This window comes from Medicago sativa, chromosome 6 (assembly GCF_051527215.1).
Source record: "Medicago sativa cultivar Bolivia chromosome 6, Bolivia_mono, whole genome shotgun sequence".
NCBI classification, from domain to species: Eukaryota; Viridiplantae; Streptophyta; class Magnoliopsida; order Fabales; family Fabaceae; genus Medicago; species Medicago sativa.
Window position 1 is genome coordinate 14519056 of NC_140754.1, and position 72089 is coordinate 14591144.

A 72089-nucleotide genomic window follows, 5' to 3' on the forward strand; every position below is an offset into this window, starting at 1 on the left:
TGGTGTTGAGCTTCCAAATCCTGTTAATGCCGATATAGTCAAGAAATACTTTGTCTAAAAAGAAAAGAACAGCGTGGTAGGTCGAAAACCCGAAAGGGCGGCCTAGGCAAAAATGCGCTTCCCGGTGGATCGAAAACCCGAAAGGGCGATCCAGGCAAGAGTTAGGGACAAAAAAAAATGAATATGAAAAAGCTCGCTGAGATTGTACGCAACTCAGGCAAGAATGAGCGCCTCGATGAGCCGAAAACCCGAAAGGGCGGTTCATGCAAAAATGAGGTTGACAATAAAAGACAAGTAACTATATCTGGCAAATCACCATCACCCCTTGGGGCATCTACAACTGTCAATGATCATTCTTCATCAGAGGCTTCTGTACCTGTGAATTCAAAATTTCTATGAAATGTAGCGGTCATCGTGTTCAATGTATCACCAACCAATAAAATTACCATTTTCCAAGCTTTGTAAATCCGTGAAGTCATGCCCTTGGCTGACTCTCACTCTTCTACGTCAATTTGAGCCTTTCTATTGTTTGAAACTCTATTTTTCTTCCTACTTTCAATGCTATATACAAATATTTTCTTTCTATTTTGATAATGTCAATGGCTGAAACAAACATCTTTTGAAAATTGAAAATCTTTTTCTGTCTATTTTGAAAGCAAACCTGAGCAATAGGGTACATTTCAATGAAACATGCATGAATGAATGTCTATCAATGTCTATTTCAATACATGTTACAAACAGGTTACTCCCCAGGATGATCTGTGGTCAATGGCAAGAATGAAAAAACAGAATGAAAATGAAAGTGAAAAAATGAAAAATGAAAATGAAAAGCTCGCTAAGTTGAAAACCCGCAAGGGCGGCTTAGGCAAAAATGAGCACCCCGCTGATTGACAACCTATGAAGGCAATTCAGGCAAAAATGGGGCGATGAAAAGAATCTCTACTCCCCGGTGAATCGAAAACCCGAAAGGGCGGTTCAGGCAAAAATAGGGTTTGAAAATGAAAAATGAAAGAATGAAATATTGAAAAAGCATTGACCACAGATGCGAACATCCAATGATTACTCAGCACTGACACGCCTAGCAACGGCGACCTGTATCCAAGAACCTTCCAAGGGTCCCTCCTCTACAAGTTTATTGCCCTCAGCCATGGATTCGATACGTCTCTCAACGACGGTCTCTCCAAAGAGGTTTTTCCCTGTGAATATGTTGCAGCACGAGCCACTACGTGCCCAACCTTCCAATGTCTTGTCTGCTTTTGTGAAACTTCTCTGTCAAACTGCCAACCAATCATGCATTCCAAGCATTCATACATGCATAATCATGCATTTTATGTGCTCATGCATCCAATAATCTTGCTATACCATACATACATGTTGCATATCCAACTCTCAACTGTCAAATCCAATCCAAGTTTCGACTGTCAAAGTCAAAGTCCATTCCAATTTCAATTCCAACTGTCAAATCCAATTCAATGTCAAAACTGTCAAATTCGAAGCAATATCCAATTTCGATGTCAAACTGTCAAATTCGAAGCAATTTCCAATCTCAATTTCAAATCATGTCAAATGTCAAATTCGAAGCAATCTCAATTCCAATCATGTCAGCTGTCAAATTCGAAGCAATGTCAAATTCCAATTTCAATTCCAATTTCAATGTCAAATATCCAATGTCAAATGTCAAATGTCAATATCAATGTCAATGTCAAATGTCAATGTTAAATGTCAATGTCAAATGTCAATATCCAATGCCAATGTTAAATGTCAATGTCAAATGTCAATGTCAAATGTCAATGTCAATTTCAATTGCCAAGCCAATGTCAATGTTAATGTCAATGTCAATGTCAATGTTAATGTCAAATGCCAATGTCAATGTCAATGTTAATGTCAAATGCCAATGCCAATGTCAATGTCAATGTCAATGTTAATGTCAAATGCTAATGTCAATGTCAATGTCAATGTTAATGTCAAATGCTAATGTCAATGTCAATGTCAATGTTAATGTCAAATGCCAATGCCAATGTCAATGTCAATGTCAATGTTAATGTCAATGTCAATGTCAATGCCAATGTCAAATGTCAATGTCAATGCCAATGTCAAATGTCAAATGTCAATGTCAATGTCAAATGCCAATGTCAATGTCAATGTCAATGTCAATGCCAATGTCAAATGTCAAATGTCAATGTTAATGTCAAATGCCAATGCCAATGTCAATGTCAATGTCAATTTCAATTGCCAAGCCAATGTCAATGTCAATTTCAACTTTCAATTCAGTTCAAATCAATGTCAATTTACTCTCAATTTACTCTTGGGCCAACAAAAATGGTCATGTCTATTTGCAAATCAGGTCAATGACAATTTACCCTCAATTGGTATCTTGTTAAACCAGACTCTCAATTTGTATCTTGTTACTGGTCAAGTACCAGGTTCGATCCAAAAAGAACCACTTGTACCTGCTTATACCTATGCTTCCGGACAAACGACAAGTTCAATCTGAAGAACAGTCTGTACCCAGCTTATGCTTTGTTATCGGTCAGACGGCAAGTTCAATCTGAAGAACAGTTTGTACCCAGCTTATGTTTTGTTATCGGTCAAACGGCAAGTTCGATAGAACAGTTTGTACCCAGCTTATGCTTTGTTACCGGTCAAACGGCAAGTTCGATCTAAAAGAACAGTTTGCACCTTCCCACGTGACGTGGTGATAATCCAACAAGCAAGTTCGATCCAAAGAACAGCTTGTATCAACCCTTTTGTCTATAGCTCCAGCCAAACGGCCAGTTCGATCCGAAGAACAGTTTGTGTCTGTCTATCCGTTTGTATTTTCAATCAAGTGTCAAGTTCGATCCAAAGAACAGCTTGTATCTGCCTATATGTCTATGTTTTCAATCAAGTGTCAAGTTCGATCCAAAGAACAGCTTGTATTTGCCTATATGTCTATGTTTCCGGTCAAGTGCCAAGTTCGATCCTAAGAACAGCTTGCACCTATCACTTGCTTTGTATTCCTTGGTCAAGTGGCTAGTTCGATCCAAAGAATAGCTTGTACCTGTCTATTTGTTGCCCGTTCTTTCTACCTTGAAGTCTATAAATCCCTTGGTGGTGTGACACAGCCCGTAGATTCCGGTTTGATTGTCTTGCATTCATAAATGAAATGTTGCATGGCATTCATGCTTTTGAAACTCTGAAAACGTATTTTTATGTCCAAAAGCAGTGCAAATGTTAATATTTAAGTATCTTCGTCCCGTCAACTCAAAGACTTCGTCTCTTGACCCTCCGGACAAAGAAACTTAAATAGGGGCAGCTGTTATACCCTAATTTTGGACCTAAAAATACTAGTCAATTTTTCTTTTCTTGCATTATAAGTCATTTGAATTGTCTTTGATCAATTGCATCTTTCTCTGCATTTTATTTCAATGTTATTTGCAAAATTCATGAAAAAGGGTATTTTAGTCATTTCCTGCATTCAACTCATTTTAATCTTTGAAAATTGTTTGAGTCCTTTAAATTGGTTTGTATAAATCCTTGTTTCAATTTCATGTCAAAATTCATTTCAAAAAATATCAGTTAAGTCATTTTTTAGCCAGTATAGCCCCTAGGGGCATTTTAGTCATTTCCTATGTTAAAGTTTCTTTCAATCTTTGAAAATTTGTTTGAGTCCTTTCAAATAGTTTGAATAAGTCTTCATTTCAATTCTATGTCAAAGTCCTTTTTAAAATTGCATTTGAAGTCATTTCGAGTCAGTTTTGCCCCTAGGGGCATTTTAGTCCTTTCATGTGTTAAAACTCTGTTCAAATCCCAAAAATTGTCTCTGAGTCTATTAATTTGCTTGTATAAGTTCTTGCTTTAATTTCCTGTTAAAAATCATTTCAAATTTGCATTTGCGTCATTTTAGGTCAATTTGGTCCCTAGGGGCGTTTTGGTCATTTCACATAATATTTCTGATTCGTTTTAATCTGCTTTGTTGTTTTTAATCGTCTCATTTTACGTTAATTTTCATTTTTACTTTTTCAATTCAATTTTAGTTTTAATTTTCATTTTTAGTCCGCGCACTTTTGTTATTTACGTTTTAATCCCTTTTAAGTTTGTTAGAGTCCAAGTGCCATGTGTCCAAATGTTATTGGTCTTTAGAAGTTTGTTACAAGTCTAGTGCCACGTGTCTCATTCCAATTGGTCCAAGTTTTCCCACATCACCTATATAAGTCAAACTATGGTCAATTTTTCATTCACCAATCATTTTTTACAAATTCCACAAAAAAGTCATAAAATTTTTTCTCTCTTTTCCCTCTTTCTTTTCCTTCACGTGTTCCTTTTCTTCTCCTCCATAACCAACTTTCTCATCCTCCATAACCACCACTTTTCCAACCTCTAACTAACCTTCCTCCACCATAACTAACCTAAACCACCACCTTCCTCCACCACAACAAACTTTAACCACCTCAAACCACCATAAACAACCACATTCATCATCCATAACAACCTTCAATCTTCATCACCAACCTTCAATCCACACCCAATTCTTCATCACCATATTCAAATCAAATTATATACACAATTCCAAACTGAAAAAAGGAATTCCAAATCTCCTCTCATTCCCAATCGGATCCCATTCTTTTCTTCCTTATTGCAAATTATGACATTATATGCTTCCAAGAAGGAGAGTTAGTGAAGGAGGAATTCATCATAGAAGAAGAGATCAGCAACAACAACGGTGCCAGAACAGATCTCGATTGTGAATCAAAATCACAAGGGTTTGGAGACGGAAAGTGCGTGACGGTGGAGGCATTAGTTCCGCGGCGAATCGAAAGCGTCGGAGAGGTAATAACGTTTTTGTTATAGCTGTTTATCTTTGAAATCGAAATTTAGGATTGAATTTGTCTACGTCGTTGCTCTCTCCCTCTTTGATTCTCGTTTTTCTTGAATTTGGAACGAAGGAGGAATAGGATTTTAAAAAATCGTAAAAATTGGAACCGGAATAAAGAGTTTCTCCGACGTCGGAAACCGTCACCGGTAGCCGCGTCGGAGTTGGTTAAACCCACTGGAGAAGATGAATCTTCATCCTCTACCTTTCCTTTTTCCAGATTCGTTCATGTAGAAAGAGAGAGGGAGCAAAACGTGAGTTTAGAGAGAGAGAGGGAGCAAAACGTGAGTTTAGAGAGAGAAGTAATTGTTGTGTATGTGTTTGTTCACGTGTTGGAAGCTATATAATTGTGTTATGCTATTTGCTTCTATGTATGCCAATCCATAGCCATACCATGGTCTCTCGGCTTCTTAGTGCTTTGATATTAATCATGCGGTTCCTGTACATTCTGTTTAGGGCCTGGGCCTTTGGGCCTGTTCCTTCTTCGTTTTTGTTAGTTTTGTTGCTATTTTCACCACCGTAAACACTTTTCACACCCCTGTTTCTTTAAAAAATTTCCAAAAAAAAATCTTTAAATGAACAAATTATTTTCTTGATATTTTTTGATGAATCTTGATGTATTTATACGTCAAGTGTTGGTCAAAAAAATGGGGAAATAATTTGTTCTTTTGATTAATTCAATTCCTTTCTATTTCTTGAAAAATCTTGTAAAAGAAACTTCCAAAAATTTGTGACTTCTCTTGCAATTATTTTTGACATTTGAAACTCTTTTTTATGACATTTTGGCATGTTAAAAATGAGTGAAAAATGTACGTGGAATTTTCTTGTGATTTTGTGTTACTTTTTGCTAAGTGTTGTGAAAATTTCGCATGTTCTTGATCCCAAAAGTCTTGCTATGGTATATTGATCCTTAGTGTGAGAGTTTACAATGTGTATGCCTCTGATTTGGTGCTATTCTTTACTGTTTTAGAGTTTGATTTGTTGATTTCTTGTTTTACAAGTCATGTAAATAATTGTTTGTGGAAATAAAGTGGAAAATAGGTCTAAAAATATGCTAGGAGGCTTGGCTTGATAGGTCCTCTTAATTCTTGTGTTGGGACTGAAATAAAACTCTTTGGGAACTTGTTAAAATATGAGGATTGTAGGTCTTGCTCAAGCCTTGCCTTATTGATGAATCTTTAGGCCTATTTTGCATTGTTTTTGCTTATTTTTTTTTACTTTTGTTATGATAGCTTTGACTTGTTTTATATCTTGTGCTACTAACTTTTTGTTTCATGTTTCATACATCATAAGCATTCCCACTTCATCTTCCTCTCCATTCAATTTCTTGCACTTTAAGTTTCAATTTCATGCAAAAATTAGAATGTAAAGCTTAGGAAATTCTTGTATTTTATTTCCATGCTTTTAATTTCTTGGCAAAGAGGCCATAGAATGTATCTAGGGTATAATGTAAAGGACAATGGACTCTAATGATGTACACCGACACAAGCACCGACACATGCACACACACCACTATAGCTAGAATATGCATGTTTAGATGTATGTTTAGGATTGTATGTTTAGATGCATGTTTAGGCTTTATACTTAGAAAAATCATTTTCAAAAAAAACTTAAACAAGCTTCACTCAAATATTTTTCACAATAAACCTTGGGGTCAAAACCCCATTGATTTTCCTTTTCATTTTCTTAATCAAAATTCAATGAAAATTAATCATACTTTGACCATATTTTGCAAATAACTAATTCAACCCCACAATTTTACAATCTCATGCCCTTGAGGCCTCTTTCTATTCTTCAAACTCCATTTTCAAACTTAAAATCAACCAACAAAAACAAAAACATTTTTTTGAGAGAGAACTACGGTGGATTTGATCCCTTAAACGGGTACGTAGGCAAGGAACAAAATTCCTTCAATTCAACTAAAATAAAAATTCAAAAACATTCTTCTCCCTCCAATTCTTCACTTAGAAAACCTTTAGGCTTAATATCACATTTTCAAATAGCATTTAAAAATAAAGCGCGCGCGTAGAAATTAAAGACGGTTCCTATAGGTTACTATAGTCGTTATGGGTGCCTAACACCTTCCCGTAGCGAAAACAACTCCCGGACCTCGATTCTCAAGGGTTTTGCTTACTTTTTCCCTTCCCAAGAAAAAATAAGATATCACCGGTTTAAAAGGTTCAAACGTAATCAATGTTTGACACCCGAAAACCAAGATAAAACACCACAAATGTCAATGTGCAATCCTAATTTTTGATAGGCATATAAATAAACTTACATAATAGACATAACATTCTGAATCTTTTTCAATGTTTTGCTATTAAATAAAAGTTAGTTCAATTGTTTCTGCTTTTATCTTTTATTGTTTAGTTTATCGGTCTAACTTGATTATGATTTTGTGATATATCTATGTCAGTAATAATGAATTTTTGTTGACACGTTCAAACTCTATATGCTATGTTTATCTGTTGGGAACATATTTCAGTTTTGGTTTTAAGGAAAATTGAACGAAATTCATTTGGCGTCTAAATTTTTAGGGAACAACGTTTACCGTCAAAATTTAAACAGAGGATTAATTGGTTGATATTCCGGCACAGTGTTTACTGGTCATTAGTTCTGAAAAGCATAAGCGGCCAATTATATGAATAAATATTAACTAATGGCGTTGTGTGGTTAACAAATGCATATAAGAATTGACGGACGTTTAATTGCTTAGATTAAAGAATCCTCTTGTCAATATTTTATTGGGAACAGTTTGATCAGTACATAGGGAATTGCGTGCAAGTTTTGTCCTTTATATATTGTATGTAACAAGAATTTCAACTGTATATATTTTTAAAAGTTTTGGACCAAGGATTCAGGTAGATAATAATTCATTCACGTTTTAGTGAAAAATTATTTCCAACAAAAAGATTTATTTTTATTTCTCCAATGTTAGAAATATTACATGAGAGAAATGCAACTCCATTGAAAATTAGATAAGAGCATTATTGACAACACATTATCAGAGTCAATAAAGAAGATTAGATATTATAATTATATTAGTTTTTGGTGTTGTGGGTGCATGAAAATTTGGGGGCTAGAAATTGAACACCTATAATTAATTGTGTCAAATGGGATGGTCTGACCCAACTGAGGAGACCCGACTACATAAATGAGGTAGTTTGACCCATTTATAATTAGGTTGCATATTTTAGACCCGGTCCAATCCATCTGGGCCATGAACCAGTCCAACACGACCCATTGTATTTTGCTTTTTCGATTTATTTTCTCTTCTTTTTTTTTTTTGTCTTTTTTTTATATACTAGTTCCTCACGGTTATCTATTTGCTAGAGTATGACTTTAAATTAGATTAAATTAAAATCAAATATTAATTAAACTCTCGATTTATTCATTCAATTGAATTAATTTAATAATATATAAACATTAACATTTTAAAATATTTTGTTAGATTTATCCATTTTTATTAAGTTTACATATTTTTAAATATATTTTTTAAATTAGTTGATATTTTTTTTCTTTTAAAAAATGTAATATTTTTTTAACAATAATCAATAAAAATCTTAATAGCGGGCCGACCCAAAGCCTGATGGCCTAGCCTGGCCGAATCCCATTTTTATATGGGCTAAATAGGCTAGGACCAACAAAGTCCAACTGCATCTGAGCTAACTTTTTTTGAGACCCAATCCAAAACTTGGGCTAATGGGCCAACCATTTTTTACAATAATGTCTATAAATACAATAATGTTTTCTCTCTCCCCGTAACACACACACACACACACACACACACTCACTCTCTCTCTCTCTCTCTCTCTCTCTCTCTCTCTCTCACACACACACACACACACACACACACACACTTAGACACACACATCTTTATAAAAAAATTCTTATGCACCATTTCTTAGATCCAAGCTAGCCAAATTGATAGATCAACACATCTAAACTCTCTCTCTCTCTCTCTCTCATCTTTATCAAATTTCTTATCCACAATTTCTTGGATCCAAGCTTGGAAAAGTGATAGATCAACTTATCTAAACTCAAGGTCACTCTCTCGTTTGAAGGTAAATCGAGAAAACCCCCTATGGTATCATTTGTGATGGTCAAACACGTCGAATGTGTTTTAGGTGTGGTTTTTCAAATTTTCTTGTTTATTCCTTTGTAAAAGTGATAGATCGGGACCTAGCGATTATAGATCTCGAATAAAGTTTAGATTTTGAGCAAAACAATCGGTCATAATATTTGAGTTTTTGAAAAAGTTTTAGAAAATTATTTTATTCAAACGAAAGAGCTCTTATTTACCTGATCTATTGATCTGACAATGAAAAAAAATGGAAAAAGTGATATGGTTAGGGTTTATGTGGTTTGAATCTTATATATTGTTTTGGGACTCAAAAGTTTGAAATTTTGCTTTATATATCATAGTTAGATGGATATGTAGGTACTAAATGATGAAAGTTGACATATGATGTGCGATCAAAGGTTAAAGATTCAAAATTTTAGAGTTAAAATAATATTTTAGAAAAGTTAAGAATTTTTTATGTATATTGCGTCATTGTTGATTCTTGAAAATGATTAGTTAAAGTACTGGATTTAAAATGATAAGTTGTTTGTGAATTTATGATTGTTGTTTAGACATGAAATTGTTCGTAGAACTTTCATTCTACTTCATTGTTTGTTTATCTTTAATAATCTTTTCTATCTTTTTTTCTTCCTTTGTCTTCTTAATAATAGTCTTTATCTAGTTTAAGTGGTTTGGAATTTGCCTAATTTATTCAAAAGCCTAAGGAGTTATATTCATTATTAAAATGTAAAATTTGCAGGAAAAATGAAAGAAACAAAATGCAAAGTTTCTGGAGTTAAGGAACAAAGTTTCTGGAGTTAAGGAACAGATAAGTAGTGCACGCCACAACAACAAACGTTGAAAAGGTAATCTTTATTAAATTTTAATTAAATAATATTTTCTTTATTTATGTCATTTGAATAAGTTTCTCCTGCAACATATTAAAAAAATCTTATGTCATGTATAAAAACTAGAACTTTTGTATTTGCTTTTCTCAATTTAATTATGAAAAGAATATGAGTTTACAAATCAATTTTTCCATATTTCAAATATTCTTTTATTTGTTTTAAAGATGCCACAAGGCTGCTTGTTGTCTGTTTCTGGATTGATGTTGCAGCAAACTATTAGATGGTGAAACTCAAAATTTAAGGCACACTCCCACATGCAAACCATTGTATGTGCCTTTTACTAGGTTTTCTCTCTCTCAGATAGGTCCAAAATGATTTTCTTTGTCTTTTGGTCACTCTAACCCATTTTAAAACTCTCATACTAATTCACAGGGGTCAGAAACCTGAATTTGTTTTTCTATCCAGTAATCATAATTTCATTTACACATGTTCTCATCATAATCGTACATAATTAAATACGCTCACACTTAGTCAAACACAATCAAATTTGAACTAATCACCTATTATAATAACATATCAAATTTGAACTCACTTAGATATTCATGGAGATTCTGCTGACAAAATGTAGATTGTAGACATTATTCATCAAAATATTTTATGAACTAAAATTTCACATAACATTATGACTTAATGGAATACATATGTAAAAAAATTTTACACTATTAGTCTGGCATAACATTATTAGTCTATGGAAATTAATCTCTTAAAAATTAGATTTCTAATATGTTTTTAATAATATTAAATACTCCCTCAATTTTAAATTTATGTAAAAAAAATGTCAAATATATTTGATCTAAATTTGAATCAAAAACATTTGACTTTCTCTTGTGACTACGATTGGTTGAAGTACTAACAAACAAACTCTTCAATGCTCAAAATAATATTATAAAAAACCCAAATATTCACACACACGTACATATACATAAATAAAAGTATTTATTATATCTTAAATATAAATATTTACTTAATTTTAAATAAAAAAAGTCAAATGTATTTGGTTTAAATTTGGATCAAATACATTTGACTTTATCTTATGACTAAGACTAGTTGAATTACTAAATAATAATTAAATGAAAACTCTCAATTCTCATAATAATAATAAACTTAAATTAATTTACTGAAAAAGATAAAAATTAAATAAAGTTTATTTACTAAACATAAATTTTGCGATTTTGTAGAGCAACGGTATAACTTTGACAAAACAATTTAACCTCTTTGGAAGGAAAATTAAGAGTGGTTTGGCCAGTAATGTTAGACATCCAACTGAGTTATCTGACCATCTAAGGAAATCAATATTTATAATTTATGCAGGAAACAATGATTACATAAACAACTATCTTCAACCTCGGTTCTGTGACAATTACAAGCTTTACATACCTACGCCTTTTGTTGAACACCTCATAATTTTTTTTTGAACAACTTAAAGTACAAACTCACCTCTTATACAAAGTTTGTAATTGCATTAGGCTAATGCAATTTAAATCTTTGTACAAGAGATGAGTTTCTACTTTAAGTTGTTGCAAAAAAATTTCTATGAGGTATTCAACAAAAGGCGTAGGATGGTAGAGCTTGTAACTGTCACAAAACCGAGGTTGAAGATAGTTGTTTATGTAATCATTGCTTCCTGCAAAAATTATAAATATTGATTTCCTCCTTAGATAGTCAGATAACTCAGTTGGATATCTAACATTGATGGGCCAAATCACTCTTAACTTCCCTTCTAAACAGGTTAATTTGTTCTGCCAAACTTATGCATCTGTCTTGCAAAATCGACAAAACTTTTGTTAAGTAAATAAATAAATTTATTTAATTTTTTATTTATTTTTTATCTCATTAATGATATATATTTCGTAGTTGGTGACTAATAATACTTAATATATACTTGATATTTGTTATGTTATTTCCAAAATAAATTTGTGTAGAAATTAAAATAATATTGTGATAGATAATTAGCAAGTGCACTAAAAACTATCGAAGTAATAAATATAAGTTCTTATCCACGAGGACTGTGTTAATCTCAGTTTAGCAATAAAGTTAATATCTAGCATGTGTAAATTTTATACATAAAGGCATGCCACTCTTTAATATGTGTTTGTGTGTATGTATGTGTAACAGCCCAGGTGGGTCCCGGCTATGCACTGTACCCCCGACACTGTTACGCACAAGCTTAATCACTACTCCCCTATAGTAGTGTTTTTGCCTTCCGTGGGAATCGAACATAGTACCTGGGGTTAAGTACTACTTCAATGCATTCCCACTACCAAGTTCAAAAGATCTAAATCAAGTTGTTTACTCTGATAAGTTGTTTACTCTGATAGTATGCAATTCAGGAATTGATTACGTTTATCCTTTTTTATTTATTAATTTTTTTAGAACTTTGGTATATTAGCCTTATTTCCTAAATCTTCTACCTTAGTCCTTTTAATTGCATCAAAATCCATATTGTAAATATTCAAATGCTTCTTAGGAACAAAATCATCAATAAAAAGTGAACCATTTGAAACAATCAACTTAAGGATTATCTCCCAAAACCCATCCAAAAACACTTCCCCAAAATAGTTCTCTCAAACCCATCACCCATAATCACTTACGATTTCTCCTCACCTTCACCCTCACCCAGAATCCAGCAGCAAGTCCCGCACTTCCTTCAAGTACACCATTGAGTGTTGGTTCAACATAACTTTATGGGATAACTCAGCTATCTTCACCAACAACTGCCTACACTCAGCTACCTTCACCGACAACTACTTATAGTGGACCTTATCAATCCTCTGGTCCCTCATTTGGTCCTTTTCAATCTTCTGGTACCTATCAATCGGCTGATCCCTCAATGTGGTTGAGGGACAAGAAGATTGATAGGGACCAGAAGATTGATAAGGACCAACTGAGGGGCCAGAGGATTGATAAGGTCGAGTATAAGCAGTTGTCGGTGAAGGTAGCTTAGTATATGTAGTTGTTGGTGAAGGTAGCTGAGTTATCCCATAAAGCTGTGTTGAACCAACACTCAATCGAGCAATACAAGGAAGCTAAGTACAAGATTTGCTGCTGAATTCTGGGTGAGGGTGAGGAGAAATCGTAAGTGATTATGGGCTTGAGAGAACTATTTTGGGGCAGTATTTTCGGATTGGTTTTGGGAGAGAATTCTTAGGTTGATTGTTTCAAACGATCAAATTTTGATTGTTTGTTTTGTTCCGAGAAACATTTGTATATTTACAAGATGTATTTTGATGTAATGAAGTGGATAAATGTGGATGATTTAAGAGATAAACCTATGTTCTTAGGGGGTATGGTTCACTCTGCTATGAAGAAACCAGGTAAATGGGGACATCTAAGCAAGTGTTTGTGTTATCTTGCGACATATCTGCTAGATGTTGCATACATTCAATGGAGGCTAAAGTTATACATATTATCCCATTTATGATTGAAACTCAGGAATAACGAAGGAATTAACTGATATTATGAATTGGATTTATCTAAAATGCTTCGCGTTTTGAATTCATCTCTGGTGAAACTTTAGACACAATGTAAGTATTTCAAGTTCAAATAGGAAATTGTTCTGCGAACTTTCATGTTTCTTCATTACTTGTTTCCCTTTTATATTTGTTTTTCTATTTTTGTCCCTCTTTTTTCTGTTCAATAATAACCTTTATCTTCTTTGATAGTCCAAATGTAAAATTTGTTGGAGTTAAAAAATAAGCAAAATGTAAAGGGGTTGCACCTAAGGAAAAGGCATGTAATGTAAAGTGCAAAGACACAATAACAAATACTAGGCAACTGAAGTGTGTATCTATGGCTTAACAAATACTAGCATTGATTTCTTGATTTATGTAATTCAAAGTTGATGCTGCAACGTTTTAAGAGAATCTTTGTTGCTTAACTTTAGCACAAAGTCTAGGAGTTTATTTCCTTATTTTTATCTTTATCTTTGATGTATAAAACTGAGACTTCTGTATTTTATTTCCTCAATTTATTTATGAAAAGAACGACAGCTTGAGTTCTTGAACCATGTTTTCATATTTCAAATATTCATTTATTGAAAACTAACAATCATCTGCATTTAATTAAAGATATTTAGAAAATGTGTATTTTTATTTTCTTATCGTATGAAAACAATGTTCGGATGCTGTCAGAGTTGAGACTGAGTTCTTCAATAGCAGTGGAAATTGAAGAGTTATAATGACAAATATGCCCTTTTACCCAAGGAAATTCTAAAAACAATTAGCGTAATTTTCTTGAATAATACCATTAAGATTTTGTGTCTTGCTAGTTTTCTAAAGCTTGAAGGTGCTGCTGTTGGCACTGATGAAAAATAGTTGTTTTATGGTCATGAGCAGAAAGATGAGATTGATATTTACGTTTCTCATGGTTAACCCTTTTATTGAAAAGTCTTAACTAGTTATTGTAGTTGGTTAGAGTGTAAAATGACATTTTTTTTTGAATCATATACAATACGAGATCTAAATATGATAATATATATATATAATTTTTTTCAAAACTATTTAAATGGAAATGCTAACAAATACCCTAATGACACTTGATAAGAAGTTCAAAGTAACAACTTTATCGTAGAAATTTTGTATTCAAACTTGTTGACAGATTAAAAAGAAACTTTTTCTACATAAAATTTAACAATTAGTTTCTTTTTTAAATCCTTAGCATGACCCTTATTTAAAATCAACTTTTATTAGTACTTTTATATGTAAACTAGATTAAACTAGATGAAAATCTTAGCATGCCTGTTTTTTTTTAAAGTCACAAAAATTATATTTAAACATAGCTCAATCTGTCTAGATTAAAATTATATTTAAACTAGACTAGGCCTTACATGATTAAAATTATATTTAAACATAGCTCAATATGTCTAACCTATTGTCACTTGGGTTGAATATTTATCTTTGTAATAGTAGATATATGCTTTTACAATTAAAGCTGCCTTGTGAAGGCAACAGTTTGTGACATTTATCTCAGGGCTAAAAGAAAGAAATGAAGGTAATATCTAGGTATCCATCACATAAGGGTCAAAATCAAATATTCAAAAGTTCCAAAGCCACAAAGAAATTCAATCATAAGAAGGCCCTCTACAAGAAATTTTGGAGAAATCCACGATTCTTTCACTAAGAAACATAGATATGAAACCACTGCAATGGAAATCAAAGCTTGAAGAATAATGGAAATCACTAGAAGGGATTAGTAGCACATCATAATCCATGAAATCAGATGCATGACCATTTTATAAACACCTATCAAAGTGAACTCACACTATTGTTGGAAAACAATGCAATAAAGATTCTCACATTAAACCTTAAAGATATTGCTATTTCTGCTGATGAAAAATTGTTTATTTATGCTCTTGAGCAGAAGGAGAATATTGATATGTAAATTTCTTCAAGGTTAGTCCTTTTATTAAAGTCGTATCTAGTTACCGCAATTTGTTAGAATGTATTTTTTCCGAAATTGAAAATGTGATAAAACTATTAATTAGGAGATATTAAATCCACTTTTATTTGCTTTTTAAGATATCATAAGATATAATAGTCGTATGTTCTTCACGTACGCTCAGAACAGTCTTAATGAAATTTTTTCAATTCCCCATATCTATTGAGAATCCTAACATTACTACTTCACAATTGCATGTATGACTATATCTAGTGAGTATCACTCACAAACACAAACTTTGAAGATTAAGTAACTAATCTTTTATTTGCTCCTAAATGTCGATTAAGTAGAAAGCAGGAAATTGAAGACGTTGGCAAGTTCCAGAAGTAGCTTCTAGCATTACAAATTCTGAAAGAGAGTTTTTAATTATTACATACTAGAAAATTGAGGGGAAGATCTTGGAATTTCACGAGAGTTTCCGATTGGCAAGATGAGCTTGGTGGAAGCTCGTCGTTTGATGGTAGAAGTAGTTTTTAACTCGTGGCAAGAAGGAACGAAATTTGTAGGAGCTTCTTGCATTCTGTTCTTAACTTGTTTGGAAGTAATTATGATGTGGAGCTGTTTTGTTCTTGTTGCAATGGGTTCTGATATCGATTCATTGAAGGAATGTGATTTTGCGATCCAAATTGTGTTAACTTCCTTTGTGAGGATGCTTACAAAGTCGCTGCATACATCGTGTTGTAATTGTACCGCAAGGCAGTTCACAATGATCAAACCAATCCATAAAGTTCAAGTCCAAAATGATCAAACCAATCCATCTCCTTTTTTTTTAGTGGTGGCCGGGGTTTGAACCTCGGACCTTGCATATTTTATGCATTATCCCTACCAAATGAGCTAGGCTCACGAGGACAGCATGATTGTTGTCTGAACATGTTGCAGTCACTACTTCACAATTTTATGTAGGATAATACTGCATATCAAGCGAATAGTTAATCCCGAAATTGTCCCACAACTCTGAATATTGACACGTAGCTTTCGTGATTTTTCTAGATGATTTTTATCGCTATGTATAGCAGCGCCGTTTTATTATTGGCTATTAAGGGTAACCCGGTGCACTAAAGCTCCTGCATACGCAGAGTCCGGGAAGGGGTCCCACCATTTGGTGTATTGTACGCAACCTTACCTTGTTTGACTTGAACCTGTAACCTTTCAGTCACATGACAACAACTTTACCGGTTGCGTCAAGGTTACCCTTGGTTTTATGTATGGCTGTATCCAGTTTAAATGTGTTTCTGAAATAGTAATTTGAAGAAGGTTATTTGAACTATGAAATGACAATTCAAGTAGTGACAACCTAAAATTGATTGGGTCGGCACACAAATTTGTGACAATATGTAATATCTAAGACCACAAATCTCAATGTGCAATCCTAATTTTGATAGGCATATAAATAATCTTACATAATAGACATAACATTCTGAATCATTTTCAATGTATTGATATTAAATAAAAGTTAGTTCTAACGTTTTGCTGCTGTGACCGGTTCTCCGGTTATCATGTGGCTTCCACCTAGTGAAGGTTTTATTAAGCTGAACATTGATGGATCTGCCTTCGGCACCCCTTCTTGTGGCGCTATAGGAGGAGTATTCCGCAACAGTCACGCTCAGTTTCTTGGAGGATTTTCACAAAATATAGGGCATGCGACTTGTCTTGAAGCGGAGCTTTGTGCGGCTATGTACGCTATTGAAAAGTTGTTGGCTTTGAACTGGAAGAATGTGTGGTTGGAAAGCGACTCGCTGATGGTGGTCAGGTTCTTCTCCTCTAGCACTCATGTTCCTTGGAAGTTTCGCACCCGTTGGAATAAATGTATGTTGCTGGATAGCCACTTAAACTGCTCTTGCTCTCACATCCATAGGGAGGGAAACCATGCTGCTGATGCTCTTGCTCGTAATGGGCAGAATTTACCTGTTTCTTTTAGTCACTGGTGGCCTACCCCCTCTAGTTTCCTTTCTAAATTTTTGAACCAGGATAGTAATGGTGGAACTTTTCACAGGCTATTGATGTAATTTTTGTTTTTGCGGTATTGCCTCTTTGGCTGGATTTGATGTAATTAATAACTTTGTTTGTTGGGCGCTGGCCCTTTCCTGCTGTTTAATGCATTTGTTGCTTGATAAAAAATAAATAAATCTGTTATTGTTTAGTTTATCGGTCTGACTTGATTATGATTTTGTGATCTATGTCAGCAATAATGAATTTTTGTCGACACGTTCAAACTCTATATGCTATGTTGCTTATTTATCAGTTGGGAAAATATTTCAGTTTCGGTTTTAAGGAAAATCGAACGAAATTCATCCCGCGTCTAAATTTTTAGGGAACAACGTTTACCCTCAAAATTTAAACAGAGGATTAATTGGTTGATATTCCGGCGTAGTGGTTACCGGTCATTAATTCTGGAAAGCATAAGCGGCCAATTATATGAAGAAATATTAACTAATGGCATTGTGTGGTTAACATATGTATATAAGAATTGACGGACGTTTAATTGCTTAGATTAAACAATCCTCTTGTCATTATTTTATTGGGCACAGTTTGAACAGTACATAGGGAATTGCGTGTAAGTGTTGTTCTTTATATACTGTATGTAACAAGAATTTCAACTGTATATATTTTTACAAGTTTTGGACCAAGGATTCAGGTAGATAATAATTTATTCACGTGTTAGTGAAAAATTATTTCCAACAAAAAGATATATTTTTATTTCTCAGAAATATTAAATGAGAGGATTGCAACTCCATTGAAAATTAGATAAGAGCAGTATTGACAACACATTATCAGAGTCGATAAAGAAGATTAGATATTATAATCCTTATTTGTTAATTTTATTAGGTCTGCAACAACTTAACCTAATAATTTCACTCTAAAATGCTGCATTAGGTTAGCAACAATATAACCTAACAAATTCCATCTAAAAAACTGGACGCACCAATTTAACCTAACAAATTCCCTCTAAAATGCAGCAATCCCTAATATTTCTCCCCACTGATAGGCTTTTCATTCCTATCCTGTTGTGTCATCGTTTGTATATATCTATTGTTTCTGTAGATTTTTTTTTTGACAAGTTGTTGTACACTTATTTAATAAGTTTACAAACCGAATACCCTAATTTCCATGAAAACTCGACTACCCTAATTTCATCTCTTCTATTATTAAATTCTATGATATATGCAGATATGATATGTATCTGGTTGGAAAAATATATTATTACTTTTAGTAAATATCAAAGTGTAATTATTATTTTTAGAGTTTTACGTGTAATTTAGAAATTCTATTAATTGAAGTGACTTTGTTTTTAATGTTAAGTAGAAATTTAAAACAATTATTACAATTCAATTTTTGATGTTTAACTATAAAAGTAATAAATAAAATTGACCCGTGCAACAATATAATAGTATTGTATTCTTTTTATCTTTTTTCTTTATAATTTTTATTAAAAAATGAGAAGATAATCCCCCAATAATATATTGTGATAAAATAAAATAACAGTGTTTAAATGATAGTTTTTCAAAATTAAAATGTAAAATTTGATAAGATTCAAGTGTCATTGAAAGACATAGTAAGACAAATTTGATTTTAATATTGTATCTCTAATAATCTAATTTGCGTTTATTGATCGACCCATGATCTTACAGGTTAAAGATTATATTTGCATTTATTGATCGACTAATGATCGTTAAAGATCATTCATTGGTCTCTATTATAGTCGACAAGACTCGTGCGTTGCATGGGTCAAAAGTCTAGTTATATTAGTTTTTGGTGTTGTGAGTGTAGGAAAATTTGGGGGCTAGAAATTGAAAACCTGTGCTAATTTGAACATGTGGCCTATAACTAGACGTGTAAATGGGTTGGTCCGACTCAACCGAGGGGACCCGACTACATAAATGAGGTAGTCTGACCCATTTATAATTAGGCTGCATATTTTAGATCCGATCTAATCCATCTGAGCCATTGATCAACCCAACTTGACGCATTGTATTTTAATTAATAATTTATTCTTTCAATTGAATCAATTTAATAATTTATAAACATTAAAATTTTAAAATATTTAGTTAGATTTTTAAAACATGTAATATTTTTTTTTACCAAAAATCAAATGAAAATCTTAATAGCAGATTGATCCAAAGCCTAATAGCCTAGCTTGGCAGAATCCAATTTTTATATGGGCCAGATAGGCTTGGACCAAAAAAGTCCGAGTGTATCTAAGCTAACTAGACCCAAACCAAATTGCGGGTTAATGGGCCAATTTATCCATCCATGCATATAAATACACTAATATTACTCCTTTTCTACCATTTCACAAATGATTTCTCTCTCTCTCTCTCTCTCTCTCTCTCTCTCTCTCTCTCAAACCTGCAACACACTCTCTCTCTCTCACACAAAAATTTCTTATCAACTCATCTAAACTCTCTCTCCCTCTCTCTCTCTCACACATCTTTATCAAAGTTCCGATCCACCATTTCTTAGATCCAAGGTTGCCAGATTGACATATCAACTTATCCAAACTCAAGATCACTCTCTTGTTCGAAGGTAAATCGAGTAAACCCCCTATTGTATTATTTGTGTTGGTCGAACACCTCGAATGGGTTTTAGGTGTGGTTTTTCAATTTTCTTGTTTATTGCTTAGTAAAAGTGATAGATCGGGACCTAGAAAGTATAGATCTCGAAGAATGTTTTGACTTTGAGCAAAAAATCGATCACATTATTTGAGTTTTTGAAAAAGTCTTAGAAAATTATTTTATTCACGCAAAAGAGCTTGCATTTACCTGATCTATTGATCTGACAATGAAAAAATGAAAAAAATGATATCGTTAGATTTTATGTGGTTTGAATCTTATATATTGTTTTGGGACTCAAATGTTTGAAATTTTGCTTTATATATCATAGTTAGATGGATTTGTAGGTACTAAATGATGAAAGTTGACATATGATGTGCGATCAAAGGTTAAAGATTCAAAATTTTAGAGTCAAAATAATATTTTAAAAATGTTAAGAATTTTTTATATATATTGAGTCATTGTTGATTCTTGATAAAAAGTACTTAAAGTACTGGATTAAAATGATAAGTTGTTTGTGAATTTGTGATTGTTGTTTAGACATGAAATTGTTCGTAGAAGCTTCATTCTACTTCATTGTTCGTTTACCTTTAATAATCTTTTCTATCTTTTTTTCTTCCTTTGTCTTCTTAATAATAGTCTTTATCTAGTTTAAGTGGTTTGGAATTTGCAGGAAAAATGAAAGAAACAAAATGCAAAGTTTCTGGTGATAAGGAAAAGATAAGTAGTGCACGCCACAACAACAAACATTGAAAAGGTAATCTCTATTATATTTTAATTAAACAATATTTTCTTTATTTATGTCATTTGAATAAGTTTCTCCTGCAACATATTAAAAAAATCTTATGTCATGTATGTAAAATTTGCAGGAAAAATGAAAGAAGCAAAATGCAAAGTTTCTGGAGTTAAGGAAAAGATAAGTAGTGAACGCCACAACAACAAACGTTGAAAAGGTAATCTCTATTATATTTTAATTAAACAATATTTTCCTTATTTATGTCATTTGAATAAGTTTCTCCTGCAACATATTAAAAAAATCTTATGTCATGTATAAAAACTAGAACTTTTGCATTTGCTTTTCTCAATTTAATTATGAAAAGAATATGAGTCATTCAACTAAATTTTTCATATTTCAAATATTCTTTTATTTGTTTTAAAGATGCCACAAGGTAGCTTGTTGTCTGTTTCTCGATTGATGTTGCTGCAAACCATCACATGGTGAAACTCAAAATTAAAGGCACATTTGCACGTGCAAACCATTGTATGTGCATTTTACTAGGTTTCTCTCTCAGATAGGACCAAAATGATTTTCTTCATTTCTAGGTCACTCTAACCCATTTTAAAACTCTCATACTAATTCACAACGGTCACAAACCTGAATTTGTTTTTTTTTATCCAGCAATCATAATTTCATTTACACATGTTCATATCATAATCGTGCATAATTATATTCGCTCACACTTAATCAAACACAATCAAATTTGAACTAATAACCTATTATAATAACATATCAAATTTCAACCCACATAGATATTCATGGAGATTCTCCTAAAAAACTGTAGACATTCATGGAGATATTTTATGAACTAAAATTTACATAACATTATGACTTAATTGAATACATATGTAGAAAAAATTTACACTATTAGTCTGGCATAACATTATTAGTCTATGGAAATTAATCTCTTAAAATTAGATTTCTAATATGTTTTTAATAATATTAAATACTCCCTCAATTTTAAATTTAAGTAAAAAAATGTCAAATATATTTGATCTAAATTTGGATAAAAAACATTTGACTTTCTCTTGTGACTACGATTGGTTGAAGTACTAACAAACAAACTCTTCAATGCTCAAAATAATATCTTCCATAAAATAATATTATAAAAAAACCCAAATATTCACACACACGTACATATACGTAAATAAAAGTATTTATTATATCTTAAATATGATTATTTTCTTAATTTTATATAAAAAAGTGAAATGTATTTGGTTTAAATTTGGATCAAATACATTTGACTTTAACTTATGACTAAGACTAGTTGAATTACTAAATAATAATTAAATGAGAACTCTCAATTCTCATAATAATAACAAACTTATTAATTTATAAAAAAAAGATAAAAATTGAATAAAGTTTATTTACTTAACATAAATTTCACGATTTTGTAGAGCAACGGTATAACTTTGACACAACAATTTTACCTCTTTGGAAGGACAATTAAGAGTGGTTTGGCCAACAATGTTAGACATCCAACTGAGATATCTGATCATCTAAGGAAATTAATATTTATAATTTATGCAGGAAACAATGATTACATAAACAACTATCTTCAACCTCAATTCTGTGACAGTTACAAGCACTACCAACCTACACCTTCTATTGAACACCTTATAATTTTTTTTGCTACTCCTTATAGTACAAACTCACCTCTTATACAAAGTTTGTAATTGCATTAGGCTAATGCAATTTAAATCTTTGTACAGGAGATGAGTTTCTACTTTAAGTTGTTGCAAAAAAAATTCTATGAGGTATTCAACAAAAGGCGTAGGATGGTAGAGCTTGTAACTGTCACAAAACCGAGGTTGAAGATAGTTGTTTATGTAATCATTGCTTCCTGCATAAATTATAAATATTGATTTCCTTAGATAGTCAGATAACTCCGTTGAATATCTAACATTGATGGGCCAAATCACTCTTAACTGCCCTTCTAAACAGGTTAATTTGTTCTGCCAAAGTTATGCATCTGTCTTGCAAAATCGACAAAACTTTGGTTAAGTAAATAAAAAAATTTATTTAATTTGTATTTATTTTTTATCTCATTAATGATATATATTTCGTAGTTGGTGACTAATAATACTTAATATATACTTGATATTTGTTATGTTATTTCCAAAATAAATTTGTGTAGAAATTAAAATAATAATGTGATAGATAATTACCAAGTGTACTAAAAACTATTGAAATAATAAATATAAGTTCTTATCCACGAGGACTGTGTTAATCTCAGTTAAGCAATAAAGTTAATATCTAGGATGTGTAAATTTTATGCATAAAGGCATGCCACTCTTTAATATGTGTTTGTGTGTGTGTGTGTGTGTGTGTGTGTGTATGTTGGATATACATTATTCAAAAAGAATACAGTGGATACAATGCTAATGAATGAATTTACCCTCACTATTGGACTTGGTACATGTCACCCAACTCCTCATCCAATCATAATTCAATCTAATTCACAATTTCTTTCATTTGATCCGAAATAATTAGAAGATTTTCTGCTTAATTATGAACTTGAACATCCTCCCTATTTTATACATGGTATTACACACCATTTTATCTCTTTTTTTTTATTCGTATTACATGACTTTAATGAATGATCATTGCAACCGAATTAGAATGCCGTTTTTGAATTTCAAATATCATTTCCCTCCTAAGTTACCCTCTCATGCCACACGTCTTGTTCTCATTGGCTAATACAACTCTCCTTTATTTTGATTGTCTATGACAAGTCATGTTGCTTCTTACTGGCTAAGACAAATGAAGCCTATTTGTCATTGGTCAAGACAACACATGCCTCTTTTTCATTAGCCATGACAGCTGATGCCTCTTTTCTATTGGCCAAGACAACATGTGTCTCTTTTTCGTTGGCCACACCACCTCATCTACCTCTCTCTTTCATAAAAGTGGTTCTATAAATTTCCTTTCCATCATACCTTTGTTACACACAGGTTTATCTCCACACACTCTCAAACCCATACTACTTTCACCATCATATCACCATCTTGTTCATCTAAACAATATCTAAGTTTTCCACTCCTCCAATTTCGTGTGATGTTAATGGTAGGCTATTTCCACCATTTTTCATGTATTCGTCCTGTTAGTTGATTGTCCCTAATATTAAGGTTTATTATTTTGAAGCGTTTAATTAAAATCCTTCAGAAACCTTCCTGTGGATCAGTAGAGCTTTATTATAAAGCTTGTGCTAGAAAGAAAATCGCCTAAGGTAAGAGCTTTTTCTCCATACATTCATACTATGTGTTACGAGATTGTGGAAGAACTACTCTTGCAACTACTTATTGACCATCTAAATATATTGATTATTACAAATTCTTTTAATGCTATCAAAGACCACAAATAAAGGTTTGCTGGTTTAGTGACCAAGTGATTTTTTTCTTTCTTTCTGGTTTCGTTTGGTTTATTTCATGTTTTACACAACTTTTTGGCAATGGAATCTACATCAAACAATAATCATGATATAAAATTGCAAGACTCATTTCAATATTAATATTATCCAATCTAAAAATCATTGCTTAGATTTACTTAGCTGTTTATCTTTTAAATGATATTTTTTTTTTAAATTGAATTAAATTTTATATATATATATATATATATATATATATATATATATATATATATATATATATATATATATATAGGGGTTTGCTAGGATACACCCACTAGTTTTTATTAAGGTGTGTTTTAGCAAAGATATAACTAAAAAGTTGTTAAATACACCTTAAGGTGAATGTTGCTAAAACACACCTTCTAAAAAATAAGTGGGTGTATGTTAGCAACTCCTATAGGCATTTGCTAGGATACACCCACTTATTTTTTAGAAGGTGTGTTTTAGCAAGTTATAACTAAAAAGTAGTTAAATACACCTTAAGGTGTAGCTTGCTAAAACACTCCCACATAAAAACTAGTGGGTGTGTTCTAGCAAATCCCATATATATATATATATATATATATATATATATATATATATATATATATATTATGTTCTTGTTATAGTCGTAACACTTTTGTTTTACATTTAGCGGCTTACATCCATTCATGATAAAATCCATAATAAATATGTTTGGAAAAAAAAATTAAACTTTGTTATTTTTTATCACTTTGGTATATTAGCCTTATCTCCTAAATCATCTACCTCAGTCCTTTTAATTGCATCAAAATCCATATTGTAAATATTCAAATGCTTCTTAGGAACAAAATCATCAATAAAAAGTTGATCATTTGAAACAATCAACTTAAGAATTCTCTCCCAAAACCCATCCAAAAACACTTCCCCAAAATTGTTCTGTCAAACCCATCACCCATAATCACTTATGATTTCTCCTAATCCTCACCCAGAATCCAGCAGCAAGTCCAGTACTTCCTTCTAGTATCGAGTGTTGTTTCAACACAACTTTATGGGATAACTCAGCTACCTTCACCAACAACTGCCTATACTCAGCTACATTCACCGACAACTACTTATACTGGACCTTATCAATCTTTTGGTCCCTCATTTGGTCCTTTTCAATCTTCTGGTACCTATCAATCGGCTGATCCCTCAATGTGGTTGAGGGACAAGAAGATTGATAGGGACCAGAAGATTGATAAGGGCCAACTGAGGGGCCAGAGGATTGATAAGGTCGAGTATAAGCAGTTGTCAGTGAAGGTAGCTTAGTATATGTAGTTGTTGGTGAAGGTAGCTGAGTTATCCCATAAAGCTGTGTTGAACCAACACTCAATCGAGTAATAAAAGGAAGCTAAGTACAAGACTTGCCGCTGAATTCTGGGTGAGGGTGAGGGTGAGGAGAAATTGTAAGTGATTATGGGTGATGGGCTTGAGAGAACTATTTTGGGGCAGTATTTTCGGATAGGTTTTGGGAGAGAATTCTTAGGTTGATTATTTCAAACGTTCAAATTTTGATTGTTTGTTTTGTTCTGAGAAACATTTGTATATTACAAGATGAATTTTGATGTAATGAAGTGGATAAATGTGGATGATTTAAGAGATAAAACTATGTTCTTAGGGGGTAAGGGTCATTCTGCTATGAAGAAACCAGGTAAATGGGGACATCTAAGCAAGTGTTTGTATTACCTTGTGACATATCTGCTAGGTGTTGCATAGATTCAATGGAGGCTAAAGTTATACATATTATCCCATTTATGATTGAAACTCAGGAATAACGAAGGAATTAACTGATATCATGAATTGGATTTATCTAAAATGCTCAGCGTTCTGAATTTATATCCGGTGAAACTTTAGACACAATGTACGTATTTCAAGTTTAAATAGGAAATTGTTCTGAGAACTTTCATGTTTCTTCATTACTTGCTTCCCTTTAATATTTGTTTTTCTATTTTTGTCCCTCCTTTTTCTATTCAATAATAGTCTTTATATTCTAATTTAAGTGGTTTTGAATTTTCTTAAAATGTCAAGGAAGCTAATGAGTTATTGATGGTCCAAATGTAAAATTTGTTGGAGTAAAAAATTAAGCAAAATTTAAAGGGATTGCACCTAAGGAAAAGGCATGTAATGAAAAGTGCAAAGAAACAATAACAAATACTAGGCAACTGATGTGGGTGTCTATGGCTTAATATTTCATTAATCAACATTTTCTTGATTTATGTAATTCAAAGTTGATGCTGCACAAAGTCTTGGAGTTTGTTTCCTTATTTTTATCTTTATCTTTGATGTATAAAACTGAGACTTCTGTATTTTATTTCCTCAATTTAGTTATGAAAAGAACTACAGCTTGAGTTCTTGAACCATGTTTTCATATTTCAAATATTCATTTATTGAAAACTAACAATCATCTGCATTTAATTAAAGATATTTCTTTTCATATGGTATGAAAACAATGTTCGGATGCTGTCAGAGTTGAGACTGAGTTCTTCAATAGCAGTGGAAATTGAAGAGTTATAATGATATATGCTCTTTTAGTGCAAGGTAATTCTAAAAACAATTAGCTTAATATTCTTGAATAATATTATTAAGATTTTGTCTCTTGTTAGTTTTCTAAAGGATAGAAACATACATATATCACATTAAAGCTTGAAGGTGCTGCTGTTGGCACTGATGAAAAATAGTTGTTTTATGATCATGAGCAGAAAGATAAGATTGATATTTACATTTCTTCAAGGTTAACCTTTTTATTGAAGACTTAACTAGTTATTGTAGTTGGTTAGAGTGTAAAATGATTTTGTTTTTTTAATCATACAATAAGATATATATATATATATATATATATATATATATATATATATATATATATATATTCAAATCTATTTAAATGAAAATGCTAACAAATGCCCTAATTAATGACACTTGATAAGAAGTTCAAAGTAACAACTTTATCTTAAAATTTGTATGTTCAACTTATTGAAAGATTAAAAAGCAACTTTTTCTACATAAAATTTAACAATTATTTTCTTTTTTGAATCCTTAGCATGACCCTTATTTAATATCCACTTTTATAAGTGTAATTTTATATATCATACGATATTAGTGTACTTTTACAATTAAAGCTACCTTGTGAAGGCAACAGTTTGTGACATTGTGATTATCGCAGGGCTAAAAGAAAGAAATGAAGCTAATGTCTAGGTATTTCCATCAAATAAGGGTCAAAATCAAATGTTCAAAAGGTCCAAAGCCACAAAGAAGTTAAATCATAAGAAGGCCCTATACAAGAAATTTTGGAGAAATCCAGGATTCTTTCACTAAGAAACATAAATATGAAACCATTAGAAGGGATTAGTAGCACATCATATTCCATGAAATCAGATGCATGACCATTTTATAAACACCTATCAAAGTGCAATAAAGATTCTCATCCTTGTGTGAAATCCAAAAAGCAATATCAAAAACATTGAAAAAAAGGGTTAAAGGTGATGATTTCAAGTTCAAAAGCTATCAAGCAGCCAAGTCTTAAGGTGAGGTTTTGAACATGAAACAAGAGAACAATAAAGTTGCTGATAAGCTTCCAGATGGGCTGGAAGATATAACATTTGGAGATGTTCACTGCTTTGTTTTCAAAATACATCATAATAATGCAAGTGAGAATTATTCTTTGATTGTCAAAATATTTTTATTAGCAATCTTCATTCATTCTCTTCAAAATTTGAGCATTGTGTTGTTGGCTACTATTATATTTTGTGCATTATGTTGTTGGCTAGGGAAATGTTAACTAGTGCCCCCGGGGCACTGGTTAAGGACCTGAAATAGTAATTTTTTATGAAAGTTTGTGTAATATATGCATTGGAAATTGAAAACTTTCATATTTTTAAAGAATAATTACTTAATTTAGCATGCTTAAAGAGTGCCCTGGGAGCACTCGTTAACAAGACCCTAGTTTAATATGTTGCATTTTAACATGATATTTGAGCCAGGTTAAAGATGGTAATGTGAGAATTGGATCTAACACATTGAAATTGTTTTGAGTCCCACATATTTTATGTTTCTCAAATTGTTGGGTGTATAAATGTGTTTGGACACCTTCATCCGTTTAAATACATGTTAATATCAATGTTGTTTAAATGCTTTGATTAACATTTTCTATGAAGATGTTTGGTGTTTGATAATGTTAAGTGAGTTTGGGGTTGTTCGTTTGTGGGCGGCTTTGTTAAGGGAGTAGAACATGTTTGCATTTTTTTAGTAATTTTAATCACTTCCAAAAATGATTATATAAAAAAATATAATAATTTTTTAAAGAATGAGTCAATTCTAATAAAGGAGATTATTATGCTCGTCACCACATTGTAAGTTATGAACGGGATCTAAATTGGGAAATGCTGATTATCGAATCCAAAGCTCATAAGAAAATAACAGGAGTAATAGTCATTTTTGGTCCTTGAATATGTAAAGAGTAGTTATAAAAAATTTCAAAATAGTCCATGATTGTGTAATTTGTTAGTCAAAATAGTCCCTAACATTAAAACACTTCGTTAATATTGTCATATTAGTCTTTCAATATACTTTTTATTGTCATATCAGTCCAGATAAGTATTTACTTATTGTATTCAGTCTCTATGAGAAAAGAGTTATTGTGAGTATTGAGTTATTATTTTAGCGTCGGAGACTATTTTGGCTAACAAAGTGCATACTCAGAGATTATTTTAAAATTTTGATACATTGAGGAACTATTGTGACTACTTCTTACACATTCAGAGACCAAAATGACCCCAAAATAATATGACATACCATTTACAATCTCTTATTATTTCCAAAGTCCTAGCGCAAGACATTATTTTAATCTTTCCAATAGTAAAAAGGTTATGACTGTGAATCCAGATACATCCTCATTTTTGTTGATTTAATTTAGCTCCTTTGCATTGTTGGTAAATACAGGTAGATGAAAACATGTGAATATAATATATAATGTGATTCCATACCCTTTTTGAAAGCCCTAAGTTCTTGTGAATAATAAAAAAAATGGTATGATAGGTTGTAGGATGATGATGTTTTGAGGTTTAATTTGACAAGAAAGAAATGTGTATGTCTTTGATTTCCAGATTTGATGTTCATTTTTATGCTAAAAACTTTGTTTGGTAGATTTTCCACATTGAAATGTCGTCAGAAAACAACTAATTTGGATGTTACATGCATGATCCCAAGAAATAAGTTAGGTTCACCTTTTATTATCTTTAATTAGGTTTTGATTCCATAACAATTATATTTTACCAAGAGTACACTGATAAAATAATTTATTGTGTGCTTTTTTAAATGATGGTAATTTGTGCGTGTTTAATTCAGATACAGGGAAAAGGGAAAAGAAGCAGACTTGTTGAATGATTTGATGTTGCTGCCACTACATTAGAAGAATATTTATTTATGAATTCTATAAATACATTTTATGTAGATAGTGATCTGAAAGGCCTTTATGAGTTTTTAGGTAAATGATTAGTGCATGGTAGATTTGGATTAATTAGATGTTAAATTTATGCAATATATAACGGAACGGCTTTTTGGTGTGCATGTCTCTTTGCAACATGAACTTGTGAATAATAGAAGCAAGAGCAATTCATTACTGAGAGTGGAAAAAGGTTTCATAGTTATAAAATGTATCTTGACGAAGAAGAGGAAGTGCAATGCACGGTTTATATAGAACATAAGAAGGCTAGAACTCTTATATTGAACTCACTGGTGATATTACAAAAAAACTCGTTAATTGCGGCGGTTTTGTACTGGCGGTCCCTGTAACCCGCCACTATATCCGGTGTATTGCGGCAGTTTTTCTAGCCGCCGCTATCTACAGTACATTGCGGCGGTTTTGACCGCCAGTATTAACAAAATTTTGTTGCATAATTTACATTATATATTATGGCATTTTTGACTGCCGAAATCAACCATTTTAACTTTCCTAACCTCACAATATTTGGCGCACTAACTTCTCTTTTTTTTTTCCCAATTTTTTAGAAAATCCCTCCATCTTTTTCTTTTGTCCTTTTCTGTTGACATAAAATATTTTATAACAAAACTATTTTATAACAAAACTTATATCTTTTTCCAAACCTTTTCTCTTATATCTTTTTCCAAACCTTCTCCATGTTTCAAAAACCCTCAAACACGTTTCCATCTCTTCTAAACTATAACTAACCCTTTCTTCCTCAATGTTTCTTTGATTCCCGTCCTTTTCTTCACTGATTCCTCAATCTTTTTCAATTCATTACAAAACCCTCAAACACCCAACCCATTCGATTCCCTCAAACCCAATCTTCAACCGATTTCTGAAACCCTCATCTTTGGTCCCTGTCGAAGTCTTCTCTCAACTTGGTGAGTTTGAAGATTGCTTAGTTTGAAATACCCAAACCCTCATCTTTGTATTATTCTTGATTTTAGTTGGTTAACAAGGTTCAATTTTGATTATAAGGTTCAATTTTGATTATATGATTAAGACTTTCTGCTGTTGGAATTTGTTGTTGTTTTCGTTATTGATTTTTTTGTTTTTGTTTTACTGGTAGAAAAACTCAGGTTTGTGACAAGAAACAAGCAGATCTACTGTTGATTATTTGAGGAGGTTTTGATTAAGCTAGAGATTTTGATTATTTGAGGGGGTTTGCTGCCAAATCAGGAGGATCTAGAGGTTTGTGAAAAGGATCCTTTCAAATAACTAACATGTTTTTTATTACTGTTGTTTTATGTGTTTCACTTTTTATGTTTATACAATATGTTCCATCAAATAACACGTTTATGATTTTTTTTTTGTTTTATGTTTATTTTATTTCCATTTTTTTTTATGTTTTGTTGAATAATTACTCCCTAGCTTGGTTATTTTAATTTTGGTTGAGTTCTATTTATTTTTTTTGGGATGTCATAACAACTTTAGATGAACAATGAACTAAGGTGATTCTTTTCCAATTTGTGTACCTTAAATGGTTTCAATTTGTGTGAGATGAGTTCTAACATACTTGTAACCTTAATTTTTTTGCCTATAAAGATCTTCTGAATTGATGCCATTTGACTCTAGAAAAGTCAAAATTTTCGGTTAAATTGTTTATCCTATGGCCTTGTTTAATCGTTTCTCCTAAAGTTTTTTTTGATCTACTTTTCTTACCGGAGCCTTAATTGAAATTCTTTCAACATGATCAAACCACCCTACTTTTCTCTTCAACAATTGGTGTTTGTTTTGTATATATATTTGTTTCCTGTTTGTGTTGAGCATGGCTGATAGTCATTTATAAGTGGGAACCACTCAACTATACTTATTACTTCATTTTAGTTTGTTGGTGGAACCTTTCTACTGTACAATTAAATGATAGAGAATCATTGTTCTTATCTTAGTAGTTAGGAGTTGATAAGGGATAGAATAAAGGGAAAATAAGAGTAGTTAAGAGGAGGTAGTGGAGTTTTTTCGTCTCTGTTTGTGCCTGTTTTTGGTGTCTGAGTGGTGCTGTTTGGCTGCTGGTCCAGCAGAAGTGGCAGGCCTCTGTTGTTTTTCTGCTATGGTGTGTCTTTGTTGTGGCTTGGATTGCATTTTGGGTCCTTGTATGTGTTTTTTTTGGTGTTTTAGGCATGATAGTAAGTTGTGTAACAGCTGATTTGTGCAGTTGCTACAACTTCTGTAGTTGATAAGGGATAGAATAAAGGGAAAAAAGAGTAGTTAAGATTTGTTACTTGTTTGAGTAGTTAGTTAGCTATTTGGTTAGGTAGAGAATACAAGGATGGAGATGATCATTGAGTATTGTAAAAAAAAGCATATCCTTCGTAGCTGAGCTTTCTGTCATAAGCCAAATTAATTGTAGCCAAAGTATGTTTATACTTTATACTTGCTGCCTCCTTCTCCTCCAGAAATTTTTTCCTTCCTCTAGAGTCTACTTCTAGAAGTGCAACAGTTTCTCAATGACTTATTTTGTCACATACAATTCAACTAACTGAAGTTACATAGATCTTATCCATTGTATATATTAGTTTTAATATTTCTATACTTTTGTTTCTTGCGCAATTCTGTTACTGTTGCGTTATGTGGTCTCTGTCTCTGCATATATCTGTTTCAGCACATTCCCATTTATGCACATGTATTTAGGTTCAAGGCTTTCGATTTATTGCATAATTTGCTTTACTGGTTTATGTGTCTTAATTAGGTTTAGAACAAATCCAGTTTTTGTTGGATTTCTTGGTTGCACGTGTTTTCTGGTTGTTGTGATGCCGGCTCTTTTGGTTTCACTTTTGCTGGGTAAATTCTTGAGGGCTTCCTAATTGCTTTGTTAGATCCAAGAAGAAGCTAACTGAAGTTTATTTTTTTTATCTTCTCGTGCAGTAAACTATCCTTGTGTATTTGACCTTGTATGGGATACTACATGGATTCTAAAGATAATTTAAACGATTCCTCCTTTGTTTGTTATGCCGAGTCATCAGTGCTTTGATTTGATTCTCTGTTTTATTAATGTGGTTCTTCTCATACGATTTGGATATCAACATCTAGTGGGGGAATTACTAATTGCTTGAGATTCTTAGGCCAGACTAACATAGATCCGCAAAAGTTTGTTTAACTTGTTTTTGCCCCAAGCTAGCTGTACACGGCATCATGCCATCTTCATGATTTCTCTTTCATTCCAGATTTTTCTATTCCGCTCTATTGGAATCACACGACACTACTGTTCAGATGTTCTTGATTCTGGTTCTTGCCAATTGCAAAACTTGCTGAATTTCTAGATTTATAAGAAATAATTTAATGCATATACAAATAAAGCTAGTCATTGTAGTCTTCTATAATTGTTTGTTTGATCTCTTGTATTGATGCTCTGATTAGTTTAAAATCAAGTCAATTATGTGGGAGTTCGGCATCCAAATCTAGTCAATATATAGTGGTCTGATTCTTCAAATAATTACATTTTCGTTATAAATTTCATTTGCATATTTCAAACATTTTCTCAAACTACACTTTTCATATTGTAAAATTAGATGAGCACCACCATTGTGCTGTGGCAGCTGCCATAGGCCACAACACCTATTATATCTAACATAGACCACAACACCATGTTTTATGGTGGATTGTTGGCTTGCTGCCATAATCTGCAGATAGATAACAGTGGATATTATTATTTTATTTTTTTTTGGCTTTTCTAGATAACATAAAAAATCAAATACATGATTTTTTGCTTGCCAAATCATTGATTTTAGTTTCCTTGTGATTCAAATATACTTCAATTCATTCTGTACTATACTTTTAACACTTCATTTTCTGTTTGTCCCATAGAACTGCTTTAACTGTCAGCACATCAATTGCCGTTGCACCAAAATTGCCGTCTGAAATCTCAAAACTGTGGAGGAGGTATGAGATGCGTTCCTTGTACCTTTATACATTGTCTATATAATTCTATATCTTAATTCATCATCAGTGATTATTACAATTTGGTAGTTATGAATCTTAAGATGCAATGCTTTAATATATTTTTTTTGTAGTCATGTCAATTGATAAATCATGGATTTGCAAACCACTAGGCACACCTGAATATGAAAATGGGATAATTCACTTTTTGAATTTTGCATTTGAACATCAACCTGCTGATGTACTTACAATTAAGTGTCCGTGTTCAAAATGTGGTTTCAAGAAGGGGGGAACATGGGATGAAGTTTACATACACCTAAAAAATAGACCTTTTCCGAAAAATTACAAAATTTGGACTTGGCATGGTGAAAGACCAAATGTAATCGCGTCTGAGGCAGTTCAAAGAACCTGTGTTGCAGAAGATACTTTTCAACCACAAAATCCAATGGAAAACATGGTCAATGATGCATTTGGAATTGGTCGAAACAACCTGGACGATGATGTTCCATCCTCTGTGCATAACAATGAAGGGCATAACTCGACACGTGATGCAGACGATGTCGAGATTTATGAGTTGTTAAAGGACGCAAATGAAGAATTATATGAAGGGTGTACAAAGTATTCAAAATTGTCATTTATAGTTAAATTGTATCATATAAAGTGCTTGTGTAGAATGAGTGACAAAGCCATGACTATGATTCTGGAATTGTTAAAAGACGTGTTCGTAGATGCAAAGATTCCTAATTCATTCTACGAGGCTAAGAAAATCATCAACAAACTTGGTCTTGGTTATATTAAGATACCTGCTTGCCCAAATGATTGTATGTTATATTGGGGTGAAGAAAATCAAGAATTGGAAGAATGCAAAATATGCAAGACATCTAAGTGGAAGGATAACAAGAAGAAACAACCTGCAAAGATATTGCGCTACTTTCCACTAAAGCCAAGATTGCAGAGGCTATTTATGGGTTCCAAAACCGCAGAGTCTATGAGTTGGCATGCATTGGATGGTAACCAAGATGGGCTGATGCGACATCCTAAAGATTCCGAGGCATGGAAAACGTTTGACTTACTTCATCCTGAATTTGCAGCAGATCCTCGAAATGTACGACTTGGCCTATCCACCGATGGCTTTAACCCTTTTGGAGTTATGAGTTCAAACTACAGCATTTGGCCGGTGGTTCTTATCCCATACAATCGCCCTCCATGGGAGTGCATGAAGCAAACATCAATGATCCTTTCCATGATCATTCCTGGGAAACTAGCCCCGGGAAATAACATTGATGTGTACTTACAACCTCTCATCAAAGAGTTGAACGAAATGTGGTATGATGGAGTGCGTACATTAGATTCATCAAAAAATGAAATGTTTACGTTGAAGGCAGCTTTGATGTGGACAATTAGTGACTTTCCAGGGCTTGGTACTTTATCTGGGTGGAACACATACACTGGTTTAGCATGCCCCACTTGTAAGTTTGAAACAGATAGTTGTAGACTAAAGAATGGTAGGAAATGGTGTTTTATGGGTCACCGGCGATTTTTAAAAAAAGGTCATAAATTTCGATTGAATCGGTCTCGTTTTAATGGAAAATTTGAGGAAAGGGAACCCCCTTCAACTTTGTCGGTGTTGGACATATTAAATCAGCTTAAGAACATTGATGTTACTTTTGGGAAGGAGCCAGAATCTAATGATAAAGGTAAAAAAACTCGAGGGAAGAAACCAGTTGAAAAAGGAAAGAAATCAATTGAAAAAGGAAAGAAACCAGTTGAAAAAGGAAAGAAGCCGGTTGAAGAAGGAGAGAGACCAATTAGAAAAAGAAAGAGACCAGCTGGAAAAAAAAAGAGACCAATCGAAGAAGAAGAAAAGCCAACAATTGAAGATATTAAGAAACAATGGAGGAAGAAAAGCATATTTTTTGATCTTCCTTATTGGGAGTCCAACCTGTTGCGTCATAATTTAGATCCAATGCACATTGAGAAAAATGTATGTGATAATGTTGTATACACTTTGCTCAATGATTCTGGGAAATCAAAAGACAATCTTAATGCTCGGAAGGATCTTAAAAAAATGCGTATAAGGAAGGATCTTTGGCCTGATGATAATGACAAATTTCTCCCATCTATATTTACTATGTCAAATTCAAAGAAAGATGTCTTCTTACAAACTTTGAAGAATACTACAGTGCCAGATGGGTACTCAAGCAATATCTCAAGGTGTGTTGACTTAAAAAATCGTAAGCTTGTTGGAATGAAAAGCCATGACTGTCATGTTCTTTTGGAGCAATTACTACCTTTAGCAATACGAAATGTCCTACCAGACAATGTGACTGCAGTGTTAATAGAGTTGTGTTCATTCTTTCGTCAATTATGTGCCAAGAGTTTGAGTCTCTCGGATCTTGATAGGCTCCAGGATCGAATCATTCTCACTCTTTGTCACTTAGAAATGTTATTCCCTCCTTCGTTCTTTACAATCATGGTTCATTTGACGATTCATCTTGTGGGTGAAGCAAAACTTGGAGGTCCAGTACACTATCGCTGGATGTATCCCATTGAAAGGTAAACAATATGCATCTTTTTGAGACTATTATTTTAACCCCCCTCCCCCCCTTTGGCTGATTCCAATATACTAATTTTCAATTCCCTTTCTAGGTATTTGGGACACTTAAAAGGCTATGTTAGGAATAAGGCACAACCCGAAGGTTCTATTGCTGAAGGATATGTTGCTGAAGAGGCTCTCACCTTTTGCTCTCTATATGTAGAAGGGATTGAGACTCGAATCAATAGACCTGCACGTGTTGATGATTATCCTGATGATAGAGCCTCATCACATACATCTACAATTTTTCCACCAATGGGTAAAGCAGTAGGAGCATTCCAAACTTTTGAGCTATCAGATATGGTGAAAATTCAAGCACATCGTTATGTGTTATTTAATTGTCCACAAGTCAAGCCTTATATAGAGTGAGTACCTCGACGATTTGTAAATGATATCAGATTTGTAAAGACATATATGATATTAAGAATCCTAAATTCATATTGATTGTTTATGTAGTGAATTTAAGGACTACTTGCGGAGGAAATCTAAGGGACGTAGACCGACAACAACAGAGATAGAGAAAATAGTAAATAAAGATTTCATGGACTGGTTTCCTCGAAGGGTAAGGTTAAATATATAACAAAGTTGTTGCTGATCATTTGATGGATGTTTATAAATTTATGAAAGTTCTAAGACATTCTTTCATTGTCATTTTAGATTATGAACCCCGACATATCAAGTACAGTACCAGATGATCTGAAGTATCTTGCAAAAGGCCCATCAGCACAAGCTAGAAGATGTTCTGCATTTAATATTAATGGATTCAAATTCCGAACAGTTGCCCGAGAGCATGGATTTAAAACCCAAAACAGCGGAGTTTATTTAACATCTGCAACATCCTGTGTTGCTAGCAGTGCAGATGGAAATGTTAGAGAAGCCGATTTGTCATATTATGGAAAATTACAAGATATCATTGAGCTTAACTACTCTGGTTTTAAAGTTACTTTATTCAAATGTACATGGGCTGACACAACTACAGATAGGGGGTTTAAAAAAGATGCATGGGGTTTCAGTTCCATTAATTTTTCCCGAGTGATTCACACAGGTGACCGTGAAGATCATGATCCGTACATTGAGGCTTCACAAGCTCAAATGGTCTATTATGTTAATGATGAGATGAGTAAAGACTGGAGTGTTGTTGTCCATTTAAATCCAAGAGACTTGTATGATATGGGAGACCAAATAGATACTGAAATTTGTCCCGATCAAGACTTGAGTCAATTTTTTCAAGACTCTGATGATCTATCTTTGATAAGGGAGGACGCAGATGATGAGGATTGAATTAATGAGAGAGGGGAATGTTAATATTCTTCTATGATTTTGACGTGTTAATGTTAAGACATACTATCCTTCTATGATTTTTAACCATTAATATCATTGTTATATGCAACTAGTTCTATGCTTAGCATGTCTATAAAGTTATGTTTGAATAAAGTTCTTTAAATTTAGCATTATAATTATTCAAATCATTTGTTACTGATTTCTTTAATTTACATATGCAGCAATGCCAAAGCCCAGGAGGATAAAGAATTTCCTTAAAGTATCAAATGAGAGCTCTTCACATGGTGCATCTTTCCCCAATCTAACTTCCTCACGACATCCACAAGAAGAGGTTGCAAGTTCACATCATGGAGCAAAGGTATCAGTTCAGCCACACAATCAAACATCCTTGCAATCTACACAACAAAGGGTTGCACGCTCTACATGGGTTACACGCACTACACAGGTTGTATCTGCCTCCAATGATCAAACTCAAGCTCCACATGCATCACAAAATGAATCCCCTACACTGGTTGCTGCAAGTATATCGTCTCAAATACCAAATCAAACACGCTTGCAACGTGAAGCTAATGCACCTATTCAACCTCCCAATCAACTTCCTCCCAACATGAAGCTAATGTACCAGTTCAGCCAACCAATCCAACTTCCTCACAACATGAAGCTTATGTACCAGTTCAGCCACCTAATCTAACGTCGCAATCTGCGCAACCAATGGCCGCACGTCCTCGACGTAGAGTTGGACGAGAATCTACCCATTATTGGTCTGTAGATGCACTAGGTATGCTTATATATCGATATAAATAGATTTAGTCTTGTGTTGTCTCTTGTTTACATATTTTTTAATAACATAATATTCATATCTCAACAGATGAAGAGAATGATGCAATTCGAAAACTCCATTTGATGGTTAAGGACATCAATAACTTGCCTGATGGATTGCGAGTCATTGTGGATTTTGATGACCAACATTCACCTATTGGAGAGGCTGCTGGTTTGCTTTCTGGAGAATGTGGATTACTAGCAATACATAGTCCCTTTTTTCCTATAAGTTTGGATAAGTGGTCAGATATGCCAGCTGATTATTTTGAGACACAATGGAAAGACCTCTTTGTGGTAAAATAATTTTAACTCTACTTATGTTTTTATAGTTTGTCTTTGTAAAATTGTAATTAACTAACATTCTTGTTATTTGAAGCGTCGATTCTGTTTCAATGAAGTTGAAGATCTAGCTAAAAGATATATTGAGGGTTCAATTGGCAAAAAGTGGAGAGAGTATAGACTTAAACTATTTGATGATAACTTCGATCCTACTTTGAGCAAGAATGAAATTGTCAACAATAAACCTGAGAATATTCCCTTGGACCATTGGGTGAAATTTGTTGAATATCGCTTGAAACCCGAGACTATGGTATACTTCATTTTTCATTATATATTGATTTTTTTTTTAAATAATCAGTTGTTAAATCATAGAAAGTAATATAGTCTCACTTGTATAGGAAATGTGCAAGCGAAACAAAGAAGCGAGAAAGAAACAGATTTTTAATCATACGTGCGGCGCCATGACTTTCGCGAGGAAAAGACATATCCTAGTATGTTTGTCTATTACTATATGTAGCTAATTCATTGTTTAAGTTGACTATTAAGTTATTTGATTCAAAATTATACTTTTTGATCTAGACTCTTGAGGCTGGTAAGCCTGTCGGCCGGGGTCCAATGTGGGATATGACCCACAAAAGTGCAGATGGGAAGTATGTGAACGAAGAAGCTCAGAAGATAGGGGTAAATTGATAATCTACCTCCCAAATTATTTTAAATTTATGTTCATTGTTTTAGAATTGAAGGAAATGAATGTTATTCATTGGTTATTTATTATTTGGTTTGTAGGAGAAAATTTGCAATCATATAGCTGAAAACCCCGATGCTTATTCTGAAATTTCTCCAAATGATATTGTTGGCAAGATATTTGGAAAAGAGCATTCTGGCCGTGTTCGAGGAATGGGAATGGGAGTGGTTCCTACTATTGCTTTTAAGCATACTACCACACGACTTAGCGGTATGGAGTTTGGCTCTTTTCGTGGTAGTACTTCAAGCGGCAGTTCTGCATTGGTGAACCAAAAACTTGCAACTATGGAGGCTCAAATGGCAGCACTTGTTGGCTACATTAAAGCGAAGGAAGGTGGTTCACTACCTCCAGAGTTAGCTGCTGCCTTATTTCCCAATGATACACAACAGGTATAACAACTACTCAATGCATTTATGATTTTGTGCATGTGTCTTTCTGGAGTAGTAGCCTACAACCTTCCTCATTGCTAAATATATAGAGATGCATTTCTAGTTGCGTAGAATCCAAAAGGCCCAAGTTATAAAATAAGTGAAGATAACCAAGAGTTGATAATGACTAATCCATCACGTTCAGACATGATCAGTAAAACGCAATTTTGTGGAAAAAGATATTATGTAACATGAAACTGACGAGAATAAATGAAAGTTTTAAGGGTTACGGACCAAATGTTGTTATGTAATATGATTTCAAAATTTCTATACCACTACCACTATTACCGGCGCTACATTAAGCTTTGGAAGCATTGATATTATTTGATGATATTTTACAAAATGGATCTTAATGCTATTGGGCTAATGAAATAAATACTGCTAATTTTTTTATCAATTAAATGCATTAATTTCTTTAAGTTTTTCATCATCAATCTTTAAATTCATCAATTATGTAAAATTGATTTTGGATAATACTGTCTTTCAAGCTTTTACTTTGATAATAACTTTTACTTTGCTTAGGTTGTTGAATTGGCAATAATATCTTGCTCAATATGAGTTAACAATTATAATATTTTTTTGCAGGCATCAAACTTAGGAAGTGAATCTCCAACACCTAATGACATATCTAGATCATCAGATGAAAGCAACGCACGTGGAGCACGAGAGTCCTAATTTTAGTGACAGCAGTAGTGTAGTCATTTTCATGTTTTGAAACTTGTTATTTTGAGAATAGCTAAAGATGGTAGCAATGGTTTGTGTAACTTTATGTTTGGAGACTTGTTTATTTTGAGACTTGTTTATTTTGATAATGGGTTTATTTTGAGAATGGGTATTTGTATCAAACTCCACTTGAGTTGAATTATAACTATATCAATGACAATGTTCAAAATTTGTTTGTCCTTTAATTTTGTTCAAAAAATAGAAATGTACAATTATATATTCCTATGAAATAATAATATTATAAATAAAATAATTTCAATTTTCTGAGCATTGTGGCATTTTATATGTCAATTGTGGCAGAAGTAAATTCTGGCAGTTGGACATGCCACTACATGCAGAGGTCTCGGGAGTAATTTCTGGCGGTTAAAACCGCCGGTACTTTCTGCATATTACGGCGGTCAAAAATGCCAGAAACACCTATTGGCTTTGTCACAATAATGTAAATAATGGCGTTTGAAACTGCCGTTAAATACAATTAAATAACCGCCACTTTAAACCAAGTACAAAACGGCGGACAACATGGCGGTTACGTAAAAACTGCCGCTTTAAACATTGTGGCATGCAAAATTTCGGCATTTTTTAAAACGCCACAATTGTACATAGTGGCGGCTAAAACCGCCGGAACATACATTTTTTAGCCACCGGAAAACACGCGTTTATAAGGATCTGTAACTCATATATTTTTTTACCCTTTTACATTCCTAGATTTATTTTTTATTGCAAAAATGCTCTGTCATCTATTTTTTTCTTGTTGTCTTCTATTTTTAAAGTTGGCGGGCTGTTAGACCGATTTTGTGAAATTCAAGACCTGAAAGAACCATTGTTAAGGAACTTATCAACCGTGGTTCAATGAATTAGATTTCCTTAAGAAATCTGAAAGGGGAATGGATGGAAGTCAAGTTTTACGTTCACTAGGGGGTGATGGTGATTGCCGATTAATATGTGAAGTTGTTCCATCAAGTTCCACATAAAATTATTTTATTCAAGTGGAAACAGAAGCCATGAAAAAGGAAGTCCAAGTTTGGTGTAGCTTTGACCAAGGACCATAATATATTAATAAGAGTGTTGATAGGTGAACTCCAATAATAGGTGGCTGCTTTAGTGGGTCTAAGTTCTGAACTTAGGGAGACTTAGACAAGACGGGGAAGAAAGAAAGTTATAGAGTGCAGTTCTTGCTTAAAGAACCAATGAATATGCTCTATATCAATAAATTGACTTGGATAGAACTAGGTCCTAGATATATATTGGCATCTTATCAACGAATGGTAACTTGAGTCTTCATAAATTACCTTTGTTTTTAGGAAATGAAAACAAAGGTAATTTTTAAAGATAAATGAACCTTGTGAAGACTCAAGGTTACCATTCATTGACAATAATGCTAAGATATATCTAAGATCTTGTTCTAGCTAAGTCAACTCATTGATAGGAAGCATATTTACCTTGGTTCGTCTAGCAGAAATTGCACTATCTATATCTTTCCATCTTCACCTTCTTGTTCGAGTCTCTCCTGGTTCAGAATTTGGATCCACCATAGCAAACACCTTTGACAGCAATTCATCTAGCTCTCATTGTAATAAATTATGGGCCTTGGTCAAAGCAACACCAAATCATCCAACTTGGTTGAAAGATACGAGTTTAACTTAGGCTTACTCTTTCATAGCTTCTATTTCCAATTGAGCAAAATTCCGTAATCACCATCACCACTTTGTGAACTCACATCTTAACTTCCACCCATTCCCCTTTCAGGTTTCTTAGGGAAATCTAATTCTTACGAAAAGTTGCACAATCGTATGGGGCGTGATGGTTTCTTACTAAATGGGATTAAAAAAACCAGCGAAACGGAAAATTTGTCATCACAACGATTTAGAAAACACCACGCCCCTCTTATGAAGTGTAACGCCTCATTTTTATTTAAGTATTTTTAGACGATGTTGAATATTTTATATGATTTTTATGTGATATATGGTGTGATGCTATTTTATTATATGATTTATGGAGTTGTGTATTATTTAAATGAATATTGTTTTATTATTTGTGGAAATAATAGGAGAAATAAAAATAGGTAGAATTATTATTTATTTTAGTTAATGGGAATTAAGTAGTAATTAAGTGAGAAAAGAAGGGAGTTATGTTTTTGGGAGTAAAAGAAAGAACGTCAGACAAAAACTGTTTTCACGTACAATTGAGAAAAAGGTGAGTTTTTGAGAGAAAGAGGAGAAGAACCAAGAGAGCTAGGAAGGAATCAATTGCTGTAGCTTTTCGTTTCGTTTTGCTGAATTAAGGTAAGGGTGGGATTCCTTTCAATAATCATATTATATAATTCTGAAAATTGATGAATTGTTGTTCTTGATTTTAGGGTTAGAAACGTTATGATAAATGATGAATTGTAATGAATTAAGTTGTTGAATGCATGGTTATATGTTGTTTTGCTCCCTATGTTGTCTACTGAACCTGTAAACATGTTTGTGAAACAATTTCGGTGATTAAGGGATCAAAGATGGGATTTTTGGGTGGAACCATGTTGAAATCGTAACAATTTTTCTGAAACCTGAAGCCGCACGCTTAAGCGTGCAATGCTCGCTTAAGCGAGCAATCCTGTAGTTGCCCAGAAGTATGAAGAGACCGTACGCTTAAGCGTGCTGCAAGCGTGCAGTTAGCATACAAGACCCTTAGTTACGACATTTTGGTCGCTTAAGCGTGCGTTGCTCGCTTAAGCGTCCTGACCTTTTTAGAGAGCACGCTTAAGCGTCCCATAAGCGTGCAGTTAGCGTGCTGATGCTCGCTTAAGCATCTTGGGTCCTGTGCGACCTTTTTCTGAAATTTGCTTCGTGCACTAGGAGTTTACCATGATCATGTTAATATGTTTCCCATGATTTATTAAGAATTGTCTATAAGGTAAAAATGGTATATGGAAGTTGAATGATGTGAATTCTTGTATAAAATGCATTTCTATTATGCTGTCTTGATTCCTTTCCGTTGTTGACGTTGTTGTATCGTCTAATGTCGAAGTTGGAGAGTGTGTCATAATTGTTTTAGGAACATATGTTGTTGTTGTAGTCGTTGTTGAAGTTGTATGTTCTGTTGGGGGCTTATGCCCTGGAATGTTCATCATTCAAACCGTTGAGGGCTTATTCCCTGGAATGTTTATCATTCACCTGTTGGGGGCTTATGCCCTGGGATGCTTTAACCATCCAAACTGTTGGGGGCTTATGCCCTGGAATGCTTAGCATTCAACGCGCGTAGTTGGTACCACATGCATAATACATTAGTTGTTGTCGGAGCTGCATTGTCTTAGTTGTCGTTGTCGGTTGAATAGTTGGTGTTCATTGTTGATAATGACGTTTGTGTTGTTGTGGATGTTGATTAATGTTGTTGAAAACGAATATGATGCTGAGTTATATGTATATATATGTATATGTGAACTTGATAATGCTTGTTGTTGAACTATTGCTGTTTTCATTAATTTGATGAATTATATATTATTATTATTGGATGTGTATCTCACCCCTTCTGTTTGAATGTTGCCCTTACGTTGGTAACGTGCAGGTTCGGCAGATTAGTAGGTATGGCTCAAGTGTCTAGGGCTCTGATACATATTAGGATGGGGATCGTCTCGATTGTTTCTTTCATTCTTTTATGTATCATGTTTTGAAAAGACTTTGTTGTTGGAGTTTATCATTGATGAAAATAATGAATATTATGTTGAGGCCTTTGTGCCAAGAAGTACTTTGATGTTGGATTCGGTTGAATTATATTTTTGCAAGAATTATTCCGCTGCAGTTTTAAGATGTTTTAAATGTTGGTTTAAATAAATAGTTATTTTCTATTTATGAAATTTTGAAAAGCAGTGTGACACTCCGTTGTATGATTTACTCTGATTATTATAATTAATATTACGACTGTTGGGAGAACGGGGTGTTACATGAAGCTTATGTGACAAGATTACCTTTCTTGCCGAATTTCAACTATAAAAACAGTGTCACACTCTCTCATTTTTCACCATTTGCACTATCCTCCTAAAAACCTTTAAACTCTTAGACCAAAAACCTCTCCAATTTTCTGTTTCCTTTCAGCTGCAATGGATTTGCTTCAACCTGGTGCTGGCTTCGTCCCTTCTGACGAACTCCTTGTTAGCTACTACCTTGCCAACAAAAACAATGAAGAGGTTCAGAATTTCCATGGTTCTGACCTGATTAAGGAGCTGAGCCTGTACCAATATGATCCGTTTGAATTGCATCTTGCTCAGTCCTTTTTGTTCCCTCACACAAGGGAGTTTTACTGCTTCACTGCCAAAACTGATGAGCCGATGAGGCATTGTAAGACTGGATTTTGGATGCAGAAGGGAGTTGCCGGAGATATTATTGTTGGAGCTGATGATGTGTTGGTGGGAAAGAAGTCTCTCTTCTTTTTCTATATAGGAAATTCCCCTCAGAACGCAATCAAAACTAGTTGGACTATGTACGAATACACTCAGGTTAACAACCCTCAGGTATGTCATTTGGGAAAACTAACTTTCCCTATGTTCGTTATTTCATCGATGATTAATTTATGTATTGGTAACGACTAACTATTTTTTTAATATAAATAATTGTGCAGGCTCCTTTTGTTGTTTGCCGTGTCTTTGACTGCCCGAGAGGGATGGATATGGACTCTGAATTTGGGTCCTTATCTGATGTCGATGACGGTAAAGCTGCTGGTGACGACTCTGATGACAAGGCGAATGAAGGAACTCAAAACTTAAAGGGGTTGGGGCTAGTTCTAGTGCTGGTGCTGGTGCTGAGAAAGGTGATGTATCTCGTTTCATGGCTACTCAAGCCACTCCTCAGGTAAAATATATTTCATTTTGATATCTCAATATTTATTTTGTCATCGGCAACAATTATAAAATGCTTAAATTTGTCTGAAATCAAAATTCAAAATTGTTTTTTGTCTGTTTTTGTTTATTATATGTATTTCAGTTTCTATTGGACATAAGTTTTAATAAAATACCTCCATCATATGTGGGCCACAATATCAATGATAGGGGCCGCTATTCAAAACCTTTTTGTATTGGTAGTTTTTGTGGTTGATGTTTAAATCCAAATAGCTCCATTGTGTTTGGATTATTTATGTTTTGCAGTTGCCAATTACCGAATTCTACATCCACAATTGTGTAAAAAATTATGTTTAATTACGGAAGTCAACATTGACAGTTAACTAGTTAATGTTGTTGATCCTCTTTGCAACTGAATTTTGCAACTCAATTCATTCATGTGATGGTTTTTTTTTTATTTTGATCAATTTTATTGAATGTATCACTCTGCACATATTTTTTTTTCTTTTTTTTCTTTTTTGTGTGTAGAAATTAAGTGATGATCCTCAAAACATGTCCTTTTTATTTTTCTTTAAGTTTTGTGTGGTATTAAATTCATTATCATTGTTATAATATCATCATCACTTTTTGACAAAGTATTTTTTCATGTAATTTTATGGTGGAGAAAAGAAATTTTTGCTGAAATATTGAATTTCTTTGTTTGATATTGATGTTTATCAGGCGAGTTATACTGCATTTCTTGACTATGTTGTCTCCTACATGGAAACTATGATGCCGGAGCAACTTAAGCATGCACTTCTAGATGAAGATTTTATTTAAATTGCTGATCTTTTTTAAATTTATCGGTTTTTAAGACACTTGTGTCTAGTCCTGCTCTTAGGAGTATATCCCTTAAACATTTGTATTTGGAACTCAGTTGATGGAACTTATTCTCTGATGTTGTTGAGGCAAATTTCATGGAATGTTTACGCCTCAATACTAATAAGGTAGTTATTATAAGATCTTTGCATGTTAAACTCTTGAGTCGTATTTAAGAAATTATTCAACAGTTTTCTTCTTTGTTTTGGGCGTGTAAATTTTTGTTTTAATGCCTTATGAAAGACAATTTTGCACGAGAGAAATTGAGTTATACTTTGATATTGGAGTTGGTTATTTCAAGTATATTAGTGATATTTTCTAGATATTCGTAAAATCATAATGTATTTTTTCAATTCCACTGTTATAAAGTAACTTTTTAATACCATAGTCCACACATCTATTGAAAATCTTAGCATTACTTTTTTTTTTTTAAAGTCACTACTTAAGAATTGCATGTACGGCCAAGTCTAGTTCAAATATAATTTTAATGATGTTACTGAAACTCTGCAATGGTAATTCAAGCATTGACAACCTGCAATTTATTGGGAATGACAAAGAATTTTTTAATATATATGCACACACACAATCACATTTTGATTTTTTTTTTTATATATTTTTATACAAAAGGTTAACAGTTTGATGAAGAATAATATGGAAGTCTTTAGAATAATAAAGAATAATGTGGAAGTCTCTAGAACACCAAAGAATAAAATAGAAGTCTCTAGAATACTAGGGAATAATAAGGAAGCTACTAGACACTACTAAATAAGCTCTAGGGAAGTCTTAACTTTTCTAGATCCTTCTAGGCTTATGTACTAGAGTATCCATATCTCTAGACTTTTCTTTGTTTCTAGATATTTCTAATTTGTAATAGAGAGCCTTCCTAGAGTAGTATAAATAAGGCTCACCATCAAGTGTTTAGACACATTCAAATCATCAAGCATTCAAGCATTCAAATAATAACAACTTTCTTTGAGAACATTAGAGAGTTTTCTCTATTTTCTCTACCTTTCCTTTTGTCCCTGAGCCAGATTTGGCATCAGAGCCGGTTACGATACCTCGGAGTTTAGTTTAAGCGAAAAAATCAACGGAAAATGAGTTTTCTAGTGAGCAAGGAGTTGCCTTTGTGAAACTTCACTTTGCCGCCATTTTGTTCGCGAAACTAACACCGTCATTTTGTTTGAGTTTGAGCGAAGAAATCAACGAAAAGTGAGTTTTCAAGGGAGAGCAAGGAGTTGCTTTCGAAAAACTTCACTTTGCGGCCATTTGTTCGTGAAGCTAACACCACAAACAAAACAACCACGCACCGCCACGTTCTTTTCATAAAATTGAAATGGAAGAAATGAGGCGACAAATTCAACTACTACAGGAGACTGTCAAAGTCCAACAAGCCTTATTGGAAGCACACCAAAGAAGATTTGATGATGATAATGGCTCCGGTAGTGACTCTTCTTCATCTAGAAGTAGTCGCTCACACCGATGTCAACCTCGGATGAATGATATCAAGGTCGACATTCCCGATTTCGAAGGAGAACTGCAACCAGATGAGTTTGTTGATTGGCTCCAGGCTATTGAATGCTTATTTAAGTACAAGGAGATACCAGAGGAGCATAAGGTAAAGATTGTTGCAGTAAAGCTAAAGAAACAAGCTTTAATTTGGTGGGAAAATCTTAAAAGGAGACGTAAGTGCGAAGGAAAAAGCAAGATCAAGACGTGGGATAAAATGCGTCAGAAACTAATCCGTAAGTATTTACCTCCTCATTATTATCAAGCCAATTTTAATCAAAAACAATTGCCTAAAAAATCTTCCTACCGACCTCTTTTCCCCACCAAAAATCATATCGATTCTCAAAAACCATTAACCCACCAACCTATTTCCTCATTCAAACCCCAACATAATACATTCATAGAGAGAAATACCAAGATACCTAAATGTTTCATGTGTCAAGGGCATGGACACATAGCCTTAGACTGTGTCAATCGTAAAGTAATCACCATCATTAATGGAGAAATAAACAATATTTTTGAAGAAGAAAAAGAAGAAATTCATGAATCGTTTGAAGAAGAGAAAATGAGAGAACCAATATACGATGAAGAATATGTTGGTGCTAACATTCGTGAAGTGTTCAAAGAAGAGAGAAATGGAGATCCAATATATGATGGTGTTGACTTTTGTGAAGTGTTTGAAGAAAAGGGAAACATAGATCCAGTATATTATGATGAGTATGGTCCTGAAGATATTCTTGAGGTGTTTAAAAAAGAGGAGCATGATGAACCAATATATGACGAAGAACATCTTCCAGTTGAATATGGTGAATCTTTGGAGGTTGAAAGAAGCTTGCAAACATCAACAAGCAAAGACAGGGTTTGTAATGTCATCATCGATAACAAAAGTGGGGAAAACGTTGCATCAAACTATATAGAAGAAGAGTTAAAGTTCCCAATGATTAATCACCCAGATCCATACAAGCTGCAATGGCTCAACAAGGACAATGAGGTAAGAGTATCTCAACACTCCATTGTCTCATTTTCCATTGACAAGAGATATAAAGAAAATGTATGGTGTGATGTTATCCCAATGGATACTTGCCACATTCATCTTCGAAGGCCTTGGCAATATAATCGTCATGCATTATTTGATGGTTATGCCAACATTTACACTTTTGTGAAGGATGAGATTAAAACAAAGTTGGCACGTATACCACTCAATGAATTCAATGAAGGAAATAATGCATGCAAGTCACTAGAACTTTCGCTCACAAAGGAACCATTCATGGAAAAAATAAAGTTATGTCTACTTCGTCCAGTTCCTAAGCCACCTTGGGAAAATGTTCGAACTGATTTTGTCCTTGGAATACTTTGGACTCTGCAGCAAAAGTATTCTGTAGTCTTGACTCGAGGATGAACAAGGAAATCATGACTCGAGGACGAGTCTCTTCCAACCCGGGGAGAATGATGAAGAATAATAATATGGAAGTCTCTAGAATAATAAAGAATAATGTGGAAGTCTCTAGAACACCAAAGAATAAAATAGAAGTCTCTAGAATACTAGGGAATAATAAGGAAGCTACTAGACACTACTAAATAAGCTCTAGGGAAGTCTTAACTTTTCTAGATCCTTCTAGGCTTATGTACTAGAGTATCCATATCTCTAGACTTTTCTTTGTTTCTAGATATTTCTAATTTGTAATAGAGAGCCTTCCTAGAGTAGTATAAATAAGGCTCACCATCAAGTGTTTAGACACATTCAAATCATCAAGCATTCAAGCATTCAAATAATAACGACTTTCTTTGAGAACATTAGAGAGTTTTCTCTATTTTCTCTACCTTTCCTTTTGCCCCTGAGCCATATTTTGCATCAGAGCTGGTTACGATACCTCGGAGTTTAGTTTAAGCGAAAAAATCAACGGAAAATGAGTTTTCTAGTGAGAAAGGAGTTGCCTTTGTGAAACTTCACTTTGCGGCCATTTTGTTCGCGAAACTAACACCGTCATTTTGTTTGAGTTTGAGCGAAGAAATCAACGAAAAGTGAGTTTTCAAGGGAGAGCAAGGAGTTCCTTTCGAAAAACTTCACTTTGCGGCCATTTGTTCGTGAAGCTAACACCACAAACAAAACAACCACGCACCGCCACGTTCTTTTCATAAAATTGAAATGGAAGAAATGAGGCGACAAATTCAACTACTACAGGAGACTGTCAAAGTCCAACAAGCCTTATTGGAAGCACACCAAAGAAGATTTGATGATGATAATGGCTCCGGTAGTGACTCTTCTTCATCTAGAAGTAGTCGCTCACACCGATGTCAACCTCGGATGAATGATATCAAGGTCGACATTCCCGATTTCGAAGGAGAACTGCAACCAGATGAGTTTGTTGATTGGCTCCAGGCTATTGAATGCTTATTTAAGTACAAGGAGATACCAGAGGAGCATAAGGTAAAGATTGTTGCAGTAAAGCTAAAGAAACAAGCTTTAATTTGGTGGGAAAATCTTAAAAGGAGACGTAAGTGTGAAGGAAAAAGCAAGATCAAGACGTGGGATAAAATGCGTCAGAAACTAATCCATAAGTATTTACCTCCTCATTATTATCAAGCCAATTTTAATCAAAAACAATTGCCTAAAAAATCTTCCTACCGACCTCTTTTCCCCACCAAAAATCATATCAATTCTCAAAAACCATTAACCCACCAACCTATTTCCTCATTCAAACCCCTACATAATACATTCATAGAGAGAAATACCAAGATACCTAAATGTTTCATGTGTCAAGGGCATGGACACATAGCCTTAGACTGTGTCAATCGTAAAGTAATCACCATCATTAATGGAGAAATAAACAATATTTTTGAAGAAGAAAAAGAAGAAATTCATGAATCGTTTGAAGAAGAGATAATGAGAGAACCAATATACGATGAAGAATATGTTGGTGCTAACATTCGTGAAGTGTTTAAAGAAGAGAGAAATGGAGATCCAATATATGTTGGTGTTGACTTTTGTGAAGTGTTTGAAGAAAAGGGAAACATAGATCCAGTATATTATGATGAGTATGGTCCTGAAGATATTCTTGAGGTGTTTAAAAAAGAGGAGCATGATGAACCAATATATGACGAAGAACATCTTCCAGTTGAATATGGTGAATCTTTGGAGGTTGAAAGAAGCTTGCAAACATCAACAAACAAAGACAGGGTTTGTAATGTCATCATCGATAACAAAAGTGGTGAAAACGTTGCATCAAACTATATAGAAGAAGAGTTAAAGTTCCCAATGATTAATCACCCAGATCATACAAGCTGCAATGGCTCAACAAGGACAATGAGGTAAGAGTATCTCAACACTCCATTGTCTCATTTTCCATTGACAAGAGTTATAAAGAAAATGTATGGTGTGATGTTATCCCAATGGATACTTGCCACATTCATCTTCGAAGGCCTTGGCAATATAATCGTCATGCATTATTTGATGGTTATGCCAACATTTACACATTTGTGAAGGATGAGATTAAAACAAAGTTGGCACGTATACCACTCAATGAATTCAATGAAGGAAATAATGTATGCAAGTCACTAGAACTTTCGCTCACAAAGGAACCATTCATGGAAAAAATAAAGTTATGTCTACTTCGTCCAGTTCCTAAGCCACCTTGGGAAAATGTTCGAACTGATTTTGTCCTTGGAATACTTTGGACTCTGCAGCAAAAGTATTCTGTAGTCTTGACTCGAGGATGAACAAGGAAATCATGACTCGAGGACGAGTCTCTTCCAACCCGGGGAGAATGATGAAGAATAATAATATGGAAGTCTCTAGAATAATAAAGAATAATGTGGAAGTCTCTAGAACACCAAAGAATAAAATAGAAGTCTCCAAAATACTAGGGAATAATAAGGAAGCTACTAGACACTACTAAATAAGCTCTAGGGAAGTCTTAACTTTTCTAGATCCTTCTAGGCTTATGTACTAGAGTATCCATATCTCTAGACTTTTCTTTGTTTCTAGATATTTCTAATTTGTAATAGAGAGCCTTCCTAGAGTAGTATAAATAAGGCTCACCATCAAGTGTTTAGACACATTCAAATCATCAAGCATTCAAATAATAACAACTTTCTTTGAGAACATTAGAGAGTTTTCTCTATTTTCTCTACCTTTCCTTTTGTCCCTGAGCCATATTTTGCATCAGAGCTGGTTACGATACCTCGAAGTTTAGTTTAAGCGAAAAAATCAACGGAAAATGAGTTTTCTAGTGAGAAAGGAGTTGCCTTTGTGAAACTTCACTTTGCGGCCATTTTGTTCGCGAAACTAACACCGTCATTTTGTTTGAGTTTGAGCGAAGAAATCAACGAAAAGTGAGTTTTCAAGGGAGAGCAAGGAGTTGCTTTCGAAAAACTTCACTTTGCGGCCATTTGTTCGTGAAGCTAACACCACAAACAAAACAACCACGCACCGCCACGTTCTTTTCATAAAATTGAAATGGAAGAAATGAGGCGACAAATTCAACTACTACAGGAGACTGTCAAAGTCCAACAAGCCTTATTGGAAGCACACCAAAGAAGATTTGATGATGATAATGGCTCCGGTAGTGACTCTTCTTCATCTAGAAGTAGTCGCTCACACCGATGTCAACCTCGGATGAATGATATCAAGGTCGACATTCCCAATTTCGAAGGAGAACTGCAACCAGATGAGTTTGTTGATTGGCTCCAGGCTATTGAATGCTTATTTAAGTACAAGGAGATACCAGAGGAGCATAAGGTAAAGATTGTTGCAGTAAAGCTAAAGAAACAAGCTTTAATTTGGTGGGAAAATCTTAAAAGGAGACGTAAGTGTGAAGGAAAAAGCAAGATCAAGACGTGGGATAAAATGCGTCAGAAACTAATCCATAAGTATTTACCTCCTCATTATTATCAAGCCAATTTTAATCAAAAACAATTGCCTAAAAAATCTTCCTACCGACCTCTTTTCCCCACCAAAAATCATATCGATTCTCAAAAACCATTAACCCACCAACCTATTTCCTCATTCAAACCCCTACATAATACATTCATAGAGAGAAATACCAAGATACCTAAATGTTTCATGTGTCAAGGGCATGGACACATAACCTTAGACTGTGTCAATCGTAAAGTAATCACCATCATTAATGGAGAAATAAACAATATTTTTGAAGAAGAAAAAGAAGAAATTCATGAATCATTTGAAGAAGAGATAATGAGAGAACCAATATACGATGAAGAATATGTTGGTGCTAACATTCGTGAAGTGTTTAAAGAAGAGAGAAATGGAGATCCAATATATGTTGGTGTTGACTTTTGTGAAGTGTTTGAAGAAAAGGGAAACATAGATCCAGTATATTATGATGAGTATGGTCCTGAAGATATTCTTGAGGTGTTTAAAAAAGAGGAGCATGATGAACCAATATATGACGAAGAACATCTTCCAGTTGAATATGGTGAATCTTTGGAGGTTGAAAGAAGCTTGCAAACATCAACAAACAAAGACAGGGTTTGTAATGTCATCATCGATAACAAAAGTGGTGAAAACGTTGCATCAAACTATATAGAAGAAGAGTTAAAGTTCCCAATGATTAATCACCCAGATCATACAAGCTGCAATGGCTCAACAAGGACAATGAGGTAAGAGTATCTCAACACTCCATTGTCTCATTTTCCATTGACAAGAGTTATAAAGAAAATGTATGGTGTGATGTTATCCCAATGGATACTTGCCACATTCATCTTCGAAGGCCTTGGCAATATAATCGTCATGCATTATTTGATGGTTATGCCAACATTTACACATTTGTGAAGGATGAGATTAAAACAAAGTTGGCACGTATACCACTCAATGAATTTAATGAAGGAAATAATGGATGCAAGTCACTAGAACTTTCGCTCACAAAGGAACCATTCATGGAAAAAATAAAGTTATGTCTACTTCGTCCAGTTCCTAAGCCACCTTGGGAAAATGTTCGAACTGATTTTGTCCTTGGAATACTTTGGACTCTGCAGCAAAAGTATTCTGTAGTCTTGACTCGAGGATGAACAAGGAAATCATGACTCGAGGACGAGTCTCTTCCAACCCGGGGAGAATGATGAAGAATAATAATATGGAAGTCTCTAGAATAATAAAGAATAATGTGGAAGTCTCTGGAACACCAAAGAATAAAATAGAAGTCTCTAGAATACTAGGGAATAATAAGGAAGCTACTAGACACTACTAAATAAGCACTAGGGAAGTCTTAACTTTTCTAGATCCTTCTAGGCTTATGTACTAGAGTATCCATATCTCTAGACTTTTCTTTGTTTCTAGATATTTCTAGTTTGTAATAGAGAGCCTTCCTAGAGTAGTATAAATAAGGCTCACCACCAAGTGTTTAGACACATTCAAATCATCAAGCATTCAAGCATTCAAATAATAACAACTTTCTTTGAGAACATTAGAGAGTTTTCTCTATTTTCTCTACCTTTCCTTTTGTCCTTGAGCCACAGTTTGTATTTGTTTCAATGTTTTATGGTTCAACTCGTCACTAAACATTTGGTTTAAGATGTTCAATCCACCTTTAGGCATAGCTCAATCTGTCTATCCTATTGACACTTGCGTTGAATATTTATCTTTGTGATCAAAGCTTCCTTGTGAAGGCAACAATTTGTGACATTATGATTCACTCATTATCTCATTATCATAAGAAGGCTCTGTACCAGAAATTTTGGAGAAATCAAAGCTTGAAGAATAATGGAAATCATTAGAAGGGATTAGTAGCACATCATATTCCATGAAATCAGATGCACGAACATTTTATAAACACCTATCCAAGTGCAATAAAGATTCTCATCCTTGTGTGAAATCCAAAAAGCGATATCAAAAACATTGAAAAAAAGTGTTAAAAATGACGATTTCAAGTTCACAAGCTATCAAGCAGCCAAGTCTTAAGGCGAGGTTTTGAACACATGAAACAAGAGAACAATAAAGTTGCTGATAAGCTTCAAGATGGGCTGGAAGATATAACATTTGGAGAAGTTTCGGCAATACTAGGCTTCTGCTACTGTCATATGTTTGAATGCAATATGGTTAAGAGGAGGAGGCGTGCATGAGACTAGAAGTACAAAGGAATGGTGTTGACAATGGCTGCGCCGCAATACACTGCTTTGTTTTCAAAAAAGATCTAGGCAGTTTGTGATGAATTATTTTTTGGTTGTCAAAATATTTTTATTAGCAATCTTCATTAATTCTCTTCAAAATTTGAGCATTGTGTTGTTGGCTACCATTATATTTTGTTATGTTGTTGGCTAGCATTATATCATGTTTTAGTATAATATGTTGCATTTTAACATGTTATTTAATGTGAGAATTGGATCTAACACCTATTGAAATTGTTTGGAGTCCCCACATTTTTCAAGTTTCCCAAACTGTTTGGTGTATAAATGTGTTTGGACACCTTCATCTCTTGAAATACAAACCCTTTTTTTTTAACGACAAAATTAATTAAAAAAATGGTCCCTTCTCAAGACGAACAGAGACCTATCAAAGATTACAAAATAAAGGTGCCCTATCAAAGAAATTCATACCCATTTACCACATGCTAATATTGATGTTGTTTTGATGCTTTGATTAACATTTTCTATGAAGATGTTTGGAGTTTCATTAATGTTCAGTGAGTTTGGGGTTGTAGGTTTATGGTCAGCTTTGGAAGGAGAATAGAGAGAACATAGAGAAGTGAGTCGTTTAAAAGACTGAGACTTTGATTATGTGAGTGAAATGATATAGAGTTTGAGTTTCCATTTATATAAAAGGGATAATAAATTAATTTTTTACATTCGGGACAAGTTTGGGTATGTGTTTGGGGTGAGTACTTATATCTCCATTACCTGTTTCGTACCCATGTTTTGAAAACGGAGAAAATCCAAACCTATACTCAAACCTAGTCAAAGCGGGGAAAACCCGTCAATTTGAGTTTGGTTCGGGCGGGTACCCATGGATATGGGCTTTGTTGTCATGTCTATGAAGGAAAAACCCAGCACCGCATGTAAAACCACATGAAGAGCACTAGTTTCCTGCGGATTTTCCTACGATAATATTATAAGCAGGAAATTTCGTTCAACAAAGGTAAATGGCAGCTAAATCCTCATGAATTCCTGCCGAATTAAGTTAGTCCGCTGGAAAATCCGCAGGAAAAACTTAGTCTCTGGGGTTTAGGAATTCTGGATCAACAATATGATAACTACCCATTTTCCTCGAACTTTCTTCTGGGTGGGTTTTTGGCTCATTCTTATTTGGGTCTGTGATGAAATGAGCTTAAAAATTGAAAAAGGGATAAAGTTTGAGTCTTGGATACATATTCTAAAATAGGAAACTTGGACAACATTTAAAGGAACGAAACATTTTTTTTGTTTGTTTTCCCTTTTCATGGTTCTGAAATGAAGGGAAGATAATTTTTTGGCAATGTATGTTCTTTCAAAATTTTCTCATCTAAACATTATTCTTTCATTGGTAAGGTATGGAAATAGATTCTCTACCTTCCAAATTTGGCAACTTTGATGACTTTAGGAGAGAAATTGGTGATTAAATAAAATTGGTGGTCAAATCCAAAGTTTTCTATTGTTCTCCATGCATTTGAAAACATGGTTTTGTATTGAGATTGCTGAAAACATCAACGTTTTTTTTTTAAATTGCTAAATGCATGTTTCCAATAATTAATATGCTAAATGCATGAAGGAAATGTTTTTCTTTGATGTTAAGTTGTTGACTGTAAAGTCCCGTTTTTCAGCACCAAATATTATGTTTAATTTTTTTTTTAACGAAAGAATAAAGTGTTAAACCTTTTTTAAACACAAGTTATAGAGTTATATTCACAAAATAAAATAAAGGTTCCTTTTCAAAATGAACATCAGAGTTATATAGAGCTTTGTTTGGCAACAGAATAATTTACAAGACATAGGTACATCCCTACGCAGAGGGAGAATTTCCTTTCAAAAGTATTCACTAAAATAAAAAGACACTAAGCTGATCTTTAACTATAAAAGATATAAAGTTGGGAACTGGACCTACCAATGACCTCACCCAAAAGGATTTCTCCTACTAACTATGCGACTGGTCTCGAGTACGTCCCCTGTTAACTTTATCTATCCCGAAACTAAGTTAAACCCCCAAGGCGAAATAGTACGCGCATCCGAGGTGGTGGATTCATCATCGTCCGCCGTCGTATCTCGACTCCATCGGAATTATCATGATCTAATGGCGTATAGCCCACATATCCACTGAAAGGGTCACCAATCCGAAAATAACAAATATACAAGAAGCATAAACAGAGAAAACATTATACATGGATTAAAGATCTCATTTTAACCAATGTATGGAAACAAGTAGAAATTAAGATTAATAAATATTATTAAGACTCGATTCCTAATGCAATGCAGACTCTACATGAGTGTGAAGCCTATCACAGGACATCACATGCAAATGATTCCGGAATTGATACACCTCCGCAGAGGGTTGTGGCAACTCCACATAAGGAGATGAGTATCTACCCATCTATCAGACTCAATGATCCACTACGGGATAAGGTGGTTATTAAAAACGCACCCCGTTCCACCTCTCCGGTGTGCACCTCGTGACTCCTCTCTGGTGGTCACGTAACTATGAAATGCATGGACACAATATTTTTCAATAGGTATATTAACTTCTAGTCGCATGTTACCACTCAGAATATACCATAAGTAATTTATCTCATGCATAAATGATTTCATATACATATACAATCATTTATTCACCGTAGAAATTAAAATCATCAGACAAGTATGAAAATACGGAGCAAATATGCATAACAAGGAATAGTGTATAAATATATCTAAAAAGTGGATAGGTGCCCTTACCTCGACTAGCTTTTCATCCAAACAAATATATCTTTCTCTCTTTTATTTCTTTTAGACATCAGAGATCCTCAAGACCTTATAGCCTTCCATGTAAGGGTATTTATTTATCTTCTTACTCACTTCTCCAAAACTCTCACTCAAACTCTCACTTTACTCTCACTCAACTCTCACTTGTGATCTCTCAAAGTTCACGACAAAGACACATAGAAGGGAAAAGAAACCAAAGCAATTAGAGAGAGATGACCAGACATGAGATAGAGCAAGAAAATACAACTCGGCAATTTTCTACGAAAAATTCTGCAAAGTCTCTTTTATTTTTATGTCTTTTCTCAAACTTCGTTAACTTTAAAGTTTAAACACGCAATATAAATTTATCAAAAACGTCATCAACATTATTTCCCATTGTTTTAAAATAAATTGAGATCATAAATCAACCATTTATTCATTACTATTTCTAGAGGGCCAAAGACACACATAAAGAAACTATTATTTTCTAAAACGTTATTTTGAGAAAAGAAATCTAGCCGGTATTATAATTATTGATTCTAAAGTTCTCTTCCTAAAAATATTACTATCTTTAGTGTCTACTAACTATTCTTTTAGGTCACTAACCAAATCATTAGTTTTAGACTAAAAGTAGTAAGAAAGGTAACTTTAAGTTTTCCTTAAAAATATCAAAACTAGTAAAAATATAATCATACTACATAATCTATTTTCACACTAAAAATAAATGTCCTTCTCAAAGACCATGACTATAACCTATGAGTTTAATAAATCAATTTACCATTTTTGTTTTACACAACCTACCCACATAGTTATATATACATATTTTTTTCTTCCTTAAAATTACCAAAAATAGTAAAAATTTCATTATATTACGTAACATATTTTCGCACAAAATAAATAAGTTTCTTTTCCAAAGTTCATAACAAAACTCATGAGTTACTAATTTAATTAACTTAACATTCTTATTTTACACCTATCATATAGTTAAATTTGTATGTGATGGTTTGGAGAAAAATCAAAGACCAATATGTCCATATACTTAATAGTATGGCCTTAAGACACTTGACCAAGGAATCAAAGAAACCGTAGGATCTATATGTATATCCTTAACTCATTTCTTAAAACTCATAAACTTTGAAAACTAAAAACTTAGTTGATGGAATTTTATTTTTATTCATTTTATGTTTTGGATCCATCTATATCTTGATATTATCCAACCAATACTTAAATCAAATATTTATATTTTATTTTAATTCCCAACAACATAGAAACTTATTTTAATAATAAATGAATTAAAGTAGCAGGAAACAAAAGAAAAGAGTGAAAATGGAAGTTGAATAAGTAGAAAGGCATAGGTTCGGTTCTTTAGAGAGAGATAGAATGGAATATGAGTTGCTTTATGAACATGTGTATATATTCCTTCCACATGCCTTAACTACCACACAAAAATTAACTAGCTTATAGTGTATGAACAAGAGAGATGAGAGGTTTTTGGTTTTGTAGAGAGAGAAGTAGGAAGAAAGAAGAAAGAAGAAAAACGTGAAAGAAAGAAAGAAGAAAGAAGGAAGAAAGAAACGTGAAGGAAGAAGGAGAAAGAAGAGAAAAGCCTTTGAGATTGATTAGCTTTGGCTTGTGTGTATATACATATACATATATGCAAGTGAAAGAAGTTATGTAGAAGGGTGAAAAAGAAAGAAGAATGAAGAGATATGGATGAAGGAAGAAGAGAGAAGAATGAAGAGAGAAGAAATAAGAGAGAAGAGAGAAGAGATAGAGAAAAGAGAGATGAGAGAGAGCACGTGAAAGAAGAAAGAAGAGGGGCAAGAAAATGAATGAGATGGGTTCTCCATATATAGGGAAAAGTTGGTGTAGGTGGACTCTCACAAAAAATATCTCCATTTCTTTTTTTTTTTCTTTTCTTCGTACATATAATTATCAAAGATTTGGAATATGTTAGTGTGTGTGTGGTTAATGTGTGAGAAGGAACAAGGGGGAGAAAATATTTTCTTTCACAAGCCAATCTTCATTTGACTACTATAGTTACATTTTGTTCTTATAAGAAAATTTTCGATGGAAAAAAAATATTTTTATTGTATAAATCTATCATAAATAATTTTATGAGTATATACAAAAAATTTCGTACAAAACGGAGTTTGTTTTAAAAATTAAGCGCGGTAAATTTTCCGTTTATTGAAGAGCCTAAAAATTAAATTCTCAAGAAATTTTCTGAAAATTTAATCATGAGTCGCTATCGCTACAAAAATCACAAAATATTCGAGTAGCGATAAAAATTCATCGTCGAAGGTATTATTTATTTTTATCTGATCGTAAACTAAAATAAATGAGGTAGCATAATATTATATTATTAACATTTATTGTTTTTTCAAAATTACGGGTCTTACATTACTACCCCCCTAAAAAGAGTTTCGTCCTCGAAACTTGGTGATACGAATAGTTCTATTAATCGTAAACAACAACAAAATGCTTAGCGCTCATCGTATCATTTTCCAAAACTCGCATACATAATATTTAAAATTACAATTTATGAGCTTATCTTTAGCAATTTTACGCTTTAACTAAACAACATTCGCTTCATTTCAGAAATATTTCCACCAATTACTGGACCACTCAGGCGCCTAAATCCAAACGTTATAGTTTTTAACTCGTCCTTAACTTAACACAAAGATATTTTCCTTTAAGGACCCACAAAGTGATTATTGGCTACCCCTTTTAACTTAGGTTAGTCGACATCTTTACACATTAAAACGGGAGGTTAAACAACTTGTTCGATTTAACACGACTTACTAAAATGATATCCAATCCACTTCGAGAATAATCTCGATAGATTGTAGGGGTAAAAAATTATATTTCATAGAAATTGCCTATCTGACCCACTAAGCTCCTACACGACTCAAAACCTAGTGATACCTTAACACATATGTGGTACAAGTACTTGATTGAGTGAAGAAACGATTGACTAAATGAAGCAAAACTTGTTTCACAAAAGGGAAAAAAGTTCAGATTACAACAACACTCCAAACAAATTTCTCCCACTAAACCCAACTATTGATCAACTTAGGACAAACGACTCAAGGACTCTAATAAAAGTCAACCAAAGCTCTGATACCACAATGTAACGCCCTGTTTTTCAGCACCAAATATTGTGTTTAATTTTTTTTAACGAAAGAATAAAGTGTTAAACCTTTTTTAAACACAAGTTATAGAGTTATATTCACAAAATAAAATAAAGGTTCCTTTTCAAAATGAACATCAGAGTTATATAGAGCTTTGTTTGGCAACGAAATAATTTACAAGACATAGGTACATCCCTACGCAGAGGGAGAATTTCCTTTCAAAAGTATTCACTAAAATAAAAAGACCCTAAGTTGATCTTTAACTATAAAAGATATAAAGTTGGGAACTGGACCTACCAATGACCTCACCCAAAAGGATTTCTCCTACTAACTATGCGACTGGTCTCGAGTACGTCCCCTGTGAACTTTATCTATCCCGAAGCTAAGTTAAACCCCCAAGGCGAAATAGTACGCGCATCCGAGGTGGTGGATTCATCATCGTCCGCCGTCGTATCTCGACTCCATCGGAATTATCATAATCTAATGGCGTATAGCCCACATATCCACTGAAAGGGTCACCAATCCGAAAATAACAAATATACAAGAAGCATAAACAGAGAAAACATTATACATGGATTAAAGATCTCATTTTAACCCATGTATGGAAACAAGTAGAAATTAAGTTTAATAAATATTATTAAGACTCGATTCCTAATGCAATGCAGACTCTACATGAGTGTGAAGCCTATCACAGGACATCACATGCAAATGATTCCGGAATTAATACACCGCAGAGGGTTGTGGCAACTCCACATAAGGAGATGAGTATCTACCCATCTATCAGACTCAATGATCCACTACGGGATAAGGTGGTTATTAAAAACGCACCCCGTGCCACCTCTCCGGTGTGCACCTCGTGACTCCTCTCTGGTGGTCACGTAACTATGAAATGCATGGGCACAATATTTTTCAATAGGTATATTAAGTTCTAGTCACATGTTACCACTCAGAATATACCATAAGTAATTTATCTCATGCATAAATGATTTCATATACATATACATTCATTTATTCACCTTAGAAATAGTCACATGTTACCACTCAGAATATACCATAAGTAATTTATCTCATTTGAATGCTTGATATCTTTCTCTATGCATCAAGATATTCATTTCATTAACCAATCACTTTCTCTGTTTTCCTTCCTATCAAATCCTTTATAGTGGAGTATAAAAGCTTATTGGACAATATTGAACTGGTTGGAGTTGAGTGAGAATTTGCAAGGAAAATTAAAGAATATTTGAACCATGCGGAGCTTGCATTTAGTATATTGCGGTTGCGTAGTCCCAAACAGCAGTTAACAGCCGTTGGCGTTATTTTTGTAATTTTATAGTGTTTCATGCAACATGCAAACCACCGCTTCTAGAATCTTTATATATTAATGACCTCATATATTAATATTAATAAATTTATTCACATTTACCTCATGCTTTTTTTCTTACGTATCTTCACGGTTTTTTACTCTTGAAATTTTGGTTCAGATGCAATGTTCAATTGCTTCCTCCTGTTATGTCTTTTGACCATCATAAACTTTATTAATATTAAAAACTGAATTTAAGTTGTATGCGGTGCAAGTATAAAAGTAAGTTACACATATATCTAATCACATTTCACCATGCAGAGATTCATGGAGATATTATATGAACTAAAAATTGATATACTACGACTTTATTGAAATTATATGTGAAAAAGTTTTACACTATTAGTATATAGGAATTAATCTTTTATCTCTAAACGGCAGTGGAAACTTCGTACCGATAAAATGAGTGAAAAAAATTAATATCTGAGATTTTTCATACTACTCACAAGTTCATACTTTACAAAGACTCTTTCACACCAGGAGGTCGTTCCATATTTCTTGCACAATTTCATCATCGAATCGAAATCTATCCTGCTCTCGAACCATTTCTCTAACACCTCCAAGTGACCTTTCAAATCATTGTATGTATAAATGAGTAATGCTAGCAACACTCTCTTTTGAACACCCTCTCTAATACTCACTCTTTTATTGGTTTAAATCATTGAGGGTCTACACTTTGAAAATTGAATCCCAACAAAGTGGTGGGACATACATTGATTTCATCCAATAAATGAGTGAGTGTTAGAGAGAGTGTTGAAAAATGAGTGTTGCTAGCATTCATCATGTATAAATTGTAGGATTAATAGTGTTTTACCTCCTGTAATTTAGGTCATTTCCGATTTTCCCTCCTGTAAATTATTTGTTTTGAATTCCGTCCTTGTAATTTGATTTTTTTTTTTGTTTTGGACCTTCATGACAAATTTTGCTCCTTAGAATTTGAGCTAATTTCAGTTTACCCCCTGTAGTTTGAGCAAATTTTGGTGTACCCTCTGTTAATTTGAGTAAAAATCAACAGGCGGGAATCCAAAGAAAAAGGGGGGATATAATGCACTATTAACCCTAAATTGTATCTATCCTTCTCCAGCCCTTTCTCTAACAGCTAAGTAAATTTTAAATTAATGAACATTTTCTTGATTTATTGAATTAAAAGTTGTTGCTGCCACAAATTAGGAGAATCTTCCATTTAGTTTCAGTTAAAAACTAGGAGTTAGTTGTTAGCTCCATCTTTCATGTATAAATCTAGAACTTTTGTTAGCTCAATTCACTTCTGAAATGATTAATAATATATTGATTTCTAGAACATTGTTATAATATTTAAAATACTCATTTATTGCAAACTATCATAATGTTCAAATTTTTGTGCATGTATTATCTACAAGAAAGGTGTGTTAAGCAGAAGTTAAAGGACGAGATGGCGAAAGCTAATATGTCAAATGGGGATGGCAGTTCAATCTCACTGCTTGATACCTTTTTTTGAGAGATAAAAAGTGAAGAAGCTAAAGCTTATACCTAGTTGCTTCGATATACAAGCAACTGGTTATGATCTTGGATATACAAGCATCGTTTGTGAGAGTGATTGTTTAGAAGCGGTGAATCTTATTCACAACATGGAAAATGCAATTTTCATGTGTATGCATCTGTGTTACTAGAAATCTCGGACGTCTTACATCATGGGATTGTAAATTTTGTTCATATTTTGAGGGAGCAGAACATTTTATGGCTAACGAGGCTTCCTATTCCGCCTGCTCAGCTCACTAGACTCATCCTCCAGCTGATTTAGAGTCTCTCCTTCTAAAAGGCAATCTAGCTAGTTATTTTTTTTTTGTTTTTTTCCTTATCTTTTTGCTTGTTACAATGTAACACCTTAAAAAAAATGCGTGTAGTGGATACTATATACAGTAATGAATGACTTTACCCTCACTATTGGACTTGGTACATGTCACCTACTCCTCATCTAATTAATCAAGAGAAATAATTCAATCCAATTCTCCGTTCTTTCATTTGATCAGGAATAATCAGAAGATTTTCTACTCAATCATGAACTTGGACATCCTTCCTATTTTCATACAAGGTACGACCGAAACCGGACAACCCAGCCCACTGTAAAACGGAACGGGCGAGTAAAACGGGTTGGACGGGTACACGGGTAAGACAACTTGGTTTGAGATGGACATGAACTGTCGAAATTGGTTTTAAAATTTTGATCCAACGGAGTCCAACACCGACCGATAGATATGCATAGACTGCTTTTTATATGTTATCAAAACAACTACCTGACACTCTCATGTGTCCCATCTTTATCTGTTTCTACAGGAAAACACTTGGGTGACATTGACCAACCATAATGTCACAAATGTATAAAAAGAAAAAAAATCCTCAAAAGTGAGAGAGAATAAAGTCATGATTTTTTGTCTTTTTGTACACTTGTGACATTGTGGTTCGTCAATGTCGCATGACATTGGCACCCCAATGTTACCCAAGTGCTACCCGTTTCTACAAGCACAAGTGGCAGAGTAGTGTATTTTTTTAGTTTATATTTAAAGAAAATATTTACTTTTTAGTATTATTAATAATTTAGGGAAATGTTAACTTGTGCCCTTAAGGCACAAGTTTAGAAGTCAAATGTATAAATAATATATTGGAATGTGTGCATTAAATTTAATCTTTAATGTCTTAATGAATTAAATGTACAAAGTTTAATGGAATATTTCTTTTTTCGGATTTCTTAACATGTGCCATAAGGGAACAAGTTAACACTACCCAATAATTTAATATCCATATATTTTTTTTCAATCTTTCTTTAATTCTTTACTCCACTCTCTTTCCTTCCTCCCTACTTTCTAACAAACCAAAATAGTACTCTTTCTTCTCCAGACAGCAGAACGACAACACTAATATGTGAGTTCCTCTTCTCCACGCATCATGTTAGAGCTTTTTTTCTCCTGCTTCTTAACAACCGAAACAAACCACCCGAGCAAACCGTAACCCGAAACAACCGTAAACCGACGAGACCGAATCTTCAAACGGACATAAATGGTTGTGGATGCGTCAACCGTGGTTTTGATTGGATTCACACTTTTCAACCGTTTGTCCGACCAAACCGTGGTTTTAACTATTTTATTTTTGTATTTCATGACTTTAATGAATGATCATTGTAACCTCATTTGAATACTGTTTTTTGAATTTTGAATTTCATTTCCCACCTAAGTTTTATTCCCATGCTACATGTCTCTTTTCATAAAATAAAAAGTGGTTCTATAAATTTACTTTCTATCAAACAAATATCACTCACATGCTTCTCTCCCCCACTCTCAAACCTATACCACTTTCACCATCTTGTTCATATGAATAATTTCTTAGTTTTACACTCCTTCAATTGTCTCTTTCTTTCTATTGGCCAAGAAACCGTGTGTGTCTTTCTCATTGGCCACACCACTTCATCTACATCCCTTTTCATAAAAAGTGGTTCTATAAATTTACTTTCTATCAAACAAATATCACTCACATGTTTGTCTCCCCCACTCTCAAACCTATACCACTTTCACCATCTTGTTCATCTGAATAATTCTTAGTTTTACACTCCTTCAATTTCGTGTGACGTTAATGGTTTTCCACCATTTTTCATATATTCCTCCTATTAATGGATTTTCCCTAATATTATGGTTTGATCTTTTGAAGCGTTTAATTCTAATCCTCGTGAAACCTTCTTGTAGATCTGTACAACTTTATTCTAGAGCATGTGTTAGAAAGGAAAGCGCCTATGGTAAGAGATTTTTCTCCCTTACTTTCATACTACGTGTTAGGTCAGCGTTATGAGATCGTGGAAGAACTACTCTTGAAATTACTTATTGACGACCTGAATATATTGATTGCTACAAAAAAAATTAATCCTATCAATGGTCGCAAATAAAAGTTTGTTGGTTCAATGACCAACTGATTTTTGTTTTTAATGGTTTCGTTTGGTTTACTTCAGGTTTTACATATATTTTTGCAATGTAATCTAGATCAAACAATAATCATGATATAAAATTGTGTGAATGCTTACAATTGTGAGACTACTAAGCAATTTATCTTTTAAATGATGTTTATTTGGTAGTTCGACAAAATAAATAAATATTATTACTCATCAACTATGAAATAAATAAAAATATATAGATAAAAATTGAATAAAGTTTATTTACTTACCATAAATTTTGTCGTTTTACAAGGAAGATGTGTATATTTGACATAAAAAATTAACCTATATGGAAGGATAATTAAGAGTGATTTGACCAACAATGTTTGGTATCTAACTGAAATATGTGACCATCTAAGGCAATCAATATTTTCTGCAGGAACCAATGACTATATCAACAACTATCTTCAACCTCAACTTTATGACAATAACAAGCTATACCAACCTAAGCCTTTTGTTAGGTTGGTATAGCTAGTTACTATCATAAAACTGAGATTGAAGATAATTGTTGATATAGTCATTGCTTCCTGCAGATATTATAAATATTAATTGCCTTAGATTGTCAAATATCTCAATTGGATATCTAACATTGTTGGTCAAATTACTCTTAACTTTCCTTCCAAATAGGTTAATTTGTTCAGTAAAAAGTTATGCATCTACCTTGCAAAATCGACAAAATTATTTTTATTTAAATAAACTATTTATTCAATTTTTATTTAGTTTTTATCGCATTAATGATATATATATTTCGTAGTTGATGGCTAAATTAGGGTTAATAGGCTTTTACCCCCTGTCATTTGGGCAAATTTTGGTTTACCCCCTATAAAAAAATTGGAGATTCCCCTTGGCCATTAGAAGATTCTTTGGTTTTGAACCCGGATGACATATGAATGGGCAAATATGATGACGTGACATGCTGATTGTGTAATTAATTTTCTTTTTTATTAATTTTAAGTACACGGGGCATTTTTGGCCTTTTTTTAATTTTGAATCTTGTCATCAGTTTGGTTTCCTAAGCTTCTTTGATTTTTCGTTATAACCTTTTTTTTTATTTAATTTAGCTCATTTGTATTGTTGGTAGATACAGGTAGATGAAAACATGTGAATAATATATATGAGTTTTGCTAGAAGACACATTTTATGAAGGTGTCTTTTAGCAAGTTATTCTATGAACATTTGCTAAAAGACACCAACTAATTTTTATGAAGGTGTCTTTTAGCAAAGTTATAACTAAAAAGTTGAAATCACACCTTGAGGTGTGGCTTGCTAAAAGACACCTTCATGGGTGGCTTCTAGAAAAACCTTATATATATATATATATATATATATATATATATATATATATATATATATATTGTGATTCCATACCCAAAAAAAAGAAAGCTCCAAGTTCTGGTGAATAGTAAAAAAATGGTATGATAGGTTGTAGGATGATCATGATTTGAGGATTAATTCGACAAGAAAGAAATGTGTATGTCTTTGATTTCCAGATTTGATGTTCATTTTCGTGCTAAAAACTTTGTTTGGTAGATTTTCCACATTGAAGTGTTGTCCAAAAACAACTAATTTGGATGTTACATACATGATTCCAAGAAATAAAAAGTCATCTGTAAATAGAATTTGCAACAAATGTCTCTTGAATAAGTTAGGTTTACCTTTTATTATCTTTAATTAGATTTTGATTCCATAACAATAATATTTTCTGCTGTGGGTAATGAATAGATATTATTTCTACTACTCACAAGTTCATATTACAAGGTATTGCACCATTTTAACTATTTTATTTTTGTATTTTATGACTTTGATGAATGATCATTGTAACCGCATTTGAATATTGTTTTTTGAATTTTGAATTTCATTTCCCTCCTAAGTTTTACTCCCATGCTACATGTCTTGTTCTAATAGGCTAAGATTACCCCCCCCCCCCCCCCCCCCCCATATTGAATATCATGACAAGTCACATTACTTCTTATTGGGTAAGACAAATGAAGCCTCTTTGTAATTGGCCAAGACAACACATGCCTATTTTCTATTGGCCAAGAAACCATGTGTCTCTTTCTCTTTGGCCACACCACTTCATCTACATCTCTTTTCATAAAATAAAAAGTGGTTCTATAAATTTACTTTCTATCAAACAAATATCACTCACATGCTTCTCTCCCCCACTCTCAAACCTATACCACTTTCACCATCTTGTTCATATGAATAATTTCTTAGTTTTACACTCCTTCAATTGTCTCTTTCTTTCTATTGGCCAAGAAACCGTGTGTGTCTTTCTCATTGGCCACACCACTTCATCTACATCCCTTTTCATAAAAAGTGGTTCTATAAATTTACTTTCTATCAAACAAATATCACTCACATGTTTGTCTCCCCCACTCTCAAACCTAAACCACTTTCACCATCTTGTTCATCTGAATAATTCTTAGTTTTACACTCCTTCAATTTCGTGTGACGTTAATGGTTTTCCACCATTTTTCATATATTCCTCCTATTAATGGATTTTCCCTAATATTATGGTTTGATATTTTGAAGCGTTTAATTCTAATCCTCGTGAAACCTTCTTGTAGATCTGTACAACTTTATTCTAGAGCATGTGTTAGAAAGGAAAGCGCCTATGGTAAGAGATTTTTCTCCCTTACTTTCATACTACGTGTTAGGTCAGCGTTATGAGATCGTGGAAGAATTACTCTTGAAATTACTTATTGACGACCTGAATATATTGATTGCTACAAAAAAAATTAATCCTATCAATGGTCGCAAATAAAAGTTTGTTGGTTCAATGACCAACTGATTTTTGTTTTTAATGGTTTCGTTTGGTTTACTTCAGGTTTTACATATATTTTTGCAATGCAATCTAGATCAAACAATAATCATGATATAAAATTGTGTGAATGCTTACAATTGTGAGACTACTAAGCAATTTATCTTTTAAATGATGTTTATTTGGTAGTTCGACAAAATAAATAAATATTATTACTCATCAACTATGAAATAAATAAAAATATATAGATAAAAATTGAATAAAGTTTATTTACTTACCATAAATTTTGTCGTTTTACAAGGAAGATGTGTATATTTGACATAAAAAATTAACCTATATGGAAGGACAATTAAGAGTGATTTGACCAACAATGTTTGGTATCTAACTGAAATATGTGACCATCTAAGGCAATCAATATTTTCTGCAGGAACCAATGACTATATCAACAACTATCTTCAACCTCAACTTTATGACAATAACAAGCTATACCAACCTAAGCCTTTTGTTAGGTTGGTATAGCTAGTTACTATCATAAAACTGAGATTGAAGATAATTGTTGATATAGTCATTGCTTCCAGCAGAAATTATAAATATTAATTGCCTTAGATTGTCAAATATCTCAATTGGATATCTAACATTGTTGGTCAAATTACTCTTAACTTTCCTTCCAAATAGGTTAATTTGTTCAGTAAAAAGTTATGCATCTACCTTGCAAAATCGACAAAATTATTTTTATTTAAATAAACTATTTATTCAATTTTTATTTAGTTTTTATCGCATTAATGATATATATATTTCGTAGTTGATGGCTAAATTAGGGTTAATAGGCTTTTACCCCCTGTCATTTGGGCAAATTTTGGTTTACCCCCTATAAAAAAATTGGAGATTCCCCCTGGCCATTAGAAGATTCTTTGGTTTTGAACCCGGATGACATATGAATGGGCAAATATGATGACGTGACATGCTGATTGTGTAATTAATTTTCTTTTTTATTAATTTTAAGTACACGGGGCATTTTTGGCCTTTTTTTAATTTCGAATCTTGTCATCAGTTTGGTTTCCTAAGCTTCTTTGATTTTTCTTTATAACCTTTTTTTTTTATTTAATTTAGCTCATTTGTATTGTTGGTAGATACAGGTAGATGAAAACATGTGAATAATATATATGAGTTTTGCTAGAAGACACATTTTATGAAGGTGTCTTTTAGCAAGTTATTCTATGAACATTTGCTAAAAGACACCAACTAATTTTTATGAAGGTGTCTTTTAGCAAAGTTATAACTAAAAAGTTGAAATCACACCTTGAGGTGTGGCTTGCTAAAAGACACCTTCATGGGTGGCTTCTAGAAAAACCTTATATATATATATATATATATATATATATATATATATATTGTGATTCCATACCCCAAAAAAAGAAAGCTCCAAGTTCTGGTGAATAGTAAAAAAATGGTATGATAGGTTGTAGGATGATGATGATTTGAGGTTTAATTCGACAAGAAAGAAATGTGTATGTCTTTGATTTCCAGATTTGATGTTCATTTTCGTGCTAAAAACTTTGTTTGGTAGATTTTCCACATTGAAGTGTTGTCCAAAAACAACTAATTTGGATGTTACATACATGATTCCAAGAAATAAAAAATCATCTGTAAATAGAATTTGCAACAAATGTCTCTTGAATAAGTTAGGTTTACCTTTTATTATCTTTAATTAGATTTTGATTCCATAACAATAATATTTTCTGCTGTGGGTAATGAATAGATATTATTTCTACTACTCACAAGTTCATATTACAAGGTATTGCACCATTTTAACTATTTTATTTTTGTATTTCATGACTTTGATGAATGATCATTGTAACCGCATTTGAATACTGTTTTTTGAATTTTGAATTTCATTTCCCTCCTAAGTTTTACTCCCATGCTACATGTCTTGTTCTAATAGGCTAAGATTACCCCCCCCCCCCCCCCCCCCCCATATTGAATATCATGACAAGTCACATTACTTCTTATTGGGTAAGACAAATGAAGCCTCTTTGTAATTGGCCAAGACAACACATGCCTATTTTCTATTGGCCAAGAAACCATGTGTCTCTCTCTCTTTGGCCACACCACTTCATCTACATCTCTTTTCATAAAATAAAAAGTGGTTCTATAAATTTACTTTCTATCAAACAAATATCACTCACATGCTTCTCTCCCCCACTCTCAAACCTATACCACTTTCACCATCTTGTTCATATGAATAATTTCTTAGTTTTACACTCCTTCAATTGTCTCTTTCTTTCTATTGGCCAAGAAACCGTGTGTGTCTTTCTCATTGGCCACACCACTTCATCTACATCCCTTTTCATAAAAAGTGGTTCTATAAATTTACTTTCTATCAAACAAATATCACTCACATGTTTGTCTCCCCCACTCTCAAACCTAAACCACTTTCACCATCTTGTTCATCTGAATAATTCTTAGTTTTACACTCCTTCAATTTCGTGTGACGTTAATGGTTTTCCACCATTTTTCATATATTCCTCCTATTAATGGATTTTCCCTAATATTATGGTTTGATCTTTTGAAGCGTTTAATTCTAATCCTCGTGAAACCTTCTTGTAGATCTGTACAACTTTATTCTAGAGCATGTGTTAGAAAGGAAAGCGCCTATGGTAAGAGATTTTTCTCCCTTACTTTCATACTACGTGTTAGGTCAGCGTTATGAGATCGTGGAAGAACTACTCTTGAAATTACTTATTGACGACCTGAATATATTGATTGCTACAAAAAAAATTAATCCTATCAATGGTCGCAAATAAAAGTTTGTTGGTTCAATGACCAACTGATTTTTGTTTTTAATGGTTTCGTTTGGTTTACTTCAGGTTTTACATATATTTTTGCAATGCAATCTAGATCAAACAATAATCATGATATAAAATTGTGTGAATGCTTACAATTGTGAGACTACTAAGCAATTTATCTTTTAAATGATGTTTATTTGGTAGTTCGACAAAATAAATAAATATTATTACTCATCAACTATGAAATAAATAAAAATATATAGATAAAAATTGAATAAAGTTTATTTACTTACCATAAATTTTGTCGTTTTACAAGGAAGATGTGTATATTTGACATAAAAAATTAACCTATATGGAAGGACAATTAAGAGTGATTTGACCAACAATGTTTGGTATCTAACTGAAATATGTGACCATCTAAGGCAATCAATATTTTCTGCAGGAACCAATGACTATATCAACAACTATCTTCAACCTCAACTTTATGACAATAACAAGCTATACCAACCTAAGCCTTTTGTTAGGTTGGTATAGCTAGTTACTATCATAAAACTGAGATTGAAGATAATTGTTGATATAGTCATTGCTTCTTGCAGAAATTATAAATATTAATTGCCTTAGATTGTCAAATATCTCAATTGGATATCTAACATTGTTGGTCAAATTACTCTTAACTTTCCTTCCAAATAGGTTAATTTGTTCAGTAAAAAGTTATGCATCTACCTTGCAAAATCGACAAAATTATTTTTATTAAAATAAACTATTTATTCAATTTTTATTTAGTTTTTATCGCATTAATGATATATATATTTCATAGTTGATGGCTAAAT

The 72089-nt window shown here is 33.3% G+C and overlaps 4 protein-coding genes and 3 long non-coding RNA genes across 11 annotated transcripts; 6 read left to right on the forward strand and 1 right to left on the reverse strand.

Annotated features, from left to right (window-relative positions):
- Window positions 1–8507: 8507 nt before the first annotated feature.
- LOC146913079 (uncharacterized) lies at window positions 8508–12907 on the forward strand. Its single transcript, XR_015015131.1, has 3 exons — window positions 8508–8916; window positions 9676–9781; window positions 11939–12907. It is a non-coding gene; the product is annotated as an uncharacterized LOC146913079 (long non-coding RNA).
- Window positions 12908–23541: 10634 nt separating this feature from the next.
- On the forward strand, window positions 23542–29728 carry LOC146913080 (uncharacterized). Of its 4 annotated transcripts, none has more exons than XR_015013268.1 (5): window positions 23542–23653; window positions 23732–23816; window positions 25766–26534; window positions 27157–27640; window positions 29337–29728. It is a non-coding gene; the product is annotated as an uncharacterized LOC146913080 (long non-coding RNA). The 4 variants fall into 4 exon arrangements; XR_015013271.1 differs by lacking the exon at window positions 29337–29728 and having other exon boundaries at window positions 25766–25857; window positions 26418–26534; window positions 27157–27704; XR_015013267.1 differs by lacking the exon at window positions 29337–29728 and having other exon boundaries at window positions 27157–27704.
- Window positions 29729–30138: 410 nt separating this feature from the next.
- On the forward strand, window positions 30139–37266 carry LOC146913081 (uncharacterized). Of its 2 annotated transcripts, none has more exons than XM_085716327.1 (7): window positions 30139–30356; window positions 30545–30666; window positions 33280–33354; window positions 33486–35907; window positions 36001–36312; window positions 36404–36509; window positions 36605–37266. In XM_085716327.1, exons 4-7 carry the CDS (start codon window positions 33488–33490, stop codon window positions 37226–37228), a joined length of 3462 nt encoding a protein of 1153 aa, XP_085572453.1. In that variant the 5' UTR covers window positions 30139–30356; window positions 30545–30666; window positions 33280–33354; window positions 33486–33487; the 3' UTR covers window positions 37229–37266. The 2 variants fall into 2 exon arrangements, with proteins under 2 accessions (XP_085572453.1, XP_085572454.1); XM_085716328.1 differs by having other exon boundaries at window positions 30555–30666.
- A 355-nt stretch (window positions 37267–37621) lies between these two features.
- On the forward strand, window positions 37622–40407 carry LOC146913082 (uncharacterized). The gene is made up of 7 exons (XM_085716329.1): window positions 37622–38006; window positions 38097–38341; window positions 38424–38636; window positions 38725–38817; window positions 38906–39007; window positions 39113–39460; window positions 40085–40407. The coding sequence occupies exons 1-7, from the start codon at window positions 37940–37942 to the stop codon at window positions 40172–40174; spliced, it is 1158 nt and encodes a 385-aa protein (XP_085572455.1). The 5' UTR covers window positions 37622–37939; the 3' UTR covers window positions 40175–40407.
- A 3893-nt stretch (window positions 40408–44300) lies between these two features.
- Window positions 44301–46092, forward strand: LOC146913083 (NAC domain-containing protein 23-like). The gene is made up of 2 exons (XM_085720867.1): window positions 44301–44711; window positions 45756–46092. The coding sequence occupies exons 1-2, from the start codon at window positions 44301–44303 to the stop codon at window positions 45852–45854; spliced, it is 510 nt and encodes a 169-aa protein (XP_085576993.1). The 3' UTR covers window positions 45855–46092.
- Window positions 46093–49252: 3160 nt separating this feature from the next.
- On the forward strand, window positions 49253–51316 carry LOC146913084 (uncharacterized). Its single transcript, XM_085716330.1, has one exon. It carries the CDS (start codon window positions 49546–49548, stop codon window positions 50710–50712), a length of 1167 nt encoding a protein of 388 aa, XP_085572456.1. The 5' UTR covers window positions 49253–49545; the 3' UTR covers window positions 50713–51316.
- Window positions 51317–56269: 4953 nt separating this feature from the next.
- LOC146913085 (uncharacterized) lies at window positions 56270–57547 on the reverse strand. The gene is made up of 2 exons (XR_015013272.1): window positions 57255–57547; window positions 56270–56613 (listed from the first exon to the last, which is right to left on the reverse strand). It is a non-coding gene; the product is annotated as an uncharacterized LOC146913085 (long non-coding RNA).
- Window positions 57548–72089: the final 14542 nt, after the last annotated feature.

Excerpts from the sequence above, each read along its gene's own strand:
- LOC146913081 (XM_085716327.1), top strand. The coding sequence starts at position 33,488 with ATGTCAATTGATAAATCATGGATTTGCAAACCACTAGGCACACCTGAA. Across the intron at positions 35,908-36,000 it reads TGGATGTATCCCATTGAAAG|GTATTTGGGACACTTAAAAG; the intron begins GTAAACAATATG and ends TTCCCTTTCTAG. Across the intron at positions 36,510-36,604 it reads TGGACTGGTTTCCTCGAAGG|ATTATGAACCCCGACATATC; the intron begins GTAAGGTTAAAT and ends TTGTCATTTTAG.
- LOC146913084 (XM_085716330.1), top strand. The coding sequence starts at position 49,546 with ATGGAAGAAATGAGGCGACAAATTCAACTACTACAGGAGACTGTCAAA.
- LOC146913083 (XM_085720867.1), top strand. The coding sequence starts at position 44,301 with ATGGATTTGCTTCAACCTGGTGCTGGCTTCGTCCCTTCTGACGAACTC. Across the intron at positions 44,712-45,755 it reads CTCAGGTTAACAACCCTCAG|GCGAGTTATACTGCATTTCT; the intron begins GTATGTCATTTG and ends GATGTTTATCAG.
- LOC146913082 (XM_085716329.1), top strand. The coding sequence starts at position 37,940 with ATGGCCGCACGTCCTCGACGTAGAGTTGGACGAGAATCTACCCATTAT. Across the intron at positions 38,007-38,096 it reads TTGGTCTGTAGATGCACTAG|ATGAAGAGAATGATGCAATT; the intron begins GTATGCTTATAT and ends ATATCTCAACAG. Across the intron at positions 38,342-38,423 it reads AATGGAAAGACCTCTTTGTG|CGTCGATTCTGTTTCAATGA; the intron begins GTAAAATAATTT and ends TGTTATTTGAAG.